The sequence below is a fragment of the Homalodisca vitripennis genome, chromosome 7 (assembly GCF_021130785.1).
Source record: "Homalodisca vitripennis isolate AUS2020 chromosome 7, UT_GWSS_2.1, whole genome shotgun sequence".
Taxonomy (NCBI): domain Eukaryota; kingdom Metazoa; phylum Arthropoda; class Insecta; order Hemiptera; family Cicadellidae; genus Homalodisca; species Homalodisca vitripennis.
This window is the reverse complement of record NC_060213.1, coordinates 75,545,415-75,617,503: the sequence shown is the minus strand read 5'-3', so window position 1 is coordinate 75,617,503 and position 72,089 is coordinate 75,545,415. Positions and strand designations below refer to the sequence as shown.

The following is a 72,089-nucleotide window of genomic DNA, read 5'->3' as shown; positions in this document are numbered from 1 at the left end:
ACTGTAATAAACCCAAATATGACAATGTGCCATTACAACAACGGCGATAAACAAGAATCAAACAAGTAACATAAATATAAAAATAACCATCGATGTCCACTGCCAAAGATTTTAAAATAAGGTACAGTCTTTTCAGCTACTCTGTATTAAAATATTAAATTTGTAATAATATGGAAAAATATGTCGGCTACAAAGGAAAGATATCCTAACAAACATAATTTTACTTGATATCTCACACGATTTTAGTACTTTTTACAAATTAATCTGCTACTGCTATTAAACCATATCAAAGTTATAACTTTATAATATATATGGTTATGTATTGTTCTTTTAGTATAAGCACAGACGCACTTAGCAAATCCAGAATGTTTCTAGTGAAAAAGTTGATAGCAATTCAGTTTTTTTAAAGTGAGTTTTAAGAATTATTTTGATAGTGGGATGAAAAGATATGCATGCATTAGTAGACATTTTTTCGTAATATTACCATTAACCTTTCAATATTCGTTCACCAAATAGCGATAGTTAGTTTATTAGCCTATGGCGAAAAGCTCAGACCGCGAGTTTTGTAGATACTATAAACAATTGGGGGGGGGGGGGTGGGGGGGGGGGGGGGTGGGGGGGGGGGGGGGTGGGGGGGGGGGGGGGTGGGGGGGGGGGGGGGTGGGGGGGGGGGGGGGTGGGGGGGCCTAAATTGTTTAAATTGTCACTTCAAATTGTTGTAGGTATATAGTCAAAAAATTAATGCCATTGTTTGACAAGTTCTTATTAAAACGGTTTCACTCTCCGACTTCACGTCCTCAAAATCACTGTACTTTATACTTAGATCCTAAAATGTATTAGTATACGGGATATCTTTCCAGTAATTTATCACTTTTCTCAGGAATTTTATATTTAATGTGATTTAAAAATTGCAATCATCACTGATCAGCAAAAAGTGATTGGTGCATCAACAACTCCATGGAAATTAAATATTTCCAAGTGCAAGGTTATGGCATTCAATCGGTGGCAAGAGCTGTCGTCACTTCAACTACAGCCTACAGTATCAATGACAAAACAGCTTGAAAGAGTGTTTCAAGATGCGTGACCTTGGTGTTATTCTAAACTCTTCCCCAAGTTACAATGATCATATTTTTAACGTCACTTCCAGAGCCAACGCTCTCATCATTTTCATTGTAAGATCTACTAGAGACTTTAGACTTACTGGGGACACCATGGTCAATCTATACAAGACCCTAGTAAGCCCTGTTTTTGGAATACGGCTCTGTAATTTGGTCACGCCTATCAAATTGGCCACAGTGGGTTTGCTGAAACAGGGTTCAGGTATATTTTGTGCGTCCTCCTCGGAACAACGATTTGGATATGCCTTTCTGGACACTCCACTGGCTGAAATGGAGGAAATGTTTGGCTTGCAGTCCCTCTCTCTCTCTCCGAAGGAAATTCCTCGACCTTGTGTTTTTGAACAAGATTGTGAGTGGTGTGCTGGATTGCCCGCTGATCTTGAGCTATATCAACATCTCCATCCCAAGAGGTATTAGATCGAGGGCAATCTTCCAGAGAAGATCCATGCCTTATTATTTATTTATTATTACAATGCGTACAACTCGTCAGTCCCAAGGCTCCTCCGTAGTGGCAGTGACGTGGCCTCACCGATTGACTTCTTCATGACGCCAACTGGATGCAAAAAGGAACTGTTTAAAATTATTTATAAGAAACCCTAGTTGGGCGTTTGTTGTGGCCAGCATCATAAAAATATAGCAATTTCTGATGTGGGTAAATTTTCTAGATTTTTTTTTATACTTAGTTTACCTAACGTATTATAGTTTACTGTCCTGATTGTTTGAAGTTTTGTTCTAAGTGTATCTTTTGCTATTTCTTTTGGAAATTTAATTTCGTTATTTTTAAAAGTTCGATTATATTTTTATAGTTTTGTTTTCGAGTTTATCTCTTGTTATTGCCTTAAAGATTTTACTGTTGTCATAGTTGTTCAAATTTTATTTTTAATTGTTGCCCTCTTTTTCCTGTCTAGGACACTACACTTGTTTACTGTTTATGCTCACCAGCTCCTGACTTCTTTTTTGTCTTTTTTGCTTTACATATATTTAATGCATTATTGTATATTTATATAGTATTAGTAGGCATATATTGGTATATTGTATTATTTAAACAAAAATATTGTTAATTATTATCGTAAAAATGGAGGATACCCTTGATGAATAAATAAATAAAAGGAATATACAACAATGTATATACAATGTGCCAGTTTTTCAATAGTATATTGCGTGTAAAACTGGGATAACATATAGAATACCATACATGGAGTCTTCTAATACTAAGAGGATTAACTAGAGCCTACGTTACGTAGTTTACCGCCTGTCCGTCTATTGATGTTTATTAATTGTCTAAGTAGAATAAAATATTGGTTACATTAACCAAATGTATTACTTTTAATGCCAAGTTTATTTCACTGCATAAATAATATAGAAGTCACATAGTTTTAAATAAGGTTGAACTCTTACTTAAAATACATGAAACGAGTATTATGCTGAATACATGCTGCCTTAAAATTTAACAACTTTAGATTTTTAAATCACTGTTGTTGATTTTATCTTTTTCAAAATCCTAAACTTTAGGATCATATATTCGACAAAATATATATTTGATTTTACATACATCCTGCAGGTACTACATCCGAAGGAGTAGGAGTGGGATAAATATATAAAATCTCCTAAATCCTTTGCTTCTTTCATACAGATAATTGTATGTTTTCTTTCATAATAATCTATGACGTATGACGTTTGTTTGAATATATTATTGTATATATAATAACATGTAATCTTCTCTAAGCCAGATACATTTTTCCGTATTTATATTTTTATTACGTAGTAAATTTTATAATTGATAATGGAAGCCTTATAGTTCATCTATAACTATGATACTTTATGTTTCTTACGATTAGCAGATTGTTAGCTGGAGAATTCTCACCATATATCAAATTGCTTAATACTGTAATTCATTCTGATGGAAATTAATATGTGAATTGATAATCAGGAAGCATAAGATTTGGTGAAACATAATCCTGTAAAAAAAACTAGAAATAGCAACGAACTTTTGTCAATAATGAATTAGTATTTTTCACGTTTCTTTATTCATCAGATAAACACAACCTCGCTTTATTTTTCGTGTTGGTATATGTAGAAAACAATCAATATAAATGTCGATATCATCATATCATAGCTAGATTTCCTATTAATTTTACTTAAATTTACTTTGACATTTTCTATGTAATTAAATATCTTTCACATTATTTTAGTTATCTAAAACATTAACTTGCACTATATCAGAATTACCATATTTACACATGCTCGGTCTACCAGCCACAACGTAAGTGAATCTCTTATAAGAATGGTAACGAATTCAATATTTGTTTCTTTGTCAAGATGCACAAAGACATGGCAGTAGACCCAGGCCATGTCCCCCTGGTCTCAAAGCAAGGAGGTACACTCCTTTAGACTGATTTAGTGCATCAAGGTGTTAGTCATGTTTGATTAATAATAAAAGTGTACTATACGCATTTAAATAGCTGCTACTGAACACATACCAGTCATTGTTTGGCAAAATCCAATGGAAGGTAAAATGCCCCGATTTCTTCTCGAAAGGCAAAATATGTTCCGAAACCCCTTACACACTGAAATTTGTATGCTGACAGGAAATAAAACATAATTGTGTAAATGGTAAAATGCAAAACTAATAAAACAATTTTGACAAGCTGGCTATGCAGGATCATCGCCCTAGCCACAACGAACGTTTATCTTGAGGTCATAGAAGTAGTAATAGTTAAAACAAAATGACAATCGATGTGCAGAGTGTGCGAAATGTATACAAATATTTAAAATAAATGTATTCAAATTCTAGTCAGCTGACATGGCTCTCTACTTCTTGAGAATCTATTATACATATTAGATACACATAACTAACATAATTATATAATAAAAATAGATCAAATCTTTATAAACGGCAAAAAATATAACCTAATTTCATTCAATAAAGATTGAATCATAAAAATCATTGAGTCTGCGACCACTACAGCACTACAGCGTCCTTGCGTTTTATGATTTAATTGTTTTGTATTTGTATTTCGAAACACATGTGTTTTTATAACTAAAATAATATATGAACGGAGGGACAAAAACCACTGAATGATTTTTATATTAACTACATTTTTATACACGGCTATAGCCGGACTGAAATTCAATAACATTTTAACCATAAAAAGTGCTTGCCCCATGTTGTAGTTTGCTGACGTCAAACACAAATATCAGTTAATTTTTCTGTGTAATTATCTATTTAAAAGTTTCATTAATGGGACTTACACTGTTGATTAGGTTTGTAATTATTAACACAAAGAAGTTCTCATATAGCGCTTATAAAAGAAAAGGGGCTTTAAAATTACGAATTACAAAGTAATTTAAATTTACGTTATTTACATTTCAAGGTATTTATTAAATAAATTGTGTTTGGAAAATATAAATACTACGTGTAAAATAAAGTTGAGGTCATTACAGCAAAATTATATTGAAAATTATAGATTTAAACAGACAGCTACATTGATTCGAAAATATTTTTCGTAGTAATTTGAGTACTATTATTTAGTAATAAATTAAGGAATTCAAAGAATTAGTGTCATGTGTTTACGAAATTTCAAAATAAATACATTTATACTAGGATTTTGCAGTTAAATTGCAATACATAAGGAGGACAAAAACAAAGAGCAGGAAACGCCAAACCTGAGTGCCATGAAAAGAACTAGGATATATCATAGTTTATAAAATTTATATCTAGTAAGAACTTTATTACTATTTTTGTCCACTTTGGCTATACTTAATTTGTATATAAACATTAATTATATTTGTTATAAACAACACGATAAATTATTAATGTTATAAGATTCCACACCATACGTGTTCTCAAATTTACCAATTCCTATGAGGCACTCTCGTCGCTTCTGTTACTGAATATATCGGAATACCAAACGTTTGAGTTATGGAGATTCTAAGTCTGATTGACGTGTTTGTGTTCCACATGACTGATTTGTTATGTTGACGACGTGCCATTTCCAAAATGAAAATTCACTATCCATGAAATCAATTTCATTATGTTAATAAAACTAACTATGTTTTATTTCATATTTATAACAGACATCTTATTATAACGATAATCAAATGTTACAATGAAGTCATTGCTTTATATCATTATTTTTTTTTACATAAAATTTGATTTTATTCTCAAACTAGTTTTTACTTCAAATTTGTAGTTCCACAGTAATTGCATATTTAAAACTAAGCGTGTAGTTTATAATATTTGTGTAACCAATCTTAACTTAAAATTTATTCAAATTAAGCATTTTTCACGAAATATACTCAGCAAAATATACGACCTGTATACAAAATAGTTCTTATTTAACTTTTATTGGTTTGTACATCAATAATATCCTACTACAATAACAGTTATACTTGCGATGTAAAAACGTTGTGTAGGACAGACGAACTGACGTATATCCATCCGGTGCCGGTTGAAGGTTGAGAACTTCCGCATCCGGTACTCGAGATTGCTTTGAAAGCTTCCTTTAGATGTTTTTGAATCCGACAGCAAGTTGATACTTGATATAAACCAATGTTGTGGGTTTTGATATACATATCATTTTATTATAAAAGTTATCATAACATTTTCATAATGTATTGTAGTAAATAAATTCATTGCAGAACTTGCGACACAATACATACATATATTCACTGCAGTAGGCTCTATTACTAATATATGTGTTAGTTACTTAAGAAATAGTTCGTAATATTATTATTACATTCAGTAATATTTTAGGGAAAATTACGCTAGACCATATGTCGCGCAAGGTTTGCTATTTCGAGACTAAAGCAGTATTTTAACAACATTAACGTAGGATATGGTACATACCATTCTCCAAAAAGCTTCATTAACCCATAAAAGTTACATTTGCCAATGCAAGGGAGGTTCTGCTGTCCCCTACGAACCTCTACCGTTTGAAGGAGTAAGGTGATGTCTTCCTTTACGGAAAAAGAACATCCACTAAAGGAACATCGATCTTAAAATTAAGGTTCATCCAAGCTTTAAGCTAATGTACTTAAAATGAAAATAATATAATTTTCCACAATATTTATTAATTTTTGGATATGACTCTGCTCTATATACATACATTGCTTTTATGAAGATCATGCATCCACGTCCTAGAAATTATTAAAATATTATTTTAAGCTCATTTACCTAAGCAAACTTTTTTAATAAATTCTATCTCATTTGTATCTAATAATACTCAAAACGCATGTCATTTTCAAAATATAAAGTATGTGATATGCTTTAATGTACAAAACCTATATAAACTATGATTATCTTGATTGCATACTTCATTTAATTAAATACGATGATATTTTTATAATAACTGAGGTAGTGGATTGGTGTTTGAACGGAACATCTTACTTCTGTTTCCAAATACAATTTTGTGCTGCCTTATTTTTGTTAAATATATAAGACTCCATCTTCCTGTTCTTGTCAAAAAATGTTTACTTTGCAAAAATTGTATTTATAATTTTTTCTACTCTGGCTGTTATTTTAAATACATGTAATTGCTAATTAGCTGTAGATCAATTTTTGTTAATTTTAACATCGCATCCCAAGTAAAACTAGGAAAAGTCAGATAGTAACCTGGATCGATTTTATAGTAATTCAAGCAAACTGATCTAAAAGTCTACAAAAATTACTAGAAAAAAGTAATAGAATGTGTTGAATACTGTGTAAATCGGAGTAATTTCTTAGATTGTTCCCCCTCAATTTGATTCACACATCAAGTAATGTTCATAATCTTTTTCGGAAATGCTCTCACTGTCAAAATCAGGTAAAAATATAGAATTTTAAGTTTTTTTTTTTTAAGCGAATTATTTCAATATTAACGATAAATTCGTAGGAAAATTATTATTTAATTATATAATTTAATTTAATTTATTTAATTATTTATTCGGTAATTTATTGAGTTCTTTATTGATACTAAATAAATAGAACACCTATAGGCAATATGCCTCTAAATCTTAATAGTTGATGCTTTTTGAGGCTCGTTCTTACATTTGGGAATTTTCTTTAAAATACTTTAAAAATCCATATAAATTACGTACGGATGAGGAAATTTCTTTTGTTAATTGTTACAATTTGTTTCCTTACCTTGAAATGGCATTATTAGCTTACAAATCTCATATTGCTTACAAATTTTCAAATAATCTGCTATGTCTCCAGATTTATAGAAATAACTTAGATATTTCCTAAGTCGCAGATTTTTGTATTCATGCTTAGATAACTGAGAGGAAACAAGCCTACTTAAGTCCGTTATTAAAACACAGTGAGATTTTTCATCGTGGTTTATTAATAGTAGATCAATTTCCGACTCTGCGGCATATTTTTCTGGTATTTGCAGTGGAACAATATTCAATGTTTCATCATAAGTATAGATATTTATGGACATTGTCGAATATTTTTATATTAGATGAAAATTCGTTTTGCATGTTATACATTTGAATGATAATGGATAGTCAAATATATAAAATATTTTATCATTTAATTTTTTTTTTTTTTTTTGTATCGATCAGCATATTGTCGGGTTTTTCATCAGCGCACTTGAATAAGTATGTAAAGCAGAAATCGTCTTTACATTATTTTTTACATTCACGCAACCTTTTTACTTTTGATTTCCTTTGGTAAGTCGATATATGACGCGGCATTCATAACTTCGTGTTTATTTAATCTCAAAAGTAGTTGTTTGCTGCGTTTTACTGCCCATCCAGATCCTGCATTTGGATTATTTCTCTGTCCTGATGCAATAATTTGTCAAAATTGATTGGTAATAAAATAATCATTACTGTATATTTCGTCGGATATGATAATAAAATACGTTGGGAAAAAGTTTGTACTTCGATATTTACGTCATTTTAAAATTGTACTCTAAAGAGAGATATCCTTTACTATTTTTTACATTTTCTAGGCTTTTTTCTATCAATCTTTTTATACAGATAGGTATTTGTAAACGGACATATTTTCGCCAGAATTTGTTAAAATTTATTGCTTAAATAGACTATATGTGGGAGATAAAACTTCGACATTAATAAGATTCTCCATGTTTTTCTTAAACTTTTTTACTATTTGTTCGACCATTTCAGATCTCGTTTAATCAACAGTTATAATTTATAATTTATCAATAAATGCTTTTTTATTAACTAAATTGAGATACCTATTTCTAATTTTCTTTAATTCAGATTTTGTTTATTTCTCGTAATCTTTATATATTATACTAGTGTTTAGTAGTCATAATTTGGTTTTCTCTAGCCCCAGGTTCTTAATTAATAAGCCCATTTTCATAAATTTCATTGTTTTTCGGTGAATTTGTGACTGACTTGTAATGTCTTTCATAATTTCTTTTTTGAGATTTCTTTTTTCAATAGGAACAAACTTTTTTTTCACGCTCAATTTATTTATAAATATTTTTTATCAGAAGTTTTTTTAGTAATAATAAAAGTAACATTTCAAAGGTATTTAAAAGAATGTGTATTGTAAATTACGGCATATTTTTGTAACATTTGGAGAAAAAAGTGTCGAAATAATGGAATCTATAAAAATACTGTAGGGTAAGATAGTATAGGTGGTAATATTTCTTAAATTTCGACTCTTTTTTACTGATTTTGAGATATTATTACTTAGATTTTTACTGGGTGTTTCATTTACTGTAACAGATGTTTTATTGGTTTCACGAAAATTTTCATTGGTCATACGAGAACTTTCATGATTTAACCAGAATGTTCTACTAAGCTACGTACGATTCCCAACAGATTGTTTTAAAAACAGATTTACCTAGATCTAATAAAACAGCTTAGAAGAACACTGCTGAGACGGCACTTTAGACACAGAATTTATATAGCAGCGTTGAATGGTCCATTGAACAGTATTTTACGTTTATTTTTGGTTTGTCCCAAAAGTGTACTGTTGGATTATTTATGGTTTTTTAACATTAATTGACATTGATTAACTGTCGGTTCCAATTATCTACTAATGTGTTAGTGTACTTAATTTTTATTTTAGATTTGTATGTTATTGCATATATTATATAATTTTACTATGATGGATGCATACAATTTTATTACGTACTACAATATTGCGTTGAAAATATAATTAATTTCAACTATAAGTACAAACCCTAAAATAAGAATTACTTGCAATTTTACTAAATTTCTGGTCTTCTTAATCATGAACACTGAAAAATGGGTACTTGATAAATGAATGAGAAACTCCGTTTAAAAATATCATAGGTTTCTATCGTATTGCTTCAACTTTGCAGTTCCTCTAGTGTAAGTGTTACTGAAATCGTGGGATCTATTCAACCAAATAAACGTAATGTTGCATAGAAAATGATGGTAAAGCCCTAGTATAGGCTAGTATCATATAGTTTATGCTACATTGATATAATGCGTTATTCTCCCCTAACATTGATTGCTGTATTCAATTATTCTAAAGTCAAATCCTGTGTTGGAGTTTTTGTATACTAATCAATAACTACAACTATCCCACCTATTTTATAACATAGCACTGGGCATTTTTACTTTCATTAAGCAATGGCATTAGACTGTTTAAATTAAAGAACCGGCATTGTCTTAACGTTTAACATATATAATATAAAAGTTTTTAAAAGCAATAATTCCTGTTTGTGTCAACTGTTAGATTTATAAGAAATCTTCTTAAATAAAAAATCTCACAAGTTATTTGATTCATAATGTTGGGAAATAAGTGCAGACACTCAGCACTCTGCACGAGAAGAGCTTGGATATTTGAATGCAGCACTGAGACAGTAAACTGAGATTATCCCGTGTCGATATCAGCCTGCATCAGCAGTGCTGAACCAGCCTGCACTGAGTGCTTGGTTAAACACTGACGGTGTAGAATATATACTTTACTTGCATAACTTACAATGGATTTAAAGAGATATTAAAATGTTGTTATTTGATATTAATATTTTAATTTATATTAAACTAACTGTTACAAGCAGAAATGGATGGATTTCCTTTCAGTACTATATAACCATGATAACATACCTCTTTTCGCTAAGTATTACTAAAATATATCTGTAATATATACCATTTCAATAAATCAATCACTAATTTCTTTTTCTAAAATTAAAATCGAGTGAGTTGAATATCCTAAAACAGCAAACAATGTTTTATAAGCGACTACGTATTAACATGGAACTGAATAACAATTCTATGGAATTTGGTAAATTATATTATTTTAAGGCAAAAGGGGCAGGCCTTTCAAAAATGTATAAGTATTTGTTAATGTTATAAGGTGAAATTAATGTGCATGTCATAAAATCGGTGGTGTTTATTCATCATTTTCATTAATATATGTGATTTCTATTTTAAAAACTAATTAAGGTAAATTCCTGAAATAAAAGATTTAATGTATTTTATCATTTCTGCTCTCTAAGTAGTTTTTGATTAAAAATGTAACTTAATTAAAACCACCATATTATAGAATAAAACTCGTTTAGCTGTACTTGTTTCTAGGATAACATAAATGACTACGCGAACATGGATCGCGATCGGATCCAAAATACTGTACACAATCGTAAATTAATATTGATACTAGAGTCTCTTAGTATTATTAATTACTTATAATAATGCACTATCTGTATAAAATAATTACTGTTTTTATTGTTTATGGATTTTGGTTATGAGAACCGTGAAATAATATTTTTAGAGGCTCGATTAAGAAGGACCACTTCACACTAGGCAGTGAAGACGCCGAACACACTGATTTTTAACAAGAGTTCACCAGGTTACACATAATGAGTTTATGATCAGTGCATATTCAAATTAAAGTTTAGAAATTAAACAGTTACCTTTGTTTTTCATGAGAGTACCTAACCGTAGTCTGCTGTTGTTGAGGGCCAGGTTGTGATCAGTAAGTGTGGAAATAGGCTGCAGCAGTCTTATAGGCAGGCGTGAAGACGGAAGATGTCCTTCACGGATTCACTCACGCACAATACGACCGCAAACGAATAGTTCATAACCCTGTGGCCAGTCCTGTAGAGCACGGTAGACGCGGGTGTCCGGGAGCAGAGACGTTCTGGTTAGAGATTGCCAATCCAGAGCACTGACTTTAATGTTAATGTAAATGTACAACAAATAGAAATAAACTAATATTTTAAGTGAGAGAGTAACACATGGGGGGAGAGAGTAAGTATGGTCAGCAGTGGCTAGAGAGTACATAAGTGCCCCAGGCGGGACCGAGAGTATAACGAGCAAGCGTGCCTACGCTTTGCAAGGTGGGCAATTGATAAGTCAAAACCGTTGTGATTGGTTGGTGAGTTTACAGTAAACAGCTGGTTCGGGAAACAATGGTTCATTGGTCTGTCACTGTACGTGAATATTTTAATCCAGTAAGGAATGGTATTGTAGGCGCTAGGCCGCTGAAAGAGATATAGAATTAATGCAGTATATACAGTTTAGTAAATAAAAGGCAAATATAGAGCATAAATTGCCCAAAAAATATATACATAATTATTGTTCAATAAAAGAAGCCTTTTCATATTAGGCAATAAAAAAAACAAGTTATTTACGCAATAATACTTAACATACCGGCCGCCTTGAATCACCTTGTGATTCAATGAGAGAAAGAGCAATATAGGCGGTGGTAGAGAGACAGTTAATTAATTGTAGAGGTGAGGTAAGAGAAACACCTTCACTGCTGGACGAGTGAGAGTTCCACTTGAGGTCTTGAGATGTACCACTCGAACTGTACCATCTTGTCCTGGAGTGACATCAGTGACCCGTGCAAGGGGCCAAGAGAGAGCGGGAGTATCCTGATGCACCAGGACGAGGTCTCCAGGTTGGAGGTTGCGGGAAGGAGTGCTCCACTTGAGGCGCTGCTGAAGAGTCTGGAGATATTCTCGCTGCCAACGCTTCCAGAATACGTTGGTGAAGCGCTTGAACCAGCTGCCAGTGAGAAAGGCGGGTTCGTGGGCATGTCCAGCAAGTTCTCTTCAGGCACGGAAACCAGAGGAGAGCCGATCAAGAAGTGTCTCCAGGCGTCAAGTGGGAGAAGATCGCATGGGAATCACTGGAGAAGGAGGCGCGTGAGCGGGCGGGAGTTGCAGCATCGCTTCAACCTGACTTGTGAGCGTCATAAATTGATGGGACAAATTTAGTATGTGAAGGTCCCATGACACGTTTTAAATGGTGGTGTTTAGCACTCTTGATGGCACTTTTTCCCAAATTCCACCTTTGATGGGGAGCAGCAGGAGAGGTTGAAAGTGGAATCGCATTGAACGGTCAGCAGCAAAGTTCTTGGAACTTTGCGCTGCGGTCAGCCGTGAGGATTTTGTGTTTTAGGGCATTGTTCGCACCTACGAAGTTTGTGCCACCAGTCACTATAAAGGGTTCTGTGCACAGGCCACGACGAGAAACGAAGCGACAGTGTTGAGAGCACCAAGGAAAAGCTTTCGGTGGACAGGTCCGTCACCACCTCATGTGGAACGGCCCTTCGTAACAAATACAACAAAAATACAAATATAGGCCTTAATAATGCGGACAGAGCCGTAAATTATTGGACCTTGAGCGAAAAGGGGCCACCATAGTCCATGCCGGTGGAGGAGAAAAAGCTCGGGCTGGAGTAATACGAGCTTTGGGGAGGTTCCGCCCCCATGAGAGGGGCGTTATTTTTAGGCCGATTCCTTTCTTAAAACATGTGAGGCATCTAAAAATGCGAGATCTCACCACGCTTGCGTGCAGAGAGGATCCAGACTTGCTTGCGAGATGGGAGAGCATGAGAGAGAGTAATGCTGCGCGCCAGCGTGAGGAGAATGTTTGACATGGACATGGTCAATTGAGGAGGTCCACGACAGGGTGCTTCTTGGGCAGGATGGCACGGGTGAGACATGTTCGCGCGGGAAGTCAGCGTGGCGCAGTCTGCCGCCGACGCGGAGAAGTCCAATCCGGACCCTGGAATGGGGCGAGGCGTTGAAGTCTGGTAGAAAACACGTCTTTCGGTCCCGCAGTAGGTAGAGCCAGATCTTCAGTGAAAGCTTCCTCTTGCACGGTCTTGATAAAATTCGCAGCTGGGCGGAGTTCCCGTTTCTGTCTTGGAGAGAGGTCCCGAAGTGGCGGTTTGGTGAACGGCAGTTCTGGATAATAACGCAAGACGTAGGCCATCACGTGCAACAATTTCCTCCAGGAAGAGTACTGGATGAGGATAGGTCCCACGTAGCGGTGCTTGTGGCCCAAGGCAAAGACAGGAGTGGAATGCTTTCAGCTCCCCTAGCTCCTCCAGAGAGACCGAGTACCAGGCTGGAATCAGTATCTGGCCCAGGCCGAGGAGGGGAGACGTAACCAGTCGGGTCCATGCCACAAAGGGGATGATCCACCAACTTGAGAGGGAAGGATCCCACGGGAGGCCGCAGTCAGCAGGATTGGTAAAGCACTGGGTATGTAGCAGCCAGCACTCCACAGCCACAAGCTCTTGAGGTTTGCGCCACACGAATTAGCCACACAGGTTTTGAGGCGATAAGAAGGTGTTTTGATCCACGCGAGGGTCACCAGTAGAGTCGCACCAGCAGACAATTGGAAACCAAACTTGCGGTGTGGGAAGTTAATTGAGTAACACCCAAAATATATTTATTACCAGAGTTGGGCCAGAGATGAGCTGCGCATAGCTCCAGTCGGGGCAGCGTCACTCTTTTGAGAGGAGCGACGCGGAGTTAGTATGTTTAGCCTTTAACTTCCTTACGTGCACCCGTGTCATTGGAGGGTGAATGCGGATGTAGACTACAGCAGCCATAGTTTAGTTCTGAGGCGGTCAAGAGAAAACCGTCGGCAAGTCCCAGTGGCAGTACGTAGCAGCAGAGTAGGGGATAGCACGAGGAAATTGTAAATAGTAGCAACGTGCCTTAAGTTCAAATAAAAAGGCGGGCCATTTTTGGTATATTTCTCGGAGGGAGCGGATCATCCCAATCTATGCCAGAAAATCCATACGGAGTTGCATGATATTTTTTGCGAGCATTATACAAGGCGCCCAAAAAACCACAGGGGTCACAGACTTGAGAAATGAGACTTAACACTTTACGCTATAGTGGGGTTTTCACAAGGAAAAAATAAAATTTAAACGTTAAAAGTGTTCAGTTCAGAGGGGTCCATTTTAGGCCCAAAATAGAAGAAATGAGGCTCCTGAGGAGGTGTTGCAGAAAAACTGGGATTTCCCGATGAATCCTCAGGAAGGTGTTGCAGAAGTCTCGGAGAGTTCGAGACCCACTTCCGGAGCTCAAAGCCACCGAGCCGAAGGAGTTTGAATGAGTTGATCTTGAAGTTCAGCGGCGAGTTCTTCAGTCCTTCAGCTCCGCAGATCAGGTCGTTCGACCGTAGCTCTGGTGCTTGAGAATCTCAGCAGCATGGGAGGTAGCGGTGACCTGTCGTCTTCTGCCAATTGATGTCTAGCGTTTTGATGGCCAAGTAGGGTGAACAGTTCAGGCCGTAGGTAAACCGTCGTGAGCTTGAACGTGGACATCAAGTCGGTAGGGTGATCACGCCATAATATCAGTTAAAAATGTTGATCGTCAGGATGCACATTGATTTGGCGGTACATCTGTCTGATGTCACAAGAGAAACACTACGTTCTGAAGGCGGAAGCGCAGAAGAATGTCACAAATATTATTTTTGCAGCTTAGGTCCGGTCAACAGAGTGTCGTTGAGAGAGAGTCCGGAACTGGTTTTGGCACTGGCGTCAAAAACGACGCCGTAGTTTGGTGGTGCTACTTTGTGCCTTAAAAACACCGTGGTGTGGGCAGATAGTAGTGGGGAGTGCTTAAAGTCAGGAGTAGGGCAGCCCTGCTTATGGCCTAGAGAGAGATATTCATGTATAAAATCAGGAATATAAATTATTAATACTCCACATTAGTGGGAGCGTGGAGCTTGCGCTCGAGTGAATAGAGTCTACTTTCAGCATGAACTTTGGAATTTCCCAGATGAGTACTGGTGTTCTTGAAAGGGAGGCGGACCATATATCGACCCTCACGGTCCCTGGAAGTGGCGTGGTAGAAAAATATTCATCGCACTGAGTTTCCTCTGCAGACCTTTTACTGGGAGCAGGCAGTTCCTCTTGTGTCCAGAAACGCTGCAGAGAGGCGTGGAGGTCCACCTCAGCAGTCGAGAGAAGAGAGACAGCCATAGTAGAGACAGACTGCGTCAGTGGTGTGCAGGGAGCCGTCCCCATCAGCACGAAAACCAAAACAGGTGCCTAGGGCGTGAGGTAAATTGAGACCAAGAGAGTAGGTCTCGTGAGTAAGAATATGTGGAAATAGCGCTCCACCAATAAGCACGTCAATGCCACCAGGGAGGTGGAAGGTTGGATCAGCCAGTATAATATTTTTAACCTTATTCATGACCTCCTGAGATTATTTGCACTCGTGGGAGATCTACAGTGATTTTGTGGCAATATGTGGAAACGAGTGCGGGGCGGCAAACTGGGTGGCCAGCAAGAGTTTCCACGCCCAGAGTTAAAAATCCGCGTGTGTGAGCAGAGGTTTGAGAAAGGCCGGCGACATTTAATAGTGGCCGGACGGCGCTGTGTACCCAACAGTTGGGAGGCTTTCTCGCTAATAAAATTTAGCATGCTTCCTGAATCAATTAGGCACGAAAGACATAAGCTTGTCCGTTAGAGGCGGTGAGCTTGACAAGAGAAGTACCCAGAAGAAACCGTGGATACTAGGGGCGAGGTCTTGATGCAGTGTGCCATTGAGCGTGTAGTGTGGGTGTGTTACGGCCCGGGCTAGGAGGTGAGAGCGCTGTCGGTCGCAGGCGAGGGGGCGGACAGCAGGTGTAGGTGTTGTTGCACTGCTCTGTGCAGGGCCCGGCCGCCGTCACGGGCCGTTCTCCACAACGGGACGAACGCCGGTCCGACGTACTAACACTGGACCGTGTTGGCCGATCAGTGAAGTGTAGCAAGGTATATGATGACGACCAACGACATGTTCGACACCGTGAATTTAGACTGACATTAACTTAATCTGTGCATCCCCCAAACAAAGGAAGAACAGCAGTTGTGCTGTTTAATAATCCCGTGCCGTTCTTGAGGTTGTCTTTTGGCCCGAAGCTGGGACAGCCATAAATTTTATGGACCGCTCTGATGGCAATAAAAACATGATGGGCCTTGTTTTATAGGCCGAGGAGAGGTGGAGAGGAATAGCCGCTTAACAAGCTCACGTTTTTAAGAAAACGATTTGGGTTTATCAAATTTGGGTTTTGTGACCCAAAAATAAGAACTTGTAAGCGTTCTTCGGGTCCACAATATTGGTCTATGTAGACACTTACTATCCTCAAGTTGGCTGCATTCCAGGTTGAGGAAACTCAATTATTTGTTCAACCGTGGGCAAAGTAATGAACCCCCTTCTTTTGTTTCGAAACTGTTCTAGGCGGGTTTTACCATCCGATTATCATTCATATGCCGTAATAAACAAGGCTCTGAGGAGAAGTGGGTTTGTTACTAAGTGAATGTCATTGTTTAGGTGCTTTAAGTGATTGCGGTCATGATCGTGAAAAACGATTAAGGAAAGTCCACGGATATTTCTTTCATCAGATGTGCTGGAGATGACAGGAAGGTCTAGTATTTGAATTAATGTAAATGTAGTGTGAGTAAAACGCCTAGTATATATGGTTAGCGATCCTTCAGCGAGCTGATATAGCGATTTGCATAAAATTTTAGCTCAGTTAATATTCTTATATAGCGACTGCTTTATCAAGAGAGAGTGGTTCCCGCCATGAACGCTACGCTCAAGAGATATTGAGAATTTCATTACATCGCTTAAGTGCGCCATTGTTGTGTACGGCTTGTTCTATAAACGTTGATGAACGTACAGGAAGTTCCAAGCGAGCTCCGTCAAAAGTTTTTAATTCCAAATTTCTGGTAGCTCTCCTCTCGGGACGTTGACCTTGAGGGCGAGGCAGGCGGAATAGTTTTTCGGCTTTTATATAGCTTTAGCTTGTCCTCTTGGTCTCAATCATAAGCAGCGTTAGCAGAGACGTAATCAAAACTTAAACTCGTCCTACGCTCCCTAATGCGGAAATAGTTAGGTGTATATGTTCGGGCATCTACTTTTAAATTCCAAACTCGTGGCAACAAGTCCTAATATTTGCTGCTGAAAATTTCCTGTCTAAGTCCTCTGGAATAAGATTATAAGCCTCTTCTAAACAAGCAAACTGCTGAAGTATTATTTGGATCGGAAGGTCTTCTTAGTTAAATCCATAGATACTTTGTAATCTGAGAAAAGAGGTGTTTCTCGCTTTGCAGTGGCCACCTTTAAGAGGACATCGCCATGTTGAAAGCGTTTGTAGAAAATCAATCAATTTGAGAGTAAAACTTCAAAAGGGTGAGAAGTAAAAAAAACTATTGGTCCTCTTGGAATTGAGAACAGTGATAAAAATAGAAACTAGAAATTATTTTCCTCTGAAGTATTTTCCACAAGAAATAAAGAAAGTTATCTATAACAAAATAATACAATGAAACACAATTTAAAAATACTTGGTTAGTTTTTTTTTGAGGTAAAAACCTCAATAATAATGCGAATAAGTAGAGTAGGCTCGTAAAGGCCTATAGTATAATTTTGTTTTTGAGAAAATAAAATACACTGTTTATTATGGCAAAACGTAAAACAAAGACAAGTTTTTTATTAAATAATAAACAACAATTAAAGGTTTATTGTTGAGCTAAATTTCATCTTTATAATGTAGCAGAGGCTCGTGGAAACATTATGAGCACGTACTACATGTAAACTGTCAGTGGTAAAGTATGGTAGTGTTGTGACAGTAACCATAAACCATGCATACATATGCGTGAGCAATGTTCAAATAGAAATTATAATAAACAATTGTGAGCTGTAAGTAGCTTTTTTTCTTTTTAAGCTGAGACTAGAATATAGTGTTGACAAAATAAACATTTAATTTTGCAATAAGGGTGTAAGTCCCCTGCTCAAGGTAAAGTGTTCCAATAAACCAAGATTGTTTATATTTAACCTACTTAGAATAATGAGTATTACAAGTAGGTGGCTGGATAACCAACAAGTATTGAGAAGCTGAGTAATATCCATTAAACACAGTAATCAGTTCACCTGTGCTGTAACAGTCTGAAAGCTTGTTTGTCCAACAAAACAATGCAGTCGACAGAGCAGCCACAGCTGATAATGATCAGACGTCACAACAGCTGATATGATCTGGAGAGGGGACTGGAAAATCGATATGCACGTGATATTCACTTTGCAATCGTGAAAGAACGTGGAAACCGACCACGCTTTGGATAATATGCACTGTATAGAGCTTATAAGAGTTTAGATTGCACTGATATTCACCAATGTAACTAAAGTTCTTATTATCCGCCCCGGAGGACCATGAAAAGAAATGGTATTTTGGTTTATGAGAACCGTGAAAATGAAATATTTTAGGAGGCTCGATTAAGAAGGACCACTTCACACTAGGCAGTGAAGACGCCGAACACACTGATTTGTTAACAAGAGTTCAGCAGGTTACACATAATGAGTTTTATGAACAGTGCATATTCAAATAAAGTTTAGAAATTAAACAGTTACCTTTGTTTTCATGAGAGGTACCTAACCGTAGTCTGCTGTTGTTGAGGGCCAGGTTGTGATCAGTAAGTGTGGAAATAGGCTTGCAGTCAGTCTAGTAGGCAGGCGTGAAGACGGAAGATGTCCTTCACTGGGATTCCACTTCACGCACAATACTGACCGCAAACGAATAGTTCAATCAACACACTGTGGCCAGTCCTGTAGAGCACGGGGTAAGTATGGTCAGCAGTGGCTTAGAGAAGTACATAAGTGCCCCAGGCGGGACCGAGAGTATAACGAGCAAGCGTGCCTACGCTTGCAAATTGGTGGGCAATTGATAAGTCAAAACGCGTTTGTGATTGGTTTTGGTGAGGTTTAACAGTAAACGACTGATTTCGGGAAAACAATGGTTCATTGGTCTGTCACTGTCATATCGAATTATAATAATGGAACGCGCTCTGGGCCGGGAGAAAACCGAGCCGAAATCCCTGGGCCTGGCGGCCGGGGGGGGTGGGGCCTGGAGGGCTGACGTGGCAGAAGGCTGCCGTTCCGAGTCTGCAGGACGCTGGAAATGGGGCAAGAACTAAACCTCCGCCCATATGGCAGGCATTTATAGTAATGATCTAATATCATCACTTTAAAAACGCCTTTCTATAACTTAATCACAATTGTATAGATACTACAATTTATATTTATTATTACAAAATGTTAGTAGCTTCTTGTACACCGTGAATTTTTTATTTTTAAGTTAAAAAAAAACGGACTTTTGCTACAATATTAAAATAACTGAGATTTTGGACTTTTATTTTTCTTACAAAGTCGGAAACTCAAAGATTACAGGCATTAAAATATTTCCCAGATGAAAAAAAAACCCAACTTTTTATTCACAGTATATTTATTTTCAAAAAGTAAACTACAATAAAATTATACAAACATGACACACTTAATCTACGTGTTATGAAAATAAAATTATTTTGACCAATTTATTTGCTTTATTTCTAAGTTGAGATTTCTTATAATGTCAAAAGTTTACTGTTCTGCGTATTTTTGGGATGTGATGAGATAATTAATTTAAAATTAATAAGTTTAGTCACAGTTATTTAATTTAAAAATATAAACTCGTGGCTTTCAGTGGAATTCGTCAACTTAGAAGTGGTCGCATTTGTTTGAGATAACTAGAGCAAATAAGAATATTTTACAATTTTTAATTACTCGTACAATCATCACTTGATCTAACTTAATTTATACCCTTAGATTTAAAATCAATAAAAAGTTAATGTGTACTAAGGATCAGCGATCATTGGTATGGAAGTAACAGAACTCAGTGAGTTCTTGCCCACTTTACAGCGCCTGCAAATCCATGGATAACACCAGTAACGCACAGCTGTGTGCGAACAGACCGGGAAAAAAACACAACCATGTGGGCTTAATGGGCAGTGTGCGACGTTCCTAGTAGTATAGTTCGAGTTGGTCACTGTACGTGAATATTTTTAAATCCAGTAAGGGAATGGTATTGTAGGCGCTTATGCCGCTGAAAGAGATTATAGGAAATTAAATGCAGTATATAACTGTTTTAGTTAAATAAAGGCAAATATAGAGGCATATAAATTGCCCAAAAAATATATACAAAACTAATTATTGTTCAAATAAATAGTAGCCTTTTCAATATTAGGCAATATAAAAAACAAGTTATTTTACGCAATAATACTTAAACAAGTATCTAGGAAACTTGCTGGTCTGAACTTGTCGCCATAAGGCCCCCCCTAATAACTAACTTATCGCTACTATTTGGTGAACGAATATTGAAAGGTTAATGGTAATTTTACGAATAAAATGGTCACCTTACTAATGCATACATATACTTTTTCCCATCCCACTATCAAATATAATTTCTTAAAAACTTTACTTTAAAAAGAACTGGAATTGCTATCAACTTTTTCACTGGAAACCATGGCTGGATTTTGCTAAGTGCTGTCTGTAGGCTTATTACTAAAAGAATAATACATAACCATAGAATATTATAAAGTTATATAAACTCTTGATATGGAGTTTAATAGCAGTAGCAGATATAATTTGTTTTTTTTTTTTTTTTTTGAAAAAAGTACTAAAATCAAGTGCTTGAGGTATCAAGGTACAATAAAGTTATGTCTGTTCATCAAATATGTTGCTTTCTCCTAATCTGACATGCGTTTCAATGTGGTAATTTTGTTTTGTGGGGGGGGGGGGGGGTGGGGGGGGGGGGGGGTGGGGGGGGGGGGGGGTGGGGGGGGGGGGGGGTGGGGGGGGGGGGGGGTGGGGGGGGGGGGGGGTGGCTTGTAACTGATTTTTAAATAAATAAATAATAAATAAAATACTGGCACACTAAATAGACAGTGTGATAACTATAGGTCAGTTGCTGATTTAATAGGGTTACTACTACGGGAATTCTAGACTACTGTATATATGTCTACACGCTTATACCTCGAATTTATTAGCTGACGGAATAGATCAAACTAATTTCTAAAACGATCTAACCTGGAAATGTTATCCTTAATCCACTCGGGCTGAGAAAATCAAGCACCGGATTATTGCTCTTGCCGTAGTTCTGAGATTGCACTGGTTCCGCGGCCTTTATTGGGTTTGAAGCCCGCACTGGCACAATGTGGGAGCGATCATAATTAGGTCGCGTCTGCACATTGTAGTTATATGACCCCGAGTAACTCTGAGAATATTTGCTATCAGGAGAGAAGAAATAAGCAGTAGATCTGGTGTACTGCGATGGGACTCTGACAGCGCCTTGCAAGTGAACTGCTTGCGGTGAGACGATGATAGTCGTGACGAGGACTGTACAAGATAGGAACAGAGAGCACATGCTGCCGGGCACTGACTGTACCTCGCACTGCGGTGAACGAGGTTACCGGAATGTCCGCAGGCAGAGAGGACCTTGCCGAGCTTAGATTGAGGAAAACCTGCCGAGACCGGTTCATGCAACGGAGAATATTCCCAGTTGTTTGAATAAGATTTATCATCACCATCAACTGGTTTCCCCACCATCAAACTGAGTGTCTGTCTTGCTGTGATGTGCTCATTTTTACTTTCACAATATGCATCGCAATATACTTTATTAGTGCGAATCAAATATTAAAATATTTAATAAAGTTAGTGTTAAAATGTATTTTTAAAGTTTTTTTAGATGTCTACTGTGAATATTTTATTTAGTGGTACTTAAAGTTTTACCACTGTGTATCGTTTATTCGCATTTTGTATGCACGTGTCTTGTGATAGTATTGTGGTATTTTAATTTCTCATGTTTTATATTTGTTATGCATTTGCATGTGCAATACAAAATATAGGTTATTTAGTATAGTTAATTTTATTAATATACCTTAGAGTTTCTATAAAACTTTATTAACACGATTACAGGACCAAACGTAAAACTTACAATTTTTAGAAGTTTCTGCTCGTGCGAAAAGCCTAATTATATGAATTTTTGAGATGCACTTTGAATTTAGAATGCAATTTAAAATGCATATTATTACGGAATTATATTCGTTTTATAATCTGCTCTCTAATAATAATTGGATGATCAAGAGAAACTAGAAAAATAGGTATCGTTTTATATGTATAAATTGTGTGTCTGTGTTGACTTAGACAATCTTTGGTGGGTAGAGGTATGGGAAATCTCCCTCATCAGTAGAAGAGCGGAAAAATCTAACCCGGGATATCTTAAAACAATATGTCTTACAATAGATTTATTCATTATGCATCTCAACTAATAACAGGAAAGCAATGATCAGGACAGAGTGTATAAAGTTAATCGTTGTGAAACTTTTTTAAGCATAATGATAATCTCTTTTAACGAAGGCATTTTATATGAAGTGAATTCAACTAAATTCATTATAATGCAAACAAAATATGGATCGAAATAGTTAAACTAGTTAGATTACATAGATTAAATCTCAAATCAAGACCCAAGCCAAATCTTGTCTCTTTTCAATATAATTTTTAATGATAATCTCTTTTAACGAAGGCATTTTATATGAAGTGAATTCAACTAATTTAATTATAATGCAAACAAAATATGGATCGAAATAGTTAAACTAGTTAGATTACTTAGATTAAATCTCAAATCAAGACCAAAGCCAAATCTTGTCTCTTTTCAATATAGTGTACAGTATGAAAATAAAGTAATCAAATTACAACCTTAATTTTTATTCTTGATCATGTGTTTTACAAAATTATCTTGGGCAATTTTGTTAACCACTAATTAAAACGTTTAATTTTTATCACAGATGAAAGCAAGCAGGTATTTTAATTTACTGTAATAAGGTACTCCTAGATTTAACGCACAAATCGCCAGACTGCCCAGGGCGGCGTGCCTCTTAGTGACAACGAACACAATACAGAACTGCTCAGAGTGATCACGACGGGACTACTGTGTAAGATTCTTTTGTACCGGGTACTTGACTGTTCCTAGAATACCGCAAGCCGAAAGTACCCGGTACAGGTTACTGTTACAGGTACTTTTACAATACATATATTTTACGTTTACCGCCGTTCCTAGTGCAAACTACTGGGACTCGTTTAGCAATAACAATAACCGGAACATGTATCTGTACCATTTTAGGAGTACTCAGTACGTAGGAGTAATAAATCAGTACGAGTGTATTTTGTACTCGGTTATTGAAAATACTGCGAACAGGTAGAAGCCACAAGAAATAGTAAGAACTAACCTCACTTTTATAGTCGCTAAGTGACGGTGAAATTAAAATATTTAGAGTTTTTCAACAATAAAGAATTGTCATACGTGCAGCCTACTGTATTTCAAAAGTAAAAATAGTTGAATATGATCGATTGAATGTTATTTTTAGTCGTAACAGACTATTAGGTGATCGATTATTTTGATATAAAATAATCTTAGTGGGGAGGGGCAGGGCTCATTTGTTCCCCCATCCCTCCCCCCTGTGTGCGCCAGTTGATTGACTACTTCTTAGTTATATGTAGGTAATATTTTATCCTCATTCTGTCACACGTTTTTAAGACAATTTAAGACATTCTCGAATGTCTAATTTAGACAGTCATTCAGTCATAATGACTCGTTCAGCTGTTGGAAACTAACGTTTATTTTATAAACGATTTATCAGTTCAAATATATGATGAATATTACTACTATAGGTTTATTTCTTTTTGAAGTTCAGGATGATATTTTTGGGTTTTATCCATAACATGTTTTACGGAATTTGCAACATTACTATACAGTCATAATATGTTGGAGGCCTTACGCCACACAACTCGATTTGGCTCAAAGGTAGCGTCTGGAGGTCTTGAGGCGGTACTAGTCTCAAGGAGCGAAGTTTTTTGGCGCTGGACTACGTTGGTGTTTGTGGGTTGGGGAGAGATGGCGGCGGCCTGTTCTGTTATCGTTAAAGGTGACGCTGTATTAAGTATCAAACCTGCGTCTATGAAGTTATTACATCACATCCACCAGTGCTGAGTGACTTTTTTTTTAACAAATTTGTCCAAGTATTACCAAGTAATCACCTTCATGGCATTTTCACTATCTTCCTTTATCAGCACGTCATGATATTACCATGATTAATTGCTGTAGCATTTGCCTCATACGTACTCATATTTTAGTAACGGTTTCCTTTTAAACTATGGTATATTTTTCCACATGACAGAATGTACGTAATTGACAATCATTTTCATACTCTGTTTAAACTCTTTACAGTATAATTGTGATATATTACTATCATATCAGCAATAAGAGCACTATTGTTTAAAGAGCAGGATTTCAAAGTGAATTATAACATGTGAGAAGAAAATTTTCTAGACAATGAAATATTAAATAATTTTGTAAAAACTAGTTTTTTTGCATTGTGATCAACATTATCGTTCAATAGTAGTTTCTAAATTTATATTGCGGATCTCGATAGCACTTTCCAAATGCAATCTCGCCCCGTAATACGTTACAATTAAGACTAGTAATGAAACTTATATTCTATAACTCATTTTATTATACCAATATGTCACTTACCGTGTTACTTATTATACTTAATGTGATAGTATGCCAGAATGTTAATTTCCATATGACTGATTATACTCACTTTATTTACAAATATATTCATTGTCGAATTATCTCCTTGTTGTCATAGTTACCCAGACTACTAGTAAAAATATTCACTAACGCCAAATCCCATGGAGTGGCATGTACCACCATATAAACCAGTTTTACCTATATAGAAATGAATCATCATCCAACATTTCAAGTATATATGTCAGTTTGGTCTCAAGATATCGCATGGAGGGAGAGAGGCAGAAATGAAATCTCAGTAGTAGTAAGTAACCTTCTCTGACCTGTCAGTTAAAAGCACTAAGATGGCGAGTTAAATTAGACGCGAATTATCGTTTTCGCAACTATACATTTTAAAACAATTTCTGTTACCTAATAGCACTAGAGTAACATCGATAAAACCTTCTTTCCTATGATTCTTTATTGTGATTATATTATAATGGTCACAACTTAGCAAGTCTAACTTGTATATCAAATATGTTACGAACTATAAAACAGCCTAAACGATTTACTTTCCCGTTAAATAGTAGAAGTCATGTCAGACCCTTTAGTAAAATGCAAGTTATAATAAATTCGTTACGAAATTTTCCTTGTCTTGACCATGAGATTTAAAGTTGAAATTAAAACCTTCCGAAAAATTCTCTGAACAGTTTTCTCTCATTTTTAAATTTGCATAAGACATATAATACATGAGATTACATTGGTTCAATATCAGTGCGACAATTACGTTCAGAGAGCATTCCCTTGTAGGGTATGGGGTTTTTGGCCAAAATTAGATACTGTTGAATTTAGTACAATGAACTTATAATTAATTTAAATATATAAATAATTGTATGGATTTATGTCATTATACAACATTAACTATTGTTAATTGTAATTTTTAATCATTTTAGTCAAATATATATGTACAATCCAGAAGATAAATGAAATAGTTTTAAGGTCTTAGCACTCTTTGTTCCATACTTTAAAGAAATATAAAACAGTGAAAGATCTAGAATTACCAGACTTTAATTTTAAAATTGTAATTACGACTAAGGTGGAACAACTTACAATAAAGTGGTAGTCCAATTTTCGTGTTTTACCTTGGACAAGAGTATGAATCGTCTTAGGGGTATTTTTAAATAAGTTTTAAAGTGCTTATTAAAAATTAAAATAAAATAAGATATTTTTACATTGCAAATACTTTGCTGTAAGTTACAATTATAAAAAAAATATTTTTTTTTAAATTTAAAATTATATTTTGGATTAGTATTAAAGATTATAAATGTCCTAATGTGTGTTTATAATATTGAAAACAGTACTTTGACATTTTGATGCCTGCTACGGCGAAAATATGATTTATATAGACCTTTGGCATGAAGGCCACCCTGACCGTTGGAAAGAAAGGATTAGTAATACCTGGCAACTGTGCCAGTATAGCTGCTACAGTGAGTGATCATCACCCCCCTATCTCTATAAAAACAGTTTATAATACCTAATTAAAACTCTGAACTAAAAGTGGGTAAAGTCTACAATCCATGGGTGAGGGAGAGGGGAAATCTTCCTACTCTGATGGAACATCAACTATGCTCTTACTACACCTTTTATTTCCTGAGTGTTTTAGTATATGTTTCACTAGTGCTATAATAAAGAGCAATACACAAGTTCTTGTTTTATTTTGGAATTTTTTTATTAAACATAAAATTCTTAAACGACTTTGGGAAAAGCTATCACCAAAATCCAACATTTTCACTTATTTGGAATGATTCAGAGCAGCCAATATTGAATTGTAGTCTTAAAATTAATCTACAACTAAATTCGTTGTACCGACAGGACAAAACCTCATCAAATATATTTATTACTAACGATATTATTAGTAGGAAATGATAAAATAGCAGTAGTTGGAATTGCAACAGAAAATATTTTCCAATATTGCCTATCGTGGTATGTAAAGTAAAAATAACACCATTTTAAATATATAATTTGGCTATTTAGAATGAGCTATAAGATTGATATAAACTACTCATACTTCTACCATAAATATCCTCTACAGCATATACTATCTAATAACTAATACATATGCTGCACTCAAAAGAAAATACTTAAAGTTACAAATATCACTTTATTTCGTGCTAATGACAAATACGCAAAGTGTCTCAATGACATAACATATATAAGTATCTTAAGTTTACACATCTATGGTTAATGAAACGTGTATATAAATAACTTGTTAAACTCATTATTTTATATGAATTATATTTATTAATATTACACCACTTTTACACAAAATACAAAGATAATAATCTTTCTTAAAAATAAGATACATTTTGCTCCTCTGGAAGCTTAGGTCACATGTGAAAGGTTATACGTTTAACGAAAATTGGACATTTTTACGTTTTGTTCTACGTTTCTTTGAAATTATTAATGTGAGTTCAATATAGTCAATGTGAGTCCAAATACATTTTATATCATTAACTCAACGCTGTTAAAGTAACTCCAGCAATCTGTAGTGCGGTTCCGTCATTCCAGGTCGAAAGCCATTTTTGCCGATCTTTCCAGAAATTGAGCTTGTTCTGTAAAAAATAAAGGTAAAGTGTTCAGTTGAAATATACATAAGTTATGACGTATAATCTTTACATATTAGATGTTAAAATTTTTAATATAAAGAATGTTTAAGAATATCTGCAATGTATAATATAAAGATAAATAAATATTTTGTTTCTTCTTCACTAATAATCTTTTGTTGATTCTGTATTGTAAATTTGGTAATTTTTCTAATAGATCGAGATAATAAAGGGAATTCATGAAATAAATCTATTCAGAAAATACCATAATAATATAAATAGAAAATGGTTTTATTAATATTTTAACAGGTTTATATTACTAGAAAGCAGGATTACAACTCTCGAAGTGTCACGTAACAGGTTACCCTGAGGTTGCTTATACAATTTCAAAACTCTAGCTCATTTTATTCTTCAAATGTGAACGGTTAAAATCCATTTCAAGGAAAACAGGAAACCACTTTTACATCCCCCTTGCAGAGAAAAGAGAAATTTTGTCATCCTACTGAATAGGCTTATACTGCAAAGGCTTCAGTAAATCCCAGGTAAATTGCATGGGTGGACGTGTACCATCTTAGATCTCATTCTTTTCAATGTAGTAGCGTGCCAAATTCAAAGTCTAAGATTAAATCTCTGATAAATTATAAAATAATATATACAATTTTGTTAATTGAGTTGGGTTTCATATCAGTGTTTAAATAATAAAAATATGCACACCGGAAAATTATGTTTTATGTGTTAGAGTAGTTATGTGCGTGTTAATATCACATGTTATTGTGCTACATGTTAAAATCTCGTTTGATTGTTCTCATTTAGATTTAAAATTTGTTTATCCAACTTGCTAACGCTCAGCTAATTATCAAGGAGTGACTAGCAGTTCATAGATTTTAAATCCATAAGTCAGGACTTTTTCGAGATATCGTTCAGAAAGACAAACAGATTTTTAAAGAAAGACACACAGACGTAAATTAAATTTTTCATATTTTGCCAAACTAAACCAGTAACTCTTAAAGGTGTACATTAGATGGTTTATTAAGATTTACATCTTAACCTACCTTAGGATCACCATTGGCCCAGGGTTTACCACGTAAGGAATCCGGAAAGTCTTTATCGCCTCCAACATGAACTCCAAAAGAGAGATAAAACTAAAAAACAAACCCAATTAAAAAATAAATATTTATTACTTCACACATTTACAAACATTAGTTTTACTAGAAATATATCTAATAAAATTAAATACTGCAGCAAATACCTGATCATAGTTTGGCATAAAAGACTATACATCTCTTATAATGAATTATCTTTTCACATTACCTTTTCTTAAGTCAAGGGTACTCAAAGATAACTGATACAATATAGCGACCGAAAAGAATTCTTTAGACATTCCATGACTCATTTATTTGTTTGCTACTTTGAAAACAAAAAAAAATTAAAGTAATACATATAATCACATTGTAAACGCTTTCTTCTATTGTGTCGCGGCCTACCACAGTAACAGTTTAAAGAGATTTACAATCAGGAAACCTCTCATCGGAGAGAACACAAATCCTATATTCCTCAAGGACGGTAGCATCTTCAAGGACTACTCCATTCACATTAATTATTGAGACCTGCTATTTATAGAGATGACTCTCCAAATATTATAACGCAAGGTTCATCACTTAGCTCAAACATTCTAAGGATGGTTAAGAGTTTTATGATTAATAACAGAGTGATCTCCGATTGGAGTTGTACTTATACTGAATGTTAAGATTTTCCACTATATTACAATATTTTGCCTTCCTGATTATAAATTATTTACGTATAACTTTGCTATGGTGGCAAGGATTGATCCACTATGAATGTTTAGTTCAGGTCTATACTTCCGTTTAGTGCAAATTTTGAAATATGACGCTGTCACTGGTATCTGGAGTCAACGTCCGTCTGAAGAGATCCAAAAAAGTTGGTGACGAATTAGTTATATCCGACATGTGTGTATCATTTAAAGAGGCGTAGCAAGCTCCAGTTTGTATAACATTGATAATAATATCTCAGTTATATTATGAATTTAAAATGAAATACTCCAATAGATTAAAACATTTTATTCTTGAGGTATTTTGTTTGCGAAGGAAACATCTGCAGAGCCACATAATAGAAAACTGTTATAAATAAATTAAACTATATAATTTAAAATTCAAATATATTTTCTCTTAGTATATTAATTTAATATGCATGACTGATAAAATTAAAAACATTAATGGGAGTTCAGAAATGACATACATATGGAGTTATTTCTGATTTGTAATTCTAATTTAACACTTGAAAAACTATTCCCAGTTTGAAGAGAATATTGTCAAAATATTTACTTATTACTTTTTAAAATTCTTTTTACTGTATTTACTTCCCTAACTTTTAGTATATTTTGTGAAATTGAAACATATATATCCACTTCTAAGATCTTTGGTTTACTGTGATAGAAAATTGTTTTAGTTCGTTGCATTTCAAAGGTGAATATATGACTATAATACGGAAATGGTGGAAGTTATACTAATTTGTCCTATTTGTCGTACTGATTTTATTTAATTTTGTTTTATTAATTAAATTTTCGTTGTAATTAGTTAAATATTTTATTAAAGTCAGATATTCTATACGCATACAATTTCAATCATTAGTTCTTAGTAACTTTAGAATAAAATCGAAGTTCAATTCCGTTTTTTGCCTTGTTTGATGCAATTTAATAAAACACATATTTGATATCATATTTACAAAGTGTAATAAATAACTTTCTCGTATGGGTGGAGATGCATCTCACTGGATTTCATTACAACGGTTTAGGCCTACCTTCCCTTTTCCTGTTATAGCGATAGTCAAATATTTTCTTTCTTTTTAAATAATTTGCCAAAATTAGCGATTCAATTACATTCATAAAAGTGCGTATGCTATTTTTCCGTCAGATAATCCGTTTTGAAAGATATTTAAAACACTATCAATTAAATTTACCAGTTGTATAACATTCCAGTAAATGTGTTCTCTGATAATACAAAACTAACCATTTTACTATATAGACTCACCTCTTGGTCAAATGGTGCCATTTTTCCTCCGCCTATGGATGGATCTAATTTGTCCAAGGGTTGAACTTGCCCTAGCTTCTTGTCATCTGCGTAAAATTCTATACGATCTGCAAAAAACGGGAAAAACTAAATGTATTATTAGAATTATATTACCATTCACATAAATATTGTATAACGTGTATGACTAATATTAAATAGTTTCATACATAGAAGTAGCATAAGATTAGCATAGAATATTGAATATGTTATAAGCCTGTACTCTAAAACAAGCTGACTGTGGAATAGGAATGGATCTCTAGTAATATTTTGTAAACACCTTTAGAATAAGGTTCTTGGTTTTTATAAATTCAGTAGCGTACTCCATAAAAACTTGTTTTTATAGTAATAAATTTGATAATTATTACGTATTCGCTTTACTAATCGCCAAACATTGTGGCAGAACGAGCAGGAAATAAAAATTGCAATATTTTGTAAAGTATTTCATTAAGGGTACATTTTCATTTATAATATTGTTAGGCTTAACCATGAATGAGCTTTTAGTATTTTATTTGCGATTTTGAATTCTTTATAAACTGAACGTAAAAGTATACAAACTAATTTTATATTTTTGGTATTTTATATTTATTGCAATACAACAGCAATTGTTTTATTATAGAATGTGAATCAAATTTAATTTAATCAAACATCTATTCGTTTTCTGTGTACATTATTTACACCGTTATGTTCAGAATAAAATTTTCTACAAGGTGCCTCAAACATTTCCATGTATTTCTTGGTGAAATAACAAAGTTATTATTACCCAAAAAAATGTGCTCTTTTACTCCATTTTGCATTTGACACCGGTTTTCCCAAAAACTACTGATTTATAGTTCTGGGACCTGTTGTATTCAATTTATCATGTCAAAAACCTTAAGAAACGATTGAATTCGTCCATTAATCTACCTTAGCAGAATTTCAGGAAGACTTTGTTTTATATCATGAGCTGAAACCCGGGCAAAATATTTCGCTAGCTGTAACTTGCTAGTAAAGTAATTCTGGACCAATGTTTAAATACACTTTTTTAATGTTTTTACATGTAGAATAAGCTCCCACAGTTTTACGATATCTTCGTGAATCACCCTCTATAGTAAATGTCATTATGATGTAACTTTTTACCACTCATACGGCTAGAACTCATTTAAATATCTAATTTGGTCACTCATAAAACCCATTTATTCCATTTCTTCCTCTGCCAAAACCTCTAAATTTTAAAAATTGGAGGTTCTTCTTCATTATCAGACTAAAATATATTCACATTATATATGCTTTAGACATATTTTTAACGCTTTGGCTGTCGGAGCAAAGCATATTTATGGAATCTGGCACTGTGCTGCATATGTGGACACCAGCTAGTTTGGGCGAGTGTTCATAAAATATCATTTATATCACTGTGTCTTCTGTGTGTCTTTTGACTGTGTCTATTTCTGTGTCTTCCAACTTGGTACTTTTTTCTGCATCTCGTTTCATATTTATATTTCATATTCTTTTATTTATGTTTGCTTTTTAGCTGGTTCAAAACGTATTGCTTTCTTTTGAAGCTAGAATGCTCTCAAACTTTGATTGTTTACACAAGTTCCCCATGAAAACACTCCATAGAAAAAATGTGGGTTACTTTCATTTGTAAATGTTGAATAAATCAGATTTCATTGAAAACGGAAAGGGAATAAACACAACAATTTTTTTATTATTTAAAGAAGAATAGTTATTGGTCCTAACCTGTCAGTATGTGTTACTTCATTCAGCCCGGTGGTATATTCTGCTTTAATAAAATATTTATTTTATATACCTTTTTTCGAATGTAACTTTAAAAAGTATTATCGTGAATATTCATGTACCTGGGGTCCATACCACCTTGAACCTGTGGTAGCTGTCAGACCACGACTGGAGCTGTTCGGTACGGAACATCTGACTGCCGGCGCTGGTGACCACGCCCGCCTCCAGTACCCGACTGCTGTGGTCCTGTACGCCGTCAGACAACTCCTGGTTACCGCGGGACATCGCCATCACGATACGGCCGGAACTGGCGCCGTACTTGCGGTCCTTGGGGAGTAGCCACAGTTCTGGAGCGGGTAGAGAAACTCCATCAGAATATACCTTACTAACAGTGGTATATAGTTCTCTTTAAGAGTCGACAACAAAAACGAATTATGCTTTTACAAATATCTGCAATATTTAAAAACCACATTGAAGCTCCAGAACGAATATAAAGTATTCCAGGATATATTCTGAGGACCACAACTGTCCCTTTGTAAACATGTGTTAAAAATGCAACTTTTAATAAATCAATCTCCAAAACCTAAGATCAATTAAAAGCTACAGACTAATGGAAGATTCAACAATTTTGTTGTAACTTTGTTATCAGAGTAAATATTCCTGCTATGAATTATTGGAGTATATAAAATCATATCCTTGAAATACGATTTCCAGCGGCCGAAAATTACTGTAAGCAAATATTTAGGAGCTTTTTAACAATTACATTTGTTGATGCAACCCGAAAACTACTAATATAATTTCTTTTGAATTTGATTCTAATTAAAGTAACTTTAGCTATGCAGTGAGTACATATTTTAACACAAGAGTATTATTACTGTTACAGTGAAGTTTTTATCAGCTTTGATAAATAACTTATTAGAGTCTTAATTTGATACTCGTGTGAATAATGTTCTTGTTTAAATAATGTGTGGTTGATTTCGATTTGATGAATATTTTTATAAACTAGCAATATGACAAGCAAAATGTATATACCTGGAACTACCCAGTCGCCCACGGGCAGTTTAGCATTTACTTCTAAGGTACCATAGCAGAAGGACAGAGTTCCCATTGTTGTTTCTCTTCCAGACAAAATAGGAGGTAAGATAAAGTATCCTTTACCAGTTGCACTACATAGGTTAGGGTTCCTGGAAGTGCATCTGTGGAAGACAAAATGTATTAACTACTTATAAAGACACCACAGCAGAAGAGATTTCTCATTGTTGTCTCTCTTCCAAACAGGCAGGTTGAGGTACATTTTACCAGTCGTAATGCAGAGGCTAGGGTTCCTGGAAAAGCGTCTGTGAAACGTGGAACACAAGGATTTAGTAGCCATTAAAATATCAGATCAGCACATGGAGAATGATGCATTTGTAAGTATACAAATACATACAAAACAGTCATAAATTGTACGATCTCACATTTTTGTATGGATTCAAAAGGTATTTTATGGCCAAATAAAAAAGATATAATTTTAAACATATCTCTAACTTTTTTTTTTAATTACCAAAGTATTTTGTACAATAAAAATATTATACGCACAATATTTTTAATTTTACCCATTATTACTCGTTTGTGTTGTCTTTAGCTTCACCTTCTCTATGGTTATTACTTACGTTATAAATTTCTAACCTATTTTAAAAACACGTTAAGAAAATTTCAATCTTTCAGCTTTCTCATTTCACGCATGAAAGGGTCAGGTAAATTACTGCCAGGATCTTGGGCATAAGTTATAAATTAAGCTACGAACCTTTTTAGGGAAAATGTCCTGTCGACGCACCCTTGGCCGCATTCCTCCTCCAGGAGTGAAGGGAAGATAGTTGTCACATAGTAGTCAGATTGGTTGTTCCTCAAAGCATTTTTGTGTAAGAATATAGTGAACAGTTCCTCCTAAAAGTTTAACTTTATTAGAATTGTATAAATTGTACAATAATGTAAACAAACGCTTGGAACAATAATGATAATTTTACATTTGTAATAACAATTTATTCTTCTCAGAGTTTTAAAGGATTATCTATTATGGCACTATAAATTATAATGTATACATTAAATTTATAAGTTTTTGTAAATAATGTATTGATTTACTAAAGTTGTGTCAAAGTATAATGTTTTAATAATGTGATTGAAAGCTATATGCTAAAAAGAATATAATAAGTTTGTTATATTGACACTTTTTTATTTACTCTGTATTATATTGCAAAAGAAACAAAAACTACAAAACCTATATCATTAAGGAATTTTTTTTTTTAATACGTGCTGCAATTTCAATCATTTCGTTAGCAAAACCAAAAATTCGATAAAAATTTAGTTTCTTAAAATATTTTAAAGTAGGTAGTACTACTGTGTCTTTAAGGGGGCCTAAACGTTCTGAATATAAATGCCAAGTCTGTAAAAGAGACAAATTTCATTTAAATTAGAATGACTTATTAAAGTCTGTTATCATTACACATTATTACCAGACACAATATAACTTTTTAAGTTTATTATACAAGTGTATTACAAAAAAGTCAGCCTCAATTCAATACAACATTGTTTTTGACAAAATGCAGGAATGGAAATTTTTTTTGCTTTTAGTAACATGGCCATGATAAATACAGCAATTAAATACGTTAATCAATCTTAAAAAAGCGTACATAATTGTTTTTAGTAATGTTGCTTGAAAATATTATTAGCATAAAAGGTTTTATAAGTTGTGGTTAATGAGTTTAAAAAACATTAATTTTGCCTTCGAGAGATAAATAATTGTGTTGTTTGACTTTCTAACCTAAAAATTCATTCCATACCAGTTTCATATATAACAGACATTACTATACCCCTTATCATACATATTTAATGTTCATTTCCAGCTATAAAAAACATTTTAATATAAATATAAAACTGACAATAACTCTAGATTCATTTTATAATAATATTTACAGTTCTGTTCGGTTAAACAGGAATTACAACTTGTTCAAAGATAGGAATTAATTTAACCAAAAAATCATCACAAAGCTTATGCAAATATCGACTAAAACAAAAATATAATGGAACATGGATTAATGTTTCTGATTTTAGTTAAAACATTAGTTTCTTAAATATATTATACAAATCTCATTGTTAAAAATGTAAAATCTCAACCTGCTTTGAAAATTACTTACTTTGTGTTATAATAAATTAATATCCTAATATTTCTGCAATTATATGTATTAAGCAAATAGTAAATTATAATATTATATATAAAGGCTATTGATGAACTCACTGGTTCGTATCCGGCGATCTGTTCGATGCTGTTGAACGGAAACTTTGTGACTACAGGTCTTCCTGCACATGCCCTCTTTCCGTTGTTAAACGTAGTCAAAGATAGGGGACACACCTGTTGGTCTCCCACTCTGGGGGGTGAATTATCCGTCTGCGGTTTGGAGGGGGGTCTGTTACCTAGAGACTGTGGTTCTTGAACAACGGTCGGTCTAGGTACCGGTCTATTATCCACGACCGGTCTCGGTGTGTTATCCACAACTGGTCTAGGCGCAGGTGTGTGTTCTACAACTGGTCGCTGTTTGACAGGTACATATGGTTTAGGGGTTTGAATAATCTGGGGTCTCTGTGGTTGGACAGTTACGGTTGGTTTAGGTGAAGGATAGTAAATCGGTTTTTGCTCAACTGCATAAGGAATATTTTGGATGACTCCCGAAGATCCTGGTTTTATTTGCACCGACCAAGACCCTTGGGTTGTGACTCGTTCTGTAACATAAGAAACAAACACATTAAAGATGTTATATTACGTTTGACATTTTGATATCCTTGCCCTCCGTTAACGAAATTATTAACTGAAGTTATAAAGATGTAGTGTCCATCGTTAAATACTCTACATTGTTAATAAATAGTACATTAATAGTAAAAAAATATTTATAAATGGTTCATACTTATAAATGGTTAGTATCCTTTATTATAAAAATACTTTCAGTGATTTTCAATATTCAAGTACGTCAGGTACCACCCTTTAAGAACCTCGAAACCTACCTTGATGTACGAATATACTCAGATAAAGTTGTACAATTTAGCTATATGAGAAAGTGTGCCCTAATACACAACCGACCAAAGAATACCATAGACTGGCAATCGCTGTGCGTAACACATTATGAGAATTGAACCCGATCGACACTCATTCATAGGTCCCACAGAGCGAAACGTATGTTCCCTGCCGGAAAAAATGTTAATTCACCGCATTTCACTAACACCGTTATAACACAGTTAGAGTTAAGATAAACTTCTCATATTTTTTATTATTAAACATCACATTATGCCCATAGCAATGGTAATAAAAGGGGATACATAATCATAGTATAAAAATATAGCACTAAGCAAAATGAGTTTACATTTCAATATTCAACATGAAATAGTTAGTTGTCTACTACTTACTTGATTTATTTGTCAGATCATTATTGTTAACAAGACTTGGATACGTTGCGATCTAAACTCATTTCATTGGAACCTCGGTCTTGGAAAGTGAGTGACTGTTATTTTAGGTTTTACGCTTTTACCAGCATTTCTGGTTTGTATTAATATATTTCCGAAGTTTGATTTTTTTTGTCTCTATAATCTAATATAATAATGTATATATATATATATATATATATATATATATATATATATATAATGTCCATGAATAATTTCGCAGTGAGTTTAAACTAGCACTTAAGAGACAATCAGCAATTATTTTGTATTTTTAAGATTCCAAAACAAATTTTCCATCGGCCTAATAAATTAAAATATTTGTTTATATTAAGAATATTTGGAAATAAAATTTTAAAATGAGGAATAGAAATTGATCTTCAAATTGAATGGTTTGGATGATAGGGTTTTTCAATAAGCTGATGTGTGATATTAACATTTCTTCAATTCTTTTAATTTTAATTATGTACAGAGTTGGGTTTAAAAATTAATTCTATAAGGGTGAAGCAAATCAAAATAATTTTGGTTATGTTGTAGATACCTGTGTAGATAGTTTCTTCAGAATTTTGGTGAACATTTTCAAACTAATAATTACCAGGTTTGATTATTCTACTCATGTGAATTTTTAGCAATATATTTATTGGGATAACATTTATATGTATATACAGACATATTATTAGACTGAGAAGCCTGCTACGGTCAAAAAGCGTCTACTTCCAAGCTTTTATTCCACTTCGGGTATTAGAGGTACATTGAAACACACTGTTTCCTCTTGTACCTTACGCTTCAATAAAGCTACAACGATGCTAAATCTCTTTTAATGAATCAAAAACTTTAGAGATAATGTGTAAACAAACTGATGTGGGTATAAACATAAACACACAGATACATGAACGTTTTCGCGCGGTCCCAATTTACTAACAATATTTCCGACTAGTTTAATAGTATAAAAATAAATATATGCCTATTTTGAGGGCCAACCATCTTGATGCGTTTTTTTAGCACTCGTTAATCGTTCTTCGAATGTATAAATATATGTGAACCTGAACCAGTACAGTATATGCTCTCGCCTCTCTATCCTAGTTCGCTATATCATCCTACTTACTTGGTTTAGTGTAGAAATTGCATCAATGTTTATATACCTAATTAGTGTTATAGGACTCATCAGTTAAAAACGGACGCAATGTCTCCTCAATGATTTTCTGTCATACACATTTGTTTATAGTGTCTGAAGCATCGCTTTGTGGTTACATTTACTATGGTCACGGTTTCTCTTACCCTCGATTTTTTCCTCAAATTTTAGTTATGAAGTGAATGCTTCGTTGAGTCAGGTTATAGGCCGGTCATTACTTTTATATTCCTTCAGCTAGCGTAAATATGTCATCCACAATGGAAATAAATTTCGAGTACTTTATATTTACACTTCTACAATATTGTTCAATATGTAAAATCCAGAATAAACTAATTGGTTTGAATCTATCTATAATTAAAGTTTGATAAAACTATTCGTCATTACTATATACATCACGCAACTAAAACTGGTATTTATTCATCGAAAAATGTACGAATTACGTGTATACTGTTTGACAAGTTCCATTCTGTTACTCATTCAGCTTTCAAAAATATTGCGTATTTTAAAAGCTAATACATGTTTTAAGTTGCTTTCGTAATTATTTGTGAGTAGTATTTTAGAATTAAGTTATGATTGGGTTTATTCTCTCATCTAAGTAATGTGCATGTCAAAAATACTTCCAAATCTTTTCACAATATTTTGTTTCATTAAGTATCATGAACAATAGAATTATTATTTGTAAGTTCATCCTGTACATATTAAAGATAAATCCGACTCTTACCATTACTTTTTAAGAAATTTGAAGTAAGGTATGATGTTTCTAATTTAAAATCCATATGACATACGAAATAGGAGTTATCAATTTCCACTCGATCCATTCGCAATTTTTATGAAAAGATCCTATATCAAGGTACAATTTGAGTTATCTTCAACAAAGGCTCATAAGGTCTAATGGGTTAAACTGTACGGATACTGACTATCTTACAACTTTGCTTTGGAGTTAAGGCAACCCCAAAATGAGATGTATACAATTGGTCTAACGCAAATAATGGAGTTTATACATATTAGTGGGTGTACGTTTGACAATGATGGAACTTACGTGGAAGCTGATAGAATCCCGTGTAATCCCTGCTCCACCAGCGGTTTCCATTACGTCCGTTGACCTCCACCAGGTAATGGACAGACTCTCCACCCCGAGGTTGTATGTCAGGGAAGGTGTAACTCCAGGTGCTCCCAGGAGCCAAGGTCAGCTCCTTGTTGTAGTCGCCAGTCTTAGCCCCGTTAAATCCATGGTTCAGGTTCAAGTGGAACTTTACTGTATAAGAGCTGCTTTCTGGATATGGACCTGAAAAAATAATAAAAAGTTTTAATTTTTAGAACAAAATATCCTTCTTATATACACTGAAGTTATAATATCCAAAATATTTAATGTTCTCCGAAATTCTTATAACGTAAAGTGAAGGTAAGAAAATGCAATACAAATTTATTTCAGTAGTAAAATATAGAGAATTAGTCATTTAGATGGCAATAGAATATATATTATAAGATTATTGTAAGAACTTACAGTTTTTAGAGGAATTAATATTTTTCTGAAGTGATCACAACTAATTTACATCTAATAAAATACCAAAGTCGCATATTTTATTTTGAAGGATTGAATGGATATTGATACTTTTTTACGTATGATTGTTTTGTGTTATACTGTTAGAATTCCTATTCATAATATGTGTTTTCACTGTATAATTTACATTGTGTAATATTTTTAAAGATATTATTTTTATCGGGCATTGTGAGTTACATAGTAAGGAATAAACTATATCATTATTCATGAGTGGTGATTTTTTTCTACGGAGCTCTCCTTCTCCTGATCAAACTGATATCAATGAATTAACTGATCAATTAACTTCGAAAAAATTCGAAGTACTCTGTCTTGTTTACGCTTTTTGCAGTTTTCTTTCACATAGGAATAAAATAACAATAGTGGTATTTGCGTCATGTTTTTAATAAAGTTAACAAAATAATTATGTAATACAATTTAGTTAACAAACTAATATTGTTTTGACATAAAATCTTGTTCTCCTAAGGGTGCTACTTATATAAACTATTAGAGGTTATTAATTTTTGTATTTAAATATTTGTTAGCTGTCACAAATACTATGTAGAAAGGGTCAATGAATAATTCAAAGAAGACTGTCACTTTAAAGAAAACATGATACTTGTAAATATTTTATATTACGTTTTAATCCATATTTTGTATACTATATCTTGAAAAGCCTAATACGTGCTAAATATCAATCCAGGTTTTATTTATATAGACAATTAAAAGTTTGAATCACTATTTTATTACTGTTTCGAACATATAAAGCTATGTGAGTGGTCCATCATCAGATCTCTGGGCCGGTTACTGTCCCATCGTTGAACACAAAACATCATCGTTATAAACACAAATTTCGACGTACACACAGTGGCGGTTGTTTTAAAAGTGTTAGTATTTATCTAACAAAATTTATTTGTTTTAAATTAACCAAAAAAATAAAGAAAATATGCAACCCAACATGTCGAGTCAGAACACTTAAAAAAGATTTTGTAATTTTTCGATAGCACGAAGGCAGTTTTCAAATTAATAACAATTAATAAGTTATTTGTCAATTATTGCATTTGATGTAATTGAAATTCAGATGGCAAGTATTGATCTTTTTCATTCATAAATAAAAATCAGAAACATTATCCTCTCCTAATTTGTGTATAATTTGGGCAGCCACAATCAACAAAAACAAAACAATATTACGCTGTGTACACATATTAACAATCAACCGTATATGATGAGAATAAATAGGTAATGTGAAAAACATGCACACATTACATGTAAAGAAATAAACGAATTATGATGGTATGGAAAACCCCATGAATATCTCTGTGGCTGCTCTGCAATTAGACTCCATTAAACGCCCGTATTAACACCAATACGGGCGGAAAACGGGCCAAGGACATTTTATTGACAAATTAATCATTGCTGCATCATTGCTAGACTTGCAGTTTTGGAAATGGTAATCATGATAATAGGATAATTACTTATGCAATGATTTTACAGCTTGACTTTTAAGAATACAATCATTAATTTCTGTTACTACTGATAATGTCCACGTTATATCAGATAAAATTTTATATTTTACTGTATTCTGTGTATCATTAAAGAACTCGTAACTTTGATTAGAATATATGTATTTGGTTACAATATATAAATATATCTCACTGATAGGAAGGAATATTTTCTCAAATTTATCAACATGTGACGTAGTCCTTTCTTCTGATTTAGGCATATATTAGAGTTTTAGTACCTTTTCTCTTAGATGTGTATATAATTAACCTCAGATTGTATTGAAGTGTGCAGCGATCGTACAATTTCATTTTAAATTTGTATTTTATTTCTAGGTAAACTGATGTTAATTTAAAACTTAAATACTTAAAAGATAATTACCAGACCATGATTTTGTATAGGCATCTAGCCCTCATAATATATTAAATAAATGTATTTTACTATCTAGCAAATATTCGCTTTTAAATGTAAAGATCTATCTGTTCTACGATTAATGCCAAACTCACTGTTTAGATGCGTGATTTGGTACTGTTCAATTCGATTAATCACTAAATACGAGTTAGAACCAGTTCAATACATTCGGAACCATTTAATGTGTTTTACGTCTTGTTACTAATTTTAGCAATGATGAGTTAAAATTTAAGGCATAATTAGAACATGAATTGCAGTTTTGTTTATAAGCCAACTGAGCAACCGACAAAACGCAGTAAAAATTTACATGACTTGTCATGCTGTAGATGGAGCTTGTATTGGTCACTCCCACATTAAATTCAACAGAAAAGAAAAATCTGCCGTCGCACACCACTGCATCAATACCGGACATACTATATCACAGAAAAAACTTAAAAACTATTAAAACATGTTAACACTCCAAAATATTTAAAATGCATGGGAGTCATATTACATAAATCAAACAAACACAGAAGATCTATTAAATCAAGAAGATGGACCAATTCAAAATTCAATATTACTAAAACGAAAATTACAAAAATAACATTCAAAATTTATATAGTATAATACCAGTAATAATTTAGTTATATTTACACACTACTACGCCACCCAAGACAAATTATTATTAAATCACATATGTTAACTATTATTAATAATCAAATTTACTTTTTTGTATTTATTTTGTGATGTGTCTGATGAAGGTATCTTGGATATCGAAAGGCCTCACAATAAAAATGTATTAAATATTGGTTTTGTATTTTAATGTAATTTAATGACTTGTCATCTTCATAATGTATGTCATAAAATTTTGTCTTTTAAAAACGTATTGGCATTGTTTACGTGGAGAGAGAATTTTTAAATACAACGTCATCATCCGTTCAGGATTCTCGCCACAAACATAATTTCAAGGAGACTGGGCGTTCCTCAGACTCATATTCGTGAGAGACTCTGTGTTAATTACTTCTGGTGGATTATTTCATCGTAATAACCAAGTCCTCAATACTTCATATAGTCAAGTTAGAGGAAATTGTATGTAGAATAATATTAGTAAAATAATTTTTTAATCATACGAAGATATTAATTAGTCTTTAATGCCAACTGTTTTTGTAAACGTTACGTCTTAATTAATAAGTATTCATTAAAGAAATAACTTTTCCCAAAAGAATTAATTAAAATGTTACCTGTAATCAAGAAATATTTAAAGTGTTTTTAATAATTTTGATTTATTTTTTGTTTTTTTTTGAATGAAAACAGTGACCTCAGTATAATTTTTCTTTCGGCCTTAACTTTCCTACAGTAATACATTATAGAGATCTGGAGTTTTATTTTCCAATTTATTAGTCATATTATTGTGTACTGAATTAAAATTTAAAGTTTATAAACAGTCAAAGTCGTATAATGTTCCTGACTTAAAATGGGGTTTCACTACTGCATGAATTACTTCTTTGTAACATTAGACTTTAAACATAAGATTTTAAATTATCAGTTAATTTTATCTAGTTTTTATTAAAATTAGAATTATTAGTGTATGTAATACCAAAATATTGTTTAATAACTATAAATATTTTTACCAAGCAAAGTGCATTTGCAATATCTGTAAATTAAAATAAAAGTAGTATAATTTATAGGTTTTATCTATGTTTTCATCACACCAGTACCTGAATTGCTAATTCTTAAAATATAAAAAAGAAATTTATTAAGTTTATTACCTCGAGTTACTTCGATATTCAGTATAACTATTAGTTTACTATTTTTTTTGGTATTTTTATGTACTTTTAAATTTAGGGCTTATTTTCAATGAAACCGTTAGGACAGACTGTGTGCCAAGTGTGCGCACAACCATAATCTCATACATATTTAGTTAGCTTTATGTTATAGGATTTTAGTGTAGTGTATTATTAATCTTCCTACAACATTGCATTATTGGACGTATGCAATGTAAAGTTTTATCTGTATAGATGAAACGTTACGAATTGGATTTATTTTGTGTTTTTAATTTTACTTTTTAAAGTTACATATGAATAATGTGTTATAAAATTATTATTATCACATTATATACATGTATACATGTCAAATGAAATGTAAAAGTTATAACAGCTATTTAACCAATTTCTAAAATACTGTACTGGCATTATACAAGTAGTTATATTGGGTACTTCGGCTAAAATTAGCCTATGTCTTCAAATGAAAACAAAAATGAAAGTAATGTGTAATGTGTGAAGTTTGTAATTTCTTGAAAGTATTACAAATGTATTCATTTCAATTACTTGACCGTAATACTTTATAATCTAGGTGGAACTAAATAAATAAATAAATTTACAAGAGAAGAACTACAGCTTTTCCATTCGTTTTAAATATAACTTTAAGCATCAAATACAGGCAATCTACGAATACTCACAAGAATTTTCTACTTTAAATAGACAAAATGAGCTACTTAATTATCTACAATTACCTGCTACAGAAATCCTTACGCCACTCGGATTGAGAAACTCCAAAGTCGTGGCCTCGTTAACATTACTAATCCTTAGAGGCTCCACAACCTCAGAGGTCAGCACAGGAGTAAAAGATTGCACAGTTTGCACAGGCCTAAATACTGTTTGCACAGGTTTACTGATGTGACTGCTACCGCTGTTGCCGGACCAGCTGTTGGACCAACTCCCGGAGTAAGAGTAGGAGTACCCGTTACTGCTGGAGTACCGCGTTGTCTTGTACTGAGAGGCGGCCGACGTCACTACGATGATGGCACACAGAAAGACAGGAGTACACATTGCGGCCCGGACACCGGACACGACTGAAGCACTCACGTGGGAGCTCTGGGGCTCACGTTTCGCGGAGCGGCCGATGAGGAAAGTGCGCCACGACCGGTTGGTTCATCGTGGAATTAACGCGAGTGTGGAGTTTTCTGTGACTGGCCTCGGCGGACTCTCCATCTAGCGTTCCTGACAAGTGGACAAACTGGCTGGGAAATACCAGTTCCATTTATTTGTTACTGGCAATAAAACGTGAATTTATTTGGTTGAATCTAAATCACACCTAATACAATATTATATTTAACACGAGTACAATGTATTTTATTATTTCTCATAAACTATCAGTTATCCGCTGCCTTACACACAATTTCGTAGGCTTTGCATGTTTGAGCAGTTTTTGTTCGAGTGAGTTATATTTCCAAGGTCAATGTTGTGTTGTCCCTGCTGCCATGATCAATGAAATATGTATAAAAGTGTATTTTTATGGTTATTGTAATTTATTCCGGTTTTAGTATGTTTTTGTACTATAGTTGATTTTTCCTTGTTTCTCGATCCAGGAAATCTGAATACTTGTATATTCTTACTTAGTGCTCAACAGTAGTTGCAGAAAAGGTTAAAATAAGAAGCTTACTGTATTATTCAAAACGTAAATGTAAAAGAAATAAGAACATTGGTGAAACGTATTAATAACACGTAGTTGTGCTATCATAAAGCGACGTTTAAATAGAACAGTTATTTACATTTAACAGACTCTTTCAATCTATACTATTATATAACATTTTTTTACTTTTATATTTACCTTAAAAAGTGTTGTAAATTTTTCCGATATTTTTTATATTTATTCTGCTGTTCAGGACGTATACAAATACAACAAATTAGAGATCGTTATAATCGGTACAGCCATTCTTGAGTTATAAATGGTGTATCCAACCCGACTTTGTTTTTTTATATAGTTATAATTGATATATCTCAAGAAACATCACACTGGCTATGGCTTACAAAGTTCCAGAAATACCAATTGAAATTGAAGTACATGAATGCTTAGAAAACCACACTCATCAAAAAACAATATTATTATTAAGGTGTAATATTTTTTTATTTGATGTGTATTTATGTTGTTCTTTCAGTAAAAAACACGTTTTAAAGCGTTTTACAGCAAAAAAAATCTTTTTAAGAAACAAAACATAATGTTTAGTGAAAGAGAAATCTGTTAAACAATGTTTAAGTTAAGGGGATTCCCTACTGAAAATGACCAATTTGACAAAACGATTGAAATTAACTTTTATATTTATTTCAATTAATAATAATAATCATGTAATTGTAATCATTGTATATTTGAAAATAAAGAGTAATTTGATTTAATTTGATTTGATTTAATTCTATGGTTTATAGGAAACAATAAAAACATAACATTTACTATAATATAACTTTTCATCACTGTGAAAAAAATATTTGAAGAGGAGCACGCACACCTACTTTTGGTCTAGTCAGCCAGTGCCAGAACCAGACTCCAGCCATCCTTTTTTAGTAAGAATATAGCAAATATAGCCTTTTCTCTTTCTTGTTAGTAGTTTATTAGGCCTACATATGTCTTCAATATATAAATATACCATTCACCGACTACAAGTACCAGTATGGTAAGTTACTTTCATCTACAGCTACTAAATAGCTTGTGTAAACTTTAGAGGCTGATTCCCGCAGATTTAAAATTTGTATATTTTTCACTCAGAAGTTCATATAACTTTTTAACTATTAAAGCTAAAGCAGTGAAACTTTTACTACTTATGATTTATAATGTTGTAAAACGTTTTGTACATGTATATTATTATATGTTAAACAAAAGTTTAAATAAAAAAATAAATAAAAATACTATTTATAAAAAACTTTTTAAAATGTTTTTGTCAAGCCATAAATTTAAAATTATTTGAGAAATAAACTTGAGCATGCACAAAAACTTACCAACACTGTCGGTTTTCTTAAAAATGAGATTATAAACAATAATATTGGTTCATTAGTTACAAAGTTATAAGACATTCAAAATCCCATGCATTTAACTCAAAAATTCCAAAAAGGAGGTAAGTATATGTATATTTTTTTAAATATAACAGTTGCAATCATTATTCTAGGACCAAAGGAACTAAAATATATACATATTAAAATCATGTTTAATGCTTTAATGAAAATCACTAGTTTCAGTAGGGAATCCCCTTAAGAATAAAAAGTTGAGGTACGGTAAATTATTCCCTTTGAATGAACATTAAAGCGGTCTAAAACGCATAATCCTTGATCATATGCGTGTTTCATCATGTCAGTCATTCTGCCAGGGAAATTATTTTGAGTTCTTACTATATGTGAATATAAAACTAAATTTATAATTGAAGAATAAAATAGGTAGAATGACCGATAAAACAGACAATAAGTATTATGAAAGCGTTCTTGAATTACTGATAAAAAACATTAATTGTGAAAGTTTTTGCAGGGTTTGTTTTAACGAACTCTCGCAATTATATAAGAATGTCTTTCGAATATTTCTTTGATTTATTAAGGGAATCCAGTTAAAGTTTCTATCTGAATTCCTAAACGCTTACAGTGTAGATTGCATAACTTTAAAAATGTTTTCTTTTGTGTAGTAAAATTCTTTAAAGTGGAGATGCAAAGAAACCAAACTCCAACTTTTAAAATTCATAAATCAGAAATTGTGATCGGAGTAACATCAAATGTTGATACAAGATAGATAACACGTTTACTGATATTATAATTGTGCTTTTTAAATTTAAGAATATGAAAAGTTTGTTATTAAATTACCATTTTAAAATTTATTCTTGACCGTGTAGTTCACAAAATACGGCATTGATCACGTTATGGAGCCTAGTCATTATCTTTAGCGTAACAGATTTGCAGATACAGACATAAAGCATTTAATTCCTTACTCTTAAATGTTTAATTATATTAAAAATGTCTTATATCAGAATTCTTATAACGCAACAATCAGATGAATACAATACAAAGTAAGTAACGTGTGTGTGTGTGTGTATGTGTGTGTGTGTGTGTGTGTGTGTGTGTGTGTGTGTGCGTGCGTGTGATTAAACGTATGCGATTTTATACGTTAATAGGGGCTATTTGTGCATACTAACGCAGACAGAAGACAGAGGAAATAAAAACGGATTTCTTATTATTTCAATAAAGTATAAGTTATCCAATAAGTTATTGGCTCTCTTCTCTGCTGGTCAACTAAGACGAGAGAAACAATCGTTAAAAAAACTTTAATAATAATAATAATAATCACTCATCCTCTATAGACACATTTACTTTTATCATATGTTTAACAAGACAATAAGAAATGTCAGTCGAGATAAAATATTCTTGTGTGACACTCAGACCCGTACAACGTCTAATTTTCGCTATCGTCCCAAAGAGTTTTTTTTTGATTGTTTAGTGTTCTAATTGATAGTTTTTCACTTTAGAAAGCTATTCGTTCTGAGACACACCCCTACGACAATAGAGGATCATGAAGAGAAAACGGCATTAAAAACCTTGGCCCAAATGATGTTTCTGCCAATGTACTTGCATGGGGTCTATCCGATCATATTACCAATTGGTCACTTTCACCAAAACCTGTTTTGCAAGATCGTTCCAACACAAGAACTAAAGACAGTTTATTGAAAGCATTGACGCTGTTGACTGTGATACGATTGGAAATTCTTTGAATGTTGAGGAACAGTTTTCATATATCTATTAAACTATTTTATAAATTACTTTTCATTGTTAAGCTTCCGAGTTGTAGCAATAAATCCAAGTGATTAATATAAAATAATATTACACATAATAAGACATTTTATTACGGTTACTATTACTTTAATGTATCAACCAAGTGAAGAGCAAGTCTCAAAGCAACATATATTATTCATCTTGTGTACACATTTAACGGCTACTTCTGTAATTGGGTCGATGGCAATAAACCAATAAAAATAAAACAGGTTTATAATTTCAAATAATGGAACATTGACACATAGTAAAAGCTGTTAGAAGTGAGACAAACTTGCCACAAACAAACACATTAACGTCACTACTTTCTTTTGTTTGCTCACGTCTTGGCAAACGGTCCTTCTTTGAACTTCTTACTAAGGTCAAAATAAACTTTTTAATCCACTTAACCATTTAAAACAGCTGGTTACATGGTTAATTGTTAAGGAATAAGTTTCTTACATATTTAAAATGTAATAAAACATTAATATTCTGAACATTAAATCGTGTATCTAGAAAATTTTAAATCTTTCCAAACTAATAATAATTTATAATATTTATGTAACCGTTGTTTAATTCTAATATAAATCTAATTTACAACTATAGAAGTCACAAAAGTATTTCATATCCTATGGTGGTACTATTAATATCACTATCTATTTTGACTGAGTGTTCACAAAGTATTTCAATGACGGAGCAATTTGATTTCTCCACCTGACGGATATGTTATGTAATACATAGATCTATATACTTATAAATTTTCATAAACCTTTATTTTTAAATAGGTAACACTGAGTTAAATAATTTCGTGTACCCCTTGAGGGTATTTGGCCCAGCGTTAGCAAAGTATAACGTCTCAAAGATCAAATTCAGATTTAAACTTGACGGTTTGTCTGTATCCATTTGAAAATTAATATAAATTTGCAACACATTGCTTTTTGTTCCAGTTTCGTCCACCTTGGGCAAAAGACCATAACCACTTACCCGGATACACTAACTAACACTTCCCTCAATAACATGTTGGATAAAAAGTTACGAAGCGCGATTTTCATCCGTGATTGTTGTTAATAAAAACTACCAATTCATTCGTTTCATACCCATTGTTTGAGTGATTACAAGATGGTTTATTTTCACCAATTGGTTGTAAATAAATGGGAAAATACATAACCAAACAGAGCTATCTATTTATTAAATAAAATAATATTTTAATACGAAAGATGTCATTTTAATTTCTAATTTTCTTTTGTTTTTTTATTGTTCTGCTATATTTCAAATTGTAATTTCCATTTAAGTTTAAGTACGTTTCAATACCGGTGAGGATTGCTGCAGTTAATGGTAAATCCAATAACAAGAAAGCTCTATTAGCATCTATATTACTCCGGGGTAATTTGTAAATGAGAGCGTCTGTTCAATTATCAGCCATTTCGATACTAAACCGTGCTAGCAACGGTACAGTAGAGTATATATTTCTTAATTTAAAACTGAACTTACCTTTAAACTTAAAATACAATATTAGTTATTTGAAATAAAACTAATTGTTTTGTTAAGAAGGATAATAGGATTTCTGACATTTGATATTATTTTATGTTACAATAAAGTACAGCACCACGTTAAAGGATTGAAATTCGCCCTTTTCTTCAGATATAAAAACCCCAGGGACATTAAAAAACTAAATATTTAGCAATGGGTGGTCACTCAAAGTTATTGTACGCTTCATAACTAATTGTCAATTTATTAGTTTTGTACAGTCTTATCGTCTTTTTTAACACCAGAAAAAGAGGGAATATTTCAATTCTTGAAACGTAGTATAATACTTATTTCTACTTATAACTATGGAAAATGTTAGAAATCCTATTATCCTTTGAAAGCTTATATCGTCAATAACTGGCTGTTTGGTTAGAGGTTCTGTTGCTAAAACCAAGATTCCGTATAAACTTGTGGGGTTTGTGACTGTGTAATACAACCCCAAAGAGCTTGTGAACTAATTAAAACCCGACGGAAGTGACACAATGTACCTGAAAATTTTTATAAAATTTAATATGGAAGTTCCGATTTCAGGAAGTAGAACTCATTTGGCTTTCATTACTAAAAAATAAAATTGCTTACTATTTTGAATTATATGGAAGAATTTAAGACGCACTTTCGAAATAATTAACAAGTAGTTAACAAGTAAGTTAGTGGTGTAACAATGATTTTCTAAATCAAGACATTTGATCGATCTGGATCGCAAAATCTTAAGAGAAAATCTGACAGACACACCTACAGAAATATAGTTTTTTCTGACCCTCGAGTAATGGACTTCCTTACGCCCTACCAATAACAATATTAATTCCGGATTATTTTTTTACTATTAATATAAATATTATAATTTTTCACATACAATTTATGATCGATACAGTCAGTGTTTCACCAAGCTCGCAGTTAAGGCTGGTTCAGCACTACTGATACAAGCTGGTATCGACACGGGATAATTTCAGTTTATTGTCTCAGAGCTAAATTCAAATATCTAAGCTCTTCCTGTGCAGAGTACTGAGTACTGTTATTCCTGGAAATACTCAAATTGGTTATTATCCTGTCCATTTGTCAGTATATCTAATATAAGTAGATATTAGCATACATACCAACATGCATAATTAATTAAATTGTTACGCTTGTGATTTTAATACATTTGAACTATAAGAAATGTGTGTTGTTAAATATACTAAGCAAGACAATGTACTAAATTCTTTAATATAAATATTTTTTTAATAAATGTATATGGGTTGATATAGATACATGGACATGTCTACATCAGAGGAAAAAGACCAGCATGTGTGGTATAATTTTATGAAAAGATCTGAATTATTGTAAAATATGCGGTAACATTTGAACAATCGTTTTACAAATATGATAATCAGCATTAAAAATAACTCATGAAAACAATACCAATATTAACACGTTAAAACATTTTTATTTATGTACACTTAATTGTCTTACCCCAAGATATAATATTTATTTGCCAGGTCCTTTGTCCTATTTAGGTTTAAGTTAAGCTTTATTCATTTTAAACGTTTTGTTGCTTTTAAAACTATTAAAAAAAGTATTATGCAATAGTAGCTTTCTTTCGTAATTGATCAATATAATAATTAAAATTGAAAAATATAACTTATTTATTTAATCTGTAAACATAGACATGTTTGTAAAAATCTAGATGCATTTTTTTACATAATTAAACTTCTTTTATGTCGAGTTCTTACATATATTTATCACTTATTCCCGATTTAAAAAAGAATAAAATGTTATTGACATCCAATAGCAGAGGGGACCATTAAGGTAAAAGTGTTCTACACGTCAATATTTAATTGGATGAGCGTTAGCGAAGCCTATCATTCGAAGTGCTGGAGAATATCTTTTCTGTATGTCTGTTTATGCATTTGCTTTTCGGCACGATATGTTGAAAAACGAACTTACCTATGACTTGAAATTTGGCATGGAGCTTCATTTCTATATAAGCAACACGATGACAACGATGATGGAGCATGTCACTCCACGGTTATTGGTCGAGGATTATCGAATATTTATATATTGGTCTTATGGAAAACTGTGATAACAAAGATAAAAAAAAAACAGAATAAATAGATTTGTTAAAAAATCTGAGTAAAGTTTAAAGATATTTTAGTATACGACTTACTAGCACATGTAGTATTTATACAGTAAAAAGATACAAAAAATAAAGTGACATTTCAATGTTGAAAGTCGACGATTAGATTTTAGCGCACTTTTGAGTTTTGGTGCCCTCCCTTCTTCATTGGAACTCTTATTATTTGAACACTTAACCTAACTTAATGGAAAAATATTTGACTATATCATGGGGCAGAATATACGAAAAAATCCATCTCTATAATTTTAACTTTCATTTCTACATAGGCAAACATTAGGTCAACGATTGTGCATGTCCAACTATGTACAGACTAAATAGACAAATAATAGAGTGGAAGGTCAATGTGAGTCGGTAGCAAGATTAAACATCAGACTACTCATGCGTTATAGAACCTTCCCTACCATATCGGAACTTTTATTATATAAACACTGCTATGAATCCAAACTTATTGGACAAAAATTATAATGTATCATGTGCCAAAATATTTTAAGAAATGGTTTGCATGTGGACTTTAAACTCTTGCATGAAACTTCATTTCTATATTGACAAGAATTAATTCAATGAAGGCACATTTCCATCCATGGAACACCGCTGACCCCCTAAAAGCAATCACTCAGGATGTGGACATAATTTCTCATTTCCCTTTAGTCAGACGGAGAATGTAATAGTTTAATTCTATATGTTTATCTGCCTGCCTATCTGTATGTAGTACATTCAGAGAATTAAATGAATTTTAGATTTAAAACTCTGTATTAGAATTCAGCAAAGCCTGTTACGCAACAAGTAGTATGGTGTACTCCTACTTTGCAAAAATACACAACAAATAACCCTTATCTTGATGGAAATCAAGCAATAATTGTACTTTGTAAATATGTAAAAAGAGTATAAACCATCATATAAAAATATTGTTGTATTAAGTTGATATTAGTGGTTTAGGAATAACTGTTTAAGATTAACGCTGGAAATTTGGAAACCCCATAGTCGGATGTATTTCAAAGTCTACAAAAGACATAGCTAGAGTCTAAAAGCATGTTATTGTATGTATCTGAAGTCACATTAACTTAAGAATTGTTTTTAATTATACAGATAATTAGTTATACTCTTTGATAATACTTAATTTATTGCAAACAATTATTTTCCCATTTACATACACTCTGTAGTAAATTGAATTTTTTGTCGGGTACATTTTTATCACATTTGTAAATATACGTAATAGAGTATTGGTTTGAATATTCAGAAAGTTGATTACACCCAACCAACATAAAAACACACTTGAGATCCAAAAGCGATGTCTGTGACGGATGGACTGACGTACATCCGGTGGCGGTTGAGGGTGGGAGAACTTCCGCATTTGGTAGTCGAGATTACTTTGAAGTTTCTTTCAGATGTTTTCAAATCGGAGAGACTTTGATGGTGAAATTATGCCAAAGTTATCTCTTGCATGACCTACTTTTTAGTTTCTTTTATTAACAACTTATTTACTCAAAACATTTTGAAGATACAATCTTTTGTGTAGTAATATGATCTAGTTCAGTGAAACAATAAAGATGCGGTTCCAATAAAAGGCATTTATTTGTTGTATTAAACGGCTTCGGATACTTTAATATTGCTTTAATAATTTATTAAATGTTGTTCCTTAGGAATCGGGAAAATATTTTTTGATCATTTATTTTCAAGATTCCTCAGCTCTTTCCCAAACACAAGGTATTTCTTGTTATTAAGTACTTATATTAAATGTTCTTGAATGTTCTTAAAAATCAACAAAATAAACCCTTCCTCTTTTTATTGTTATAAACCTTACAAATATCAAGGAAATTGGTGAAAAACTGCGCAAAAACCCTTTTTTGCTCCAGGTAGAGTGAAATTATTACAGCTGGCTTCAAAAACCGAATTAGACTTAATAACATTTTCTGCATTAAACCGTGGTCTCTTTGTTATCTTTTTCTTAAGAACTGAATAAAATGGAAAATCGCCTTAAATACCAAAAATATTTAAACATATTTTTCGGTTGAATTTATAGAAGAACTTAATCTAAGATGGGAATGAATTTATTAAATGCGATTTTATATGTTAGTAATATTGAATGGAATTAGATATTATTTTTTACAATATTCTGTATGACTGCAAATTTAACCAAGCCTGCTTATAACATTGTTATTTTTAATTATTTATTTCGTTAATTAGATTTATGACAGATTTAAATAAGATTGTCAAAATACATGTATATATTACCTATATCTTTCAGTATACTCTGCATGATGTTTAGTTAGTTTTGCCTAAAGGTAAAATAATAACGTAATAGAATATTAAAAGTTCAGTTTTACTCTTCAACATTTTCTCCTTCAGGACTCTGTTTAATAGCAAATCTTCCGGTAACTGAGATTACAACACCAGCACCCAGAGACAGAACCAATTCCGAAATTCTCCTCTACCGGAATTCCCAAACAGAGATATTAAAGCAGCTAATATGAAAATGAGTGATAGTAGATTAGAAGAGGCTTAATTCTGTACCTTTTTATATCCTAGAATGTATATTTATGGTTATGGAAGGTTTTATTCATTATTACTTAAAATGAAATGGACTACGTTGAATGAAATGTAGTATTATAATGGAAATAACACATGCAAGTAATCCAAAAGAGACTTGGATAAGTAAGGAATGTTGATAATCACATTTTATCTTCGTCTTCAAAAGTAATATATTTGATTACTATTAAAACTCTCAATTAAACTTTGAAGTAGTTAGTTGTTTTATTTAAAAATCATAAAACAAAATTTCTGACCAAAACCTTTATTATTCATAGTACATATTGTACATAAGTTTAAATTTCAATGTATAATAAACACAACAGACGATACCCTTCCTGCACTGTCTTCAGACTCATTAAGACATTTACATTAGAGTCCGGCAGTTGGTAGAGTAACAGTACAAATTTATGATCTTGGCCAAGGGATTACTGTTAGTTTTATATACCGCTTCTAGATGTCGACACCATTGGCTCTCACTTCTGAATGTAGTTTTATTACTCTTATTAATATCAAGGAGGCTTGCGTGTAAAGTTTGTTGGTAATTAAATTTGTCTACAACATATAATTCTTTTACTACCGTAATGCTATTATAATGTAATATTAATAGTTATACATTTTGTGATAATGCATACCATTGTTAAAAGACGACGGTTTTATTTTTATAAAACATTAATCTTTGACAAGTTAATTTTTTCACTTATTTAGTTTAAGATTTTTAATATTATGAATTTATTTGGAAGTTACTTAACTTGATGTAGTGAAGAAGGTAATAAATATATAAGTTTCTAACTCATTTGTGTATATATATATATATATATATATATATATATATATAGTCCTGATAATATATACATACTATGTATATATATATATATATATATATATATATATATATTATTCCTGATAATATATACATAATAACGTCGTTTTGCCATATAAATTCTTTTTAGAGATTATTTTAGTAGAAAGAGTAGAATAAAATATTGAAAGTATGTGAGAATGTTGTGTATGAGTGGAAGAAGCACTTTCAACGATTACGAAATATATAAAATAACAAAACTATAAACATTAAAATTTGTCCTAGTATTAAACTCAATTCCATACCGTATAGATAATTATATTTATTTATGATACTTATGATACTTTTACCAATTAGAACATCGATTCCTTAAAGCAATAGTGTGTATAATATTTTTTAAGCCCATATTTATACTACACAAAATAATTGAATGGCTTGCCCACTCGAGAGCAGGCTACGAATAATTGCCTGTGTGGAAAGTATGGTGTCATTAAATCTAAGACACTAACAGACAACTTTGGCCTTGAGATTTGTCGATAGTCATTGTAATTTTCCAATCTAATTGGAAATTGAAGACGTTTAAATTGAATTGTATCATCTGTGAGTAAAATAAGGATCCGTAGTAGTAATACATTTTCACCTTGGAATTAGCCGTTTAAAATGACGGCTTTGACAATGTTTTTCATTAATTCTTTAACAACTAATTGCGTGCAATTGCACGACCGTGGTGTGTTAAAATGACTAAGCAAAACAACGGGAGATCCAACCTTTAACTGTAAATTATGCGGTGGCATGTTTGGTAAATCTTATGAGTTTAAAAACTCCGCTGGATAATTAACCGCTAACAAACTGTATCAATCGATTTGTGTATCACCATGTCCCCAGGCAACAACTGTTGTATCTTGACATTCATTCGTTGATATTATCTGCTACTAAAATAACTCTTTCTAACAGCCCCTCATAATTAATGTATCGTATGTACATCGGAAAATATCTAGTCAATGAGAGCATCTTAGGAGTTAACGATTGTGCAGAAATCGCTCTGTAATTTTATGCATCCTGTTGCATCTACAGCAACTTTTTTATTGCCGTTATTTAATAGTTGTTTTGAGAATGTTTCAGCAAATGGATCTTAAAGCATTTGAAAGCGTATATTTACTTTTAGTTGTAATTTTTAACATTACGCCTCAGTACCGATAATTTGGAGCAGCCGTTCATTTCATCAGAATTCGTTACAATTACAGGAAATATTTGACTAAAATCACCTGAAAGAATTAACAGTGTAAACAAATAATTTGTCGTAGTATTTAAGATCTTTCAATGTTTTTTTTCAACGCCTCAAGTGAATGTTTGTGTGGCATAGTGTGTTCATCCAAGATTACGATTTTACACTGATAGCCATGGACAATTGTTTTTTTTATATTGCACACTGCAATTTGGGTTATTTTGAATATTCAGTGGCAGCTTCAATATTGAGTGAGCTGTTCTGCCTCCATTCAATAAAATTGTTGGGTAAACCACCATTATCACTTAGAGATATGACCTCTACCAAGTGTACATATACATCATAGCTTAGCGCCTTCAAATAGGTTTTGCTATTTGATACACGTAACTGTCTCCTAATTACAGCTTACAATGTGCAGGTACTTTGAAAACTGTTATCTTCCAAATTTAATTGGTGGCCACCCTTATCAATTTGTTTCGTTGCTGTAAGCAATTATTGGTGTTTTATAAAACGTTTTTCTCAACGTATTTTCTGCTGTATGGTAGATTATCAACTTGTTTGTGCTCATTCGGATATGCAGTTTCTTATTAATAGACTATATAAACATGACATTACAGGATTACTATTAATGGAGTTAGCTTTACTACACTCAATATAATTGATATACCATCTTCTAGACTTCCTACTCCCAAGAGTGTGTTACCTCTCAGTGGTAAGGCTGATGTTAAATAATAGTTTTTTCCACATTTCTCATGTTCGAATCTCTAATTATAAAAGAAATATTGTACTAAATGCAAAACGGATTTAATAATAAACACACTAGGCCTACAGTTTATTTTCATTACATTACTTTTTGTTTGTTTGTTTGTTTTGGACGATCATTTAATAAATTATCCACACTGCAATTTGACGATGTATTTTTTGTAGTATTATAGTTTTTCCAATATATTGATAGTTTACTCTGGGTGTATGTGCCACAGCGTTTAGCCTTGAATTGTGAAGTGTTATCCAATTTGTTAAATTCGTAGGTTCTTTTAATATTGCATACTAATAACATTGAAAGTGATAGAATGTATTTATATCCAAAATAAACATATTATATTTTTGCAGTAAAAATATTCGTGTACCTGACAGTGAATAAAAAACATAAGCAGATTATTACAAAACCGGCCGGATATCATTTAGCTAATTTTTGTATTCATTAAAACTTTATATTTCAAGTTTAATTTATTGAAGATGGATATAATATGAAAATATGTCTTTCCAATATGCGTTTTATATAGCGAAACAACTCCAAACTGTTATAGCACTCAATAAATTTATACTAATAGTTATTAAAATGTTGCAAGTGTTAAATATTGTTCACCATTTCATTTAAATTTAATTTAAAACATACACCTTTACACCATTTACATTTACTTACTTCATAGACCATTTATATTTTTTTTATTCTATATATTTCTTGAAAAACAGAGTATTATATACCACATGGCGTTGCCAAGTTTTTAACTTATTTTCATACTCTGTTTATAATTCAGGTTTTCCCTAAGTTTTTAGTTCAATTTTAAGACACAAGTCAGTGTTCGAAAAGGAAGGTAGGATATCTGTGCTGACTGATTCCCTTAAGATCCAGGTAAATGCTATGCTGAAAAAGAATTGTTGCAGTCGAAAGTCAAGAGCCTCACTTAATCCCTTGGAAGTGCCGTGATGTTCATAAACTCCTCCAGAGTTCATAAACGCCGTAAAGAGCCAGTATCGTGACTTACACTTACACCCAAAGGTCATAGTATTGTCTGATAGCCAGTGTCTGCACACGGCAGTAGAGCCCCATTAAATATATAGGAATAATTTTTACTAATGCTAAAATTCATAAGATAGTTGAAAAATATGAGAAATGCTTCTTTAATTTTGAAAATAAAGATATTTTAATCATTGTGGGAGGTACAAACAATGTTGACTATATTAGTAGTCGCGCTGATCTTAACCCATATGTTCGGGGTTTGCTTGAAAGGACATCACACAAAACATTGTAATCGTAGGAGTGCCGTATATGCACGATAAATCTGAGGTAAATGACATGTTAAATGCCATTAATGCTAAGCTTTGTTCTTGTGTTCCAATGTTGAAATATGCAGAGTTCCTGTCTAAATCACAACAATTTGCGAGGGATGGTCTTCATTTCCGACGGAAAATTAAACAAATATTTATAAATATGTTATTTAATGTAATCTCAGCTCGCACCCCCACTCCCTCTTTGTCTAATATTCCTATTGTCCCACAACCTATACCAGTGATTACAACTGTACGCACCTCCTTAAATAGCTTTTCCCCTACGTCAAAGTTCAAAAGAAAAAAAGAAGGTATTTTTAGAGATGTTTCAAAATCTTTGGAGGGGACCATAGGCTCCCATAGGGATAATTACGAATTTGTTCCTGAAAATTTGAGGGTAATTCATCAGAATGTTCGTAAATTGCTGTCGAAGGCTTATGATATTACATTTCTTTCATAAATGTATAAACCTGGTGTATTGTGTTTTTCTTACCACTTTTTATTAAAGAGTGCGCCTTTTCCCATAGAGGAAGCGTTTGTATTCTGGTAGCAGATGGTCTTCAGCTTAAGACTATTGATGTAGATAGTTTTTTAATTGAGCAAGATTGTGAGCTTGTCACAATCAGGTTGGAGGTTAAATAGACTTCTTACTTCACACTTCTGTGTATCGTCTTCCAATAAACAATGTCACTGATATTAATACCTTCCTTTCATGCATTGATGATTGTATTGGTAGGTTTTTGAGGCGTAATAAACAGGCTATTGTCATTGGTGACTTGAATACAGATGTTTCAGTCCAACACCATTCCACCAGAGCCATAGCTGAGCTAATGTCTTCCTATGGCTTAAAAGACACAATAGAGAGTTACACTTGTGAACAGGGTGGATCGCCTTCTTTGATTGACAATGTGTTAAGTAATGTATCACCAAACTCCTTTACATGTCCTGTTGTCTTTTCGTATCCCCACGATTATTCATTGTGATATCAAACCACCACGCTCAAGTAGGTTATTTAAGTTTTGTTGTCATAAAATCTGACATTCCAACATTTAAATTTGCTGGTTCCATATCAAATGAAGAATCATGTATTTTCACTCCCGCTTGCCTTCGTTATCGCAATTTCTATTTTAAGTAGTTTAGTTTTGTATCGTATTTTCACAATACAATGTTATAGATCTCGTAAACTTTCTTCTATTTGATCAGTTCAATTAAATAAATAGACTTATTCAGTTTAATTTATTAATTTGTTTTGTAAATATAGACATGGTCCCGCCAAGCTGTGCAAGGCTTGTCGTTGGGGACTACACGTGCAAATGCAGTTGAAGGAATTATGCAAATAATTACATTATCACAAGTCATTCACTCATTACCCATGATTAACTAATTGATCGTGCGAGGGATAAGTATGGCTTGGATGTGCCTAACTACCCGGCCGTAAAGCATACAGTCAATAAGAATCCGGCTGTCATACACGGTGGAGCGGGTGTTCAATTTTGGTCAATTTTTAAAAAATCGTTATATACTGGCGTTTTTTCTGTAGCGAATGAATTTTCTGTGTTTCTTTAACCTGTAAGTGTATTGCGTGCTCTAATTTTATCGTGTGAAGTTTGTGTAGTGGTTTTAGGCGTAAGGAGAGATCAGCAGGCCCGAGACAACAGTGCTCACACCTATAAGGTTTTACTCAGTAATCCAGAGTCCAGGATCTGTCAGCCAGGCGAGTACAGCTTTTTTATAAGTAGGAACATATATACTTTCAATCAAATTGGGTAACTGATTGTAAAAATATATTTGCGTAAACGTCTGCCATATTCTGTTCTCAGAATGAGGGTTAAATACTTCTCAGAATTAGTGCTAAAGAGGTCATAAAGTTTACTGAGGGTTAGTGCCTCATCTGATGAGGATGGAATTTCCTCCGGTTCTTCGATCTTACTCCTCGGCTCTTGCTCCAACTCTGACACTTCTAATTAATAAATATTTTTATATGGGAAAGTTTTCCTCTTGTTTAAACACTTCTACAGTCAGACCGATATTTAAAAAGGCGATCCTCAAGTAACTGATAGTTACCAACCAATCCCATCTTTTCTACATTCTCAAATTTTTTTTTGAAAATATATTTTTTATAAGGCTTAGGTCATTCTTGACGACTAATAATGTTCTTTTTGTTAAACAATTCGGTTTTCAACCAAATCTTCCCACATTGCATGTCATGTGTATTTCGTATCCACTCTCTCTTTTGCCTTGAACAGTCAAATGTACACTTCTGGTCTCTGTCTCGATTTGAGCAAGGCGTTTGATGTAATATATATCATAGTTTTTTTTCTCAGTACGATGGAGTCTCTTGAGGTTAGGGGTTTTGCTCATGAGTAGATTTCATAATTTTTGAGCGAATATAGTCAGACTAGTGTGATTCATTAAGTAGAGGCTGTAGTGGTTATCAAAACTCCGAGTCAAAACTTGTGAAATCTGCGGTGCCTCAGGAATTAGTGTTGGGGCCAATATTATTTATCCTTTTCATTAACGATATTTCCATTTGTGCTCAAAGTTAAAATCTTTGTTTGTTCGCTGACGACACACCTCTGAGTGTAGCGAACAGGTATCATCGTCGCCAAGAATTAATGACAATAAGCTGTGGTAATAATGAAAATATTTGTGACAATAAGTCTTCAAAGTGCGTGCGAGGAATAGTAGATATTGAAAAATTAAAATCAAAATAAAAGGAATGTTAGTTGAGAAGGAATATTATACTGTTAATGACTTTTTAGAAGACAGTCTTTAAGTTACGTATACTATTGTCAATTATCATCATGTTGACCTTATAATGATCTTGCTTTAGACCGTATTGTTTGGATTGACCCTTATCATGAATTTACATGTGTTTACGACAATGAAGCATTTTGATTGATTGATAAGGATTCATTATGCTAACAGCTTTAAGCACACTGCAGTAATGAGCTGCATCTGGAAATCAATTATTATTTATTTGTCTTTTAGATACCCTTGATTGCTGTTTCTATTGGCCATTTAATCTCTGTCAGAACAAAGAATGTAACTGGTATTCTTTCATGCTTTCGTCGTGTAATTTATGGTACATAAAAATAAGCAGAAATATAAATTTAAAACAAATTCAAATAAAATGCATTAGGTATTGTTAATACTTTTGAAACTATTGTTCTTTCGAAAGGTTAACACTAACTGGAAAAATAATAACACCGAAAAAAATTATGGTTGCCTGTAAAGTCGGTTTTACGGGCGAAGATTTTACGTGACAACGTCTTTTTCTCGGTAGAATAATTTATTGATATGAATATTATTAAAATTGCACAATAGGAACAAGGAATTGAATGAAAATAAGAATTGCACAAATTTTAACTATAGAAATATATTTTGTTTACTAAAACATTGTACATAATTTGAAATTAATTAAAATTTGTTATTGTAAATGGTAAAGTTGAATAAAACATTTACTAAAAATTGGAATTTGAAATTCTTGCTAAACACAGTTAAATTCTAACTCCGCGCGTGGTGATTGGTCGGTTTAGTTCGTTTGTTTGGTCGCACTGTTATGACAGGTTAGAGGTTATAATTTGTTATTTTAAATGTTTGACTAGCAATACGCGCTGTTTCTTCTCAATCGACTGAATTACGATTGATTGCAGAGTGATTTAAACTAATAATTTACTTAACACTATCAACATTTGTCAATAGTATGACATAACCTATAAACTCAGTTTCTCAACTTTTGTGTCAATCTAACAATTAATCAATCAATCATAGTTTACGATAATGAAATATCAGTGTACAATTATTTACCTTTTATTGTTGTAGTTGTTGTAAATGACGAATCTAAGCACTCCACATTTTCACGAATAAACATAATTATCTGCTTTATCCCGTGCGGCGGACCCACAGTTATCTGCTTTATCCCGTGCGGATATAATTTGAAATTAATTAAAATTTGTTATTGTAAATGGTAAAGTTGAATAAAACATTTACTAAAATTGGAATTTGAAATTCTTGCTAAACACAGTTAAATTCTAACTCCGCGCGTGGTGATTGGTCGGTTTAGTTCGTTTGTTTGGTCGCACTGTTATGACAGGTTAGAGGTTATAATTTGTTATTTTAAATGTTTGACTAGCAATACGCGCTGTTTCTTCTCAATCGACTGAATTACGATTGATTGCAGAGTGATTTAAAACTAATAATTTACTTAACACTATCAACATTTGTCAATAGTATGACATAACCTATAAACTCAGTTTCTCAACTTTTATGTCAATCTAACAATTAATCAATCAATCATAGTTTACGATAATGAAATATCAGTGTACAATTATTTGCCTTTATTGTTGTACATTTGTCAATAGTATGACATAACCTATAAACTCAGTTTCTCAACTTTTGTGTCAATCTAACAATTAATCAATCAATCATAGTTTACGATAATGAAATATCAGTGTACAATTATTTACCTTTATTGTTGTAGTTGTTGTAAATGACGAATCTAAGCACTCCACATTTTCACGAATAAACATAGTTATCTGCTTTATCCCGTGCGGCGGACCCACAGTTATCTGCTTTATCCCGTGCGGATCCCGTGCGGCGGACCCACTGGACGGGCATCGTAACGTTACCGGGCGTTACACTTTTTCATGAGTGACTCCGAGCCGCAACCTAATTTAAGACGTTGTCACGTCAAAAGCTTTAAACCACTTATAGTAATGATAAGTTATACTTTTGTCACTACGTGTGGCGTAAACTGATTTGGCATGTTAAATTTGTCAGAAGACTCAGCTTAAGCAAAGTTATTATTAACTCTCTGATAACCCTCTTCTCCTTTCAGCAATAAAAATGCAGTAAGATATATATTAGTACCGTAGGATAAGGAGATATATCAGTATTACAACGATTGGGAGTCTTGAACATATTTATTGATAGAATTTATTTTATATAATTAAAAAACTACATATTTGAAAATAATTTTCAGTTTTAAACTTTAAAATACAGTGTCTGAGTTTTGTAAGTTAATTTGAAAAGTTATACAACAATACAAATAAATTTACGTTTATTGTTTTGAAATTTTTCCGAAACTAGAGAAATAAATAAGTTTGATTACAAAAATGCTGAAGAAATTTCACTTATTTATTTTTTATTTACATACCAAAAGTTAATACCATTTAACATGAGGTAATAATATGCGATGGTATCATTACGATGGCTAAAACGAAACAAAACATGCCGGCAGAATACAGAAAAAAGAAGCTAGTAATCTCGAAGCTAATTCATTTAACTAATGATAAAATATATTACAGAATAACGAGTTCAAAACTGCATCTGATAAAAACATAAGAAAACAATCATTAATGTCAAAGAAACAACAAAATCAATGGTAAACCAAATGATATTAGTTAATTTAATGACAATGAAATAATCAGAATCAGTGGGGAAGAATAGAGAATAAAACCCTAAATAGTTATATGACCCTAACAGTCAGTATATAGAAACAATTAGTACAACAATATCAATAGAGTGGCAACCAATTATAATACATAGTTATATAGCAATAATAGCCAATATAACAATTAAAGGTATAGAATAAAAGTTATCTGATAAATATTTGTCATTACTAAGCATAATTCAAAAGGGATTTGATTCATTTAGAGTACGGGTGTGATTTCTTTAATTTGGTCAAGTGTGTAAAAGGATATTAGGTTTTTTTTTAATGATATCACTGCACAGAAGTCAAAACCACGAAACAATACCACTCACACACATACACAAGCGCGCACTAGCGACAGTGGAAAACTGACCGTACGCCTCCTGTCACGTCCAGTATGGAGTGGCGTATATATACCTGCTTCGGTTTTTGCAAATATTTATTGTTTTATTCGTGACAATTTGTTTAAAACGTCTATATTTGAATCTATGGAATATTGATGTTTCATTTTCTTTGTCCTTTGACATTTGTTTTATTCTCATGTACCCATCATTTATTTAGCTACTTCCAAGTAACCTGTTTTTAATTGTAATAACTTCAATATGGATAATAGCATATAGCATTACAATATTTCCAATGAATAGCTTGCATATATAAAACAAATATATCTATATAATGTTACCATTAAAACAGTTTGAAAACAAATATCTTAGAGGAATGGGGGGGGGGGGGTGGGGGGGGGGGGGGGTGGGGGGGGGGGGGGGTGGGGGGGGGGGGGGGTGGGGGGGGGGGGGGGTGGGGGGGGGGGGGGGTGGGGGGAATGTAAAAACATTTGTATTACTTAATGTTTAGTATTTCATTCCAAGTTTTACACAAAAGAAAGTTAATTGTTCGAGAAAATATAGTCTAATATAAGTTAAAAAGACAAGTTAATATTTAATTTATAGTGATATATCAATGAATCGAGTTAAGTACTTGGATTTATATGGGGTTAATTATGGGTACTTAGCATAACTCTAAGGACAGCATAGATAAATGTATTTAATGAAGAAGTCGAGCTTAAAAATAGGACACACACAATTAGGTTTTAAAACATTACGGATATTTAAAGCTATTTTCCTCCTAAGGAATCCTTGCTGACTTGGAAAATTATTGTCTTAGTTTCTGATGTTGTAATATTCTGGACAATATGACCCTGAAGGGAATGACAAGGATAACGTCATTATTCGTATCTGGGTTTACAACAAAACGACAATTAATATTTAGCAAGATAATCAATTTACTGTATCTTTTAAAATTAATGCATCAAGAATAGGAGTCGGATGAACAGAAACGCATGGTTCAATTACTTAAATATCTTCAACTAAAGCATTTTCGTTATATTTCAGTCCAGCTCCGGGAGCCGAGCTGATAACAACTAGCTCGTGTCGCTCCGCTTCAAGGTCACGTGCGCTTGTCTATTCGTGCAGCTCAACCTACACATTTGTCTTATAACGTGATTTTACTTTACGTTTTATGTTTAATATTTAATAATGTCGGCCTGTGGCGTCTGTGAATTACAGTGTGACTCGAGTGCTGAAGTTTTGAAGTGCAGTGGTTGTGACGTTGCCTTTCATCTGAACTGTGTTATTAAGGATGGTGGTGAAGTAAGAAAAACTAGATCTGCAAAGGATTGGAAATGTAAGAACTGTAAAAGCCAAAATTCTAGCCTTCAATCTCAGCCAGGTACCTCAATTACGAAGGATTTTTTGATCAGTGTTCTAGACAGTTTTAAGAAGGAGGTGTTTATGGAGTTAAAAAGCTTTCGCGATGAGATCAGCCCGCTCACTCAGTCGGTGCAGTTTCTGTCTGATAAGGTGGACGACTCTAACAACCTAATGGCGACTCTGAGAGAGGAAATACTTTCCTTGAAAAAGGAAAATGAGTCTCTACGGGCTAAGTTAACTGATTTGGACAAAGGCGTGGCGGATCTGAGGGAGAAGGTGCGAGGCCTGGAGCAGTACACCAGGCGCCTCAACGTAGAGATCAGCGGAGTTCCTGTCTCACCGAGGGAGGACCTCGTCAGCGTGGTAAAGGATGTGGGAAAGGCGATGGGCGTTGAAGTCCTAGACAGCCACATCGCAGTAGCTCACCGAGTTCCGTCATACAACAAGGAGCGCATCCCCTCCATCGTCGTACAACTCCTGAATAAAGAACTTAAGGACACATGGATCGGCAGCTTCAAGCAGAAGAAGACAATAAGGGCTAAGGAGGTAAATGTTGCTTTCCCTAACGATCTGGTATATGTTAACGACCATCTGTCGCCTGAAAACAAGTTCTTTCTATCCAAACTTAAAAGGAAGTGTAGAGAGGTAGGGTTTACTTATGCATGGTGCCGAGACGGCAAATTCTATGCAAGAAAGGCACCTGGTGAAAAGCTTAAAAGGATTTTTACCTATGAGGACATTGAAAATCTTGTTTAAAACCTGAAAGCAAGGCAAAAAATTCATAAATGGTTTTATAAGCTATATAAATTAACCTAGTTTTAATAAATAAATGATAATTTCAGACAGTCAGGTTGTAGATACAGATATTAATAGTTTTTTTGCCTTTCAAAGTCCCAATAGTGAACCCTTTTTCACCTTAATTCACGTCAATATAAGGAGTGTAAGGAAAAATTTTAATGGTTTAATTGCCGAATTGCACCAGTTAGGAACCAAAATCACTGTTATTGTTCTTAGTGAAATCTGGATAGGGACTGATGAATCTGATTTATACAATATTCCTGGCTATAATTTGTTTACCCAGTGCAATGACAAGTATAGAGCTGGAGGTGTTATGTGTTTTGTCAGGGAAGATATCGTTGCCAGTAAGCTAGATGTAAACCTGACCACTGCTGATTTTATTTTATTGGATTTTAAATTAGGAAATTGTATCTATCAGTTATGTTGTGTGTATAGATTACATAGTTTCTCTGAGAGCGCTTATGTAACCGAATTGCAACGAACCATTGTAAAAATTAATAAAAGCTCTTTTTACGTGGGGGACGTTAATATTGATATTGTGGATACTATTTCACCTCATGTTCAAGACTATTTAAGTCTAATGTATAATAATGGTTTTATGTCTTTTATCAACACTCCAACTAGAATAAGCTTGAATTCCAAAACCTGTATTGACCACATTTTTGTTAAGTGTCGAAATATTGATTGTTTTCAAAGCGCAGTTTTTGATATTGACTTAACGGACCACTGCTTAGTTGCCTTAAAATGTAATTACAATGGAAAATTAAATAATAATCCTGATTTTGAAAATATTCTCTATAATACGATTAATAAACCAGTAATAAATATGAAGCTTTTTGAGCAGAGAGTCAGAGATGTAGACCCTAATCAGTTTCTTAATGTTAGTGATGTGAATATTTGTTTTGAAAGTTTTATCACTGTGCTAAATAACTGTTTAAATAACTGTAAAAGCAATATTAAAAATTCCAATATTACATTTTTTAAAGCCAAACTAATTAGTCCTTGGATTAATACAAATATTTTATATAAGTTGAAAAAGAAAAAGAACTTATATAAAACTCTAAAAAAAGACCTTATGATTTAAATTTTCGTACATATTACAATAAGTATTGTTAAAGGCTGAAAAGTGAAATAGAACTAACAAAAAACGTGTACTTTGCAAATAAGATAGAAAATTGTAATGGTGATTCGGCTCAGCAATGGAAGGTTATTAACGGGTTGACCGGGTCGTCTTCAAACAAGTCGGTAGATAAGATAGAGCTAGATAACGGGGACATCGTAACGGAACCCATCAAAGTTGCAGACCATATCAACAACTATATAGTTTCAGTGCAGTCTGATAACAGCACTAATCAGACAGTTCAGACAGCTAATCAGTTACACCGACAAATCTATCCGCAATCTTTCTTCATTCCTCCTACTAATGAATTTGAAGTTCTAAATATAATCCGTTCTTTAAAAAACAAGAAGTCATCGGGTTTTGACGTAATTACAGTTGATTTAGTCAAAAACATATCCAATTTTATTGCTCCCATTTTACCTCACATAATAAATATTAGTTTCAGTACCGGTATTTTTCCTGAGCTTTTGAAATCTAGTGTTGTTATTCCGATTCTAAAATCGGGAAAGTCCATAAGAGTTGATAACCTAAGACCAATAAGTTTACTTTCAGTTTTTTCTAAAATCATCGAAAAAATCATCAGAAAAAATTTAATTGCTCATCTTAATTCAATGAATTTTTTTGATCCGAACCAATTTGGCTTCACAAAAAATAAATCTACTGAAGATGCCCTAATCCAATTCACGAACAAAATTTACAGTAGTATAAATACAGGTCAGAACACCACGGGGCTCTTTATCGATTTTAAGAAGGCATTTGACCTTGTACCCCACCGAATACTTTTGGACAAAATGGAGGACGCAGGGGTGAGGGGCGTGGCTTTGGACTGGTTCCGGAGTTTCCTCGCCGGCCGTACCCAGCGGGTGCGGGTGGGGGATCACCTGGGCCAGCCACTGCCGGTCACCAGAGGGGTTCCACAGGGCTCCGTCATCTCTGCTACCCTCTTTTTGATTTTTATAAATGATCTTTTGAAACAAGGCTTCGGTGGGAGTGTAAGTGCATTTTCCGATGATATTGCGCTTTTATACTCAAAACCTGATCCACACGAACTATATTTGGTTATTAATGGTGACCTTTCATTGTTGAGTTTGTGGTGCAAAGAAAACATGATGCAAGTAAATGTGAAGAAGACTAAGTTTATTAACTTTGACAAAATAGGCTTTGACTTGCCTTTACCTTTGGTACACCACGATGTAGATTGTAATTTAAATCCATGTGTTTGCCAACCATTAGAAAAAGTTGATAGTTTTAGATACTTAGGTGTGATTATTGATAATAAGTTAATTTGGAATATACACATAAATACCCTGCATAGTAAGCTTAGATCTACTGTTAGAACATTCTATTTTTTGAAAAATTTTTGTGATGTCACCCTAATGAAAACCATTTATTTTGCTTTAATTGATTCGAAAATTCAGTATGGCATAACGTGTTGGGGAGGATCTTTTAATTATTTGATTAAATAAATTAGAACAACACAAAATTTTTTATTAAGAATAATATTGAATAAAAATAAAAGAGAGAGTTCTTTCCCCCTTTTTAATTTCTTAAAAATATTGCCTGTGCAACATCTTTATGTATTCAAAGTTTTAAAAATATTTTACGTAGGCCTAAGAAGTGGGAACAGAGGTACTTTTAACACTGCTTTCAACACTAGAAGTAATTAACAACTAAACTTTAGATTACCCTAAGTAAATAAATCAATTTTCAGGTTATCCTTTGCCTATGTTGCTCCCAAATTTTTTAATCAATTACCAATAAATGTAAAAGAAAATAATAATTTAAATAAATTTTGTAAATCTGTAAAAAGCTGGCTCTTTTAAAAAGAAAATCTTAGTTTTTTAAGTTTCGTACTGGAATAATATTTAACTATATTTTATTAAGATTTATGGTTTAAGTTAAGTTTCGTTTTTTTTTTTTTGGTAGATAGTAAGTATTAGTATGTTAGATTTTACAATAAGTGCAGACGTCACTGAGCTATTTTTGTTTTTATGTTGGACTGGACTCATTTTTGTTTCCCTGTAAAGAACTGTACGTTTAAATAAGTAATGCTGCCACGCAACTTGTTATTGTGGTAGTATATGATTCCTGATTTAAATTGTGTCTGTAATATGTATTTATGAAAAGGAATAAAATCATTGACTCATTTATTTTAAAAAGTTGTTATGATTTTATTACACCATTAGGATGATGGATATAGCATTTACCTGCAGCTTCGTACAAATAATAGAAACGTCATAGTGATATACCTTTTTGGAGATTTACAGGCAATTAAATAATATTTCAACCTTCTGAACCATACCAGGTTATACTTTAAGTTACCTTGAGCATTGTTATGAGACCCTGAATTTAGAAAGTGAAACAAGTTTTATAAATTCAAACTAATACTAGATCAAATTTCTCGGTATGCCATGTAATTATTGAATATATCCAACGATTTCGGTAAAATTTCAATTATTACCTACGTAGAGGAAGTCTTAAAGTCGAAGTCTGTATATTTCTTAGTGAAACCGCTTGCCACGTAATATGTACATGGAGTCCAATGATATTATATGTAGTCATATATCATGAATACATTATTCAGTTCAATTCAGTAAAAAATTCCTTATATGTAATAAACAAACTCTAAATATATTCCGCCAATTTCAGCCAAGTGTAAATACACGCGTGACTAATTAATACAAAACTAACTACCTTTTCGTAACATAACAGAGCATCAGATGTGTCACCTATTTATACCTTTGAAAATACCTATTTATAAAATACTAGAGAGACTATTTTAAAACTGAATTAAACCAATTAATATACTATTCAATTATGTAAAAAATAATATTTATTTTACTAATTTCAAACTATAACAAAATATACAATAACAGAAAGGAGGAAAGTAAAGTAAGATTCTAATAGACTTATTCTTTATTTCTATATGTAAAATGTTATTTTAGGTTATGTGCTTGTACGAGTACTTCTGGTTCGAATTAATAATATATTTCCGAAGCTTGATTCTTTTGTCTCTTTAAACTAGGTGTAATATAAGATCCATGTATAATTTCACAGTGAGGTTAAATTTACACAAGAGAAAATCAGCAACCATTGTATATTTCAAGATTCCAAAACAATTCTACCATCAGCTTAAAAGCTTAATTGAAATATTAATTTATCGTAAACTTGAATAGTTTTTTACATACATATGTTAGGCTGTGTTTATTCCACTTGTGCCATTAGAGATACATTGGAACACCCTGTCTCTTCTTGTACCTTACGCTTCAATAAACATACATTGATGCGAAATCTCTTTTAATGAGTCAAAAACTTTTGAGATAATGTGTAAACAAACCGATGCGAGTATAAAAATAAACACACAAAAATACGAACGTTTTAAGCGGTCCCGATTTACTAATAATATTTACGATTAGTTTAATACTATAAAAGTAAATATATGCCTATTTTGAGAGCCACCCATCTCGCCGCCTTTGTTTCTACACTGATTATTCGTTCTTCGAATGTAAGAATATATGTAAACCTGATAAAATACAGTATATGCTCTTACGTCTCTATCCTTGTTCGATGTATCCTACTTACTTGGTTCAGTGTAGAAATTGTATCAATGTTTATATATCTAATTAGTATTGTAGGACTCATCAGTTAAAAACGGATGCGATTTGCCCTTGACGATTTTCTGTCATACACATTTATTTATAGTGTATGTGCTTTGTAGTTACATTTACTATAGTCACGGTTTCTCTACGCTTTCTTATTTCCTCAAATCTTATTTATCGAATGAATGATTCGTTGAGTCAGGTTATAGGCCGGTCACTTCTTTTATATTTTTTTCAGCTAGTAATACGTTATCTACACAGGAAACCAATTTCGAGTATTTTATATTCACACATTTACAATATTGTTCATTATATATATATATATATATATATATATATATATATATATATATATATATATATATATATATATATATATAATCCAGAATAATCTAATTGGTTTGAATCTGTCGCTGCTTCTATCTATAATTAAAGTTACTATTTGTCATTAGAATATACATTACACAGTGGAAAATTGGTATTTATTCATTAAAAAATGTACGAATTACCTGTATACTGTTTGGCAAGTTGCATTCTGTTACTCATTTAAATTTCCAAAATATTGTGTATTATAACAGGTAATGCATTTTTTTAAGTTGCTTTCAAGATTATTTGTGAGTAGTAATTTAGAATAGTAGAAAGTTATGATTGGGGTTATTATCTCATCAAAGTAGTATACATGTCAAATTACGTCCAAATCTTTTCAAAATATTTTGTGTAATTGAGTATGGTGAACATTGTACTATTATTTGTAAGTTAATCTAGTATATAATAAAGATAAATCCGACTCTTACCATCACTTTTTAAGAAATTTTAAGTAAGATATGATGTTTATAATTTACAATCCATATGACATACGTAATAGGAGTTATCAATTTCCACTCGATCCATTCGCAATCTTTATGAAAAGATCCTATATCAAGGTAGAATTTGAGTAATCTGGAACAAAGGCTCATAATGTCTAATGGGTTAAACTGTACGGATACTGACTATCTTAGAACTTTGCTTTGGAGTTAAGGCAACCCCAAAATGAGATGTATACAATTGGTCTAACGCAAATAATGGAGTTTATACATATTAGTGGGTGTACGTTTGACAATGATGGAACTTACGTGGAAGCTGATACAATCCCGTGTAATCCCTGCTCCACCAGCGGTTTCCATTGCGTCCGTTGACCTCCACCAGGTAATGGACAGACTCTCCACCCTGAGGTTGTATATCAGGGAATGTGTAACTCCAGGTGCTCCCAGGAGCCAAGGTCAGCTCCTTGTTGTAGTCGCCAGTCTTAGCCCCGTTAAATCCATGGTTCAGGTTCAAGTGGAACTTCACTGTATAAGAGCTGCTTTCTGGATATGGACCTGAAAAATTTATTAAACTTTTACTTTTTAGAACAAAATATTCTTCTTATATACACTGAAATTATAACATCCAAAATATTTAATATTCTCCGAAATTCTTATAACGTAAGTAGAAGGTAAAAAATGCAATACATATTTATTTCAGTAGTAAAATATAGAGAATTATTCATTTATATGTTAAAAGAATATATATT

The 72,089-nt window shown here is 32.9% G+C and overlaps 1 protein-coding gene across 1 annotated transcript; it reads right to left on the bottom strand.

The window, feature by feature from the left end:
• Nucleotides 1-26,360: 26,360 nt before the first annotated feature.
• LOC124365985 (beta-1,3-glucan-binding protein-like) lies at nt 26,361-44,005 on the bottom strand. The gene is made up of 9 exons (XM_046822153.1): nt 43,597-44,005; nt 38,697-38,942; nt 35,333-35,814; nt 33,845-33,984; nt 33,091-33,254; nt 32,181-32,405; nt 30,307-30,413; nt 28,312-28,401; nt 26,361-27,268 (listed from the first exon to the last, which is right to left on the bottom strand). The coding sequence occupies exons 1-9, from the start codon at nt 43,910-43,912 to the stop codon at nt 27,167-27,169; spliced, it is 1,872 nt and encodes a 623-aa protein (XP_046678109.1). The 5' UTR covers nt 43,913-44,005; the 3' UTR covers nt 26,361-27,166.
• Between the last annotated feature and the right edge of the window lie 28,084 nt (nt 44,006-72,089).

What these genes read in the sequence shown, in the direction of transcription:
- LOC124365985 (XM_046822153.1), bottom strand. Translation starts at nt 43,912, where the DNA reads ATGTGTACTCCTGTCTTTCTGTGTGCCATCATCGTAGTGACGTCGGCC. An exon ending in CGTAAGGATTTCTGTAGCAG is followed by an intron (nt 38,943 to 43,596) that starts GTAATTGTAGAT and finishes TTATTTTTTCAG; the next exon opens with GTCCATATCCAGAAAGCAGC. An exon ending in TGGCACCATTTGACCAAGAG is followed by an intron (nt 28,402 to 30,306) that starts GTGAGTCTATAT and finishes TTTGTTTTTTAG; the next exon opens with TTTTATCTCTCTTTTGGAGT.